The sequence below is a fragment of the Budorcas taxicolor genome, chromosome 1 (assembly GCF_023091745.1).
Source record: "Budorcas taxicolor isolate Tak-1 chromosome 1, Takin1.1, whole genome shotgun sequence".
In the NCBI taxonomy this organism is placed as follows: Eukaryota; Metazoa; Chordata; class Mammalia; order Artiodactyla; family Bovidae; genus Budorcas; species Budorcas taxicolor.
The window spans coordinates 120,857,554-120,929,642 of NC_068910.1; positions in this window are offsets into that span (position 1 = coordinate 120,857,554).

Here is a 72,089-nt window from a genome sequence, read left to right on the forward strand (position 1 = left end):
TTGTTATTTTGCATATCATTTGTAAAAATTCCTCTCTCTCCCCTTGAACTAGAGCAGCAGCCTTCAGTTCTTCGGCGCCCATTCTTGGCTCCTGGCCTCCTGTCTCTGAATGCCTTTTATGCGTATAACACAGCAGAAAAAACCTTGAGACATGTTTTTGCATAGTTGTTTTCTCATGACAACACCAACGCTAAATTTAAAAAAAAGTTATCTTCTTTTAATAACATGGTGCATTAAAAATGATCATCCAAAATGGATGACGGGAAGCATAGCTGAGCATTTGCCTGATTTCATGGGGATTCCTAGCCGTGTTTGGAACAGAATATTTCCAACAAGCACATAAGCTACAGAAGCTAATGAAGACATGTCATTTGTTTCAAGGACTTAGGGACACAGAACATGGCTGGGGGGGAGGACCAGACAGAAGTCACCAGGTCCTGTAGAAGCTTTGGACTCAGTGGAAGGGCAAGGAGGAGCAAAAAGCGGTAGGATATGAGAGGTAGCAAGGAACACATCCTGAGGGTGAGAGGAGAGTGTGAGAAAGCAAAGTAAGGATATTGTTTTACTTGGATTAAGTAGCAAATCCTCATGAAACAAAACAATACAAAACAAAACCCTGAGACGACTTGTTCAGTATCCATAGAATAGATATATACAAAGCCTATTGGACTGAAGATGAAAATGTATTCATATTCAAACAACTGGCTAATAATTGGTTAGTATCTTTGTGAAGTGTGGTTGTTAACAGTTCATATGTAGATACTGCCTTACATGGTCATTTATTCCTCTTACACAGAATGATCAGACTGGCGAATACATGAAATGTTTCATGAAGCCAGAGTTGTGAGATCATTTGGATTTCTTTCAATACCTGCACAAAATGTATTTCTCCAAAACCACAGAAATTCTCAGTTTTGTGCCTTTTGGATTGAATCAGCTCAAAATCTTCCCTGACCTGGTGTCACTCTAAACTGAGGCTATCTTTGGCTCTCTTTTCTTCTGTTTCATTAAACTGCTTTATCTCATTCTCCTTTGACTTCCAGTCTGTACATTGCCTTCATATCATCTGCTCCTCCCTGTAGGCACCATGTCTTGCCTTCTTTGAAAGTGTTATAAATGGCTAATCCAGGGTGGTCACCTAGTGCTTCTCAGTGAGGCCTTAGAAGGGGCTAATAGTTTTGCAAGAGAATGAGCATCTGGACTCCCTCCAGGAACAGCATTGAATTCCTTGAAGTTCATTGTGGAGTAGACAGTGAGTCCCGGGAGCCATCAAAGGCAGATACAAAATAGTTCTTCTTCCTGCACAGAGAGCTACCTGGTTTAAAAGCTCCAAAATAGGATTCCTCAAAACCTAGAAGCTACCCTGATGAAAGAAGCTATGAGCCTGAAACCCAGAAAGCTTGATTCTCAGAATGAAGCTGAGCAGACTTTTGTAAGACTGACAGTGAGTTAACCAGGAGATGCAAGATGAAAACTTATTGCTTACCACCCTTATGGCAGTAGCTAAAATGGGTCACAGGAGTCTTGATTTCCAGTTCTGTGAAGAGAAGGAGGGAAAGAAGGAAGGGAATAAGGATGGAGAGGAAATAAAACAAAAAGACACGACAAGCCTAACCTGTGCAGAAGAGAGTAGTGGTAACAGTCCTGAGACTGCTGCCCTTGGAAAGACCTGCTTACAAGACTGGTCCTTGGCTGGAATACAGGAACTTAGATTTTGAAAGATTCTCATCATTTCTTAATAAGAAAACCTCACTATGCCTGACCTTTTTGTGAAAATGTGGCTCATGTTGAATGTCTGTGTGCCTTCTGAGAGTCAGAAATCTTGATACCTGCTCAGCAGAGGAGATTTCCTAATGGACAGCATCACCACAGTTTGCTGCTGAAGGAATTGTCAGCACGCCACTAGGATAGGGTTTTAGAAGCTTGCACCTGGTTTTCTCTGGACCTCACCCCATGTACCTTTTCTCTTTCTTAATTTTGTTTTGTATCCTTTTGCTATAAGATGTCATAGCAGCAAACACAACTTTATGCTGAGTCCCCTGAATCCCAGCACATCACTGGACTTGGCAGTGGTCTTGGTGACTCATGATGTACCACCTTTCTGCCATCACTTAATAACTTTAATTAAAAAAAAAAACAAACACTATGTGTTGACTTCATAACTGCCCAAGAGAAGTTTTAACTCATCTTTTCTATACCCATTATTTTGTCTGAAGAATGAGATCAAAATGAATAGTCTTTTAAGATGTTTGCAAGGTGAGACCAGTGGGGAATGTTAATATTCTTTACGTTATATATAACTGATTAAACAATTTGCAGCCAAAATGTTGGCAGCGTAGAGCCATGTGAGAAGCAGATCAGCATATCGCCAGAAATTTGAGTATGAAAATAAGTATGTGTCTTTCTCTTTCCATCACTCTACCTGCCTGGGGGATGGTGCTACTGAAATCCAGAAGGAAGGATTTAAGTCATCCTCATCCTCAAATTCAGAAATCTTGATACCTGCTCAGTAGAGGAGCTTTCCTAATGAATAGCATTGCCACAGTTTGTTGCTGAAGGAATTGTCAACACTCCACTAGGATAGAATTTTAGAAGCTTGTACCTGGTTTTCTCTGGCCCTCACCCCATGTACCTTTTCCCTTTCCTAATTCAGTCCCCTGAATCCTAGCACATCACTGGACTTGGCAGTGGTCTTGGCAACTCATGATGTACCACCTTTCTGCCATCACTTAATAACTTTAATTTTAAAAAAAAAACGCAAAACTATGTGTTGACTTCATAACTGCCCAAGAGAAGTTTTGACAAGTGGGTACCGACTGCTCCACCACTTAATTGCTCTGTGACTTTGTACAAATTAGCTTTCCTGATCTTAAGTTTTTTATAAGGGGAGAGGAAGCAGTTGGTACCCACTTGTGGACACAGTTTCGGGAATGAACTTGAGATCACATATAATATACTTACATAGTGCCAGGGATGTTCTAAGTGCCGGATCAATGGTATAAGTAGGTGTTGCTAATGAAAAATACAACAGAAACACCTCAGAGGTACTGTCAAGATCCCTTCTGAGAAGCAAAAGCCATCTGAACCTTGAGCCATCACATCTCGAGAAGCTCCAAGAGGTCTCATTTGAAGACCATGATAGCCTGCCCAGGGGTAAACCTGTATCTCATAGACCTCTCCTGAGCATTCCCTGGGCCTACTCCCAATTGCTCCCTCAGGGGGAAAGGAGACTTTAAGGGAGACTTAAATCCTTCCTTCTGGACTTTGGTAGCACCATCCCCCAGGCAGGGTGGAGTGATGGAAAGAGAAAGACACATGACCCCATCTCTGTTTGTTTCACCCCACGTGATCTTGGGGAAGTCTCTTCTCTGAACCTCAATATGCCTCACTGTAAAATAGATTAATTTAAAAGATCTACTCTACCCCGTTCCATAGTTTTTGAGAAAGAAAACTTCAGATAATGTTGGCAAAGTGCTTTGGAAATGGTAAAATACTATAATGACATCCATTCAGGCCCTGCTCTGGGTTTTTTCTCTAGGGTAGTTTTCCATTCTCCATGGTTGTTCAGGTACTTGGCAGTGGAAAGTGACAGAAGCCTGGGACTTACTGACAAAAGAGATTTGAGTTTTGGGTGTTTACTGAGATGCCACAAAATTCAATAAAAATCAGATCTCCCTCCACTTTGAGCAGGAGTAATAGACAATGAAATCACTGCTTTGGTATTTAATTGCAACAACTGGTATCATCCCATTTTTTAAATATAATGATATAGCATGATTATTTGGGATTGATTTATTGCTTTGTTGTGAAAAGTTGTTTTCATTGATTTTTTCTTCCTTAACAGTTTTCTGCATTAATTGATTGATTTGATTGTTAGAGCTTTGACTCCATCTCTGAAGATGGATTGGAATAATTATTGCAGCCTGCTGTTTAATCATCCTGCCACACAATTACTACCAAGATTGTGCTCTGCACCAGCACTTTATTAGCTGTAGTAATTGTAGTAGGATTTTAATAATTTAATAGCACACTTGGAGAGGATAACTTGGTTGTTATTCAGGGGCACTTCTGTGGAACCTACAGGTTGCTAGGCAAGGGAGGGGCTTGGTACCCGTTTTTCCAATTTGGTGACCTTTTAAGGATGACTTGAACATTCCATCTCCCAGACAACTATATCTGTGGAGGCCTGACCTGGGGAGCTGGAATGAGGCATTGCGTAGCTCGGGTCAGCACCAGCTGTTTAGGATCTGAGCCTTTTCTTCCTTGAGTGCCACCACCCCTGAACCTTGGGTATTATGTGAATGGCCTACACACGAGGCATGTATGTTCTCTGTTAATCGCATCCAAGGATATTTTTTGATAAACTGTAAAGCTCCTTCCCCAAGGTTTCTTCTTTGAAATCAGAATTAGCAGAAAAGGATAGTGTTCAGAAGTAAAGTGCAGTGGTTTCACAGTATGCAGGCAAAGCATCCTTTTTCCTAGCCTCATCTTGTTAACCTGAGTTGGGATAATTCTCCCCATGCCCCTTTGACCTTGCACTGAACTTACTGCATCCCCCTCTCTGAGAAGAGAGACCAGAATAAGTGCCAGATGCTGATCTACATAGATCTCTGTCTCAAAACTCAAGAAAGGGGCCCAGTCCTAATTCAGCTGCACATGGACCACATGCTAAATTTTTCACTCAGTGTTTTGCTTCTCACATAAGGAGACAGCCACACTTGTTTACGAATGTATTAGAGATTCTCATTTTTAAAAAAAGCATTGTAGAGTGTTAAGCTGTGTTAATAGCCTGCTATGTCTGTGTTGCCTAGACTGGAAGAAAAACACTTTGGAAGCTAATTCTGATTTCCTCCTTTGTTTTCTGCTTTAATCAAAATTATAAGACTCACTAAATCCTTTGGAAAGAAAACAGCTTTTAAGAACATTTACAACTTAATAGTCCGTAATTCTTTCCTCTCCATATCCTTTTCCCCATTTCTATGTCTCTGGCTCTCTTTCGCTCACACCATTGACATCATTACTTATTCCAGTTATCTCTTATGTCAGTATCTCTGATTTTTGAGCCTATAATTTGGACAAATGATTACACACCACTAGGAAGTAAGTTGTCCAGACTTCCTTTACCACTGAGAATTGTACAGTTTCCCTCTTGTTTTCTTTATTCAATTTTTTAACATTGAGGCATAAGAAAAAATTGAAATATAAGTATCTTTATATAAAGTCTTCTCTAATGACAGGCTTAGAAGAAATTCACTTTCCAATTTTTTTGCAATTAGGATTTCTTTTATTGATTTTTAGTAAACTTCAAGTTTTCCCAATCCAACTACAGCTGTTAAAGAAGGCATGTTGGCTGGAGAACAAATCACTAAATTTGCAACAAATGCCATACATAGAGACTTGGCAACAATCCCTAATATGACAGCAAGGCCCTATTCTATTTCTTCTGTAGAGCAAGTTGACAAGTTAAAGAGAAACATCTAGGTCTGAAAGAAACCTAATGTTTTCCTATTTCCCCCTTGATGGCAACTTTAGGCACAGATAGATCTTCCTTTGACTTTGCAGGTGGAAGGGAGAATGCAACCCTGTCTGACCGTGTCATACAGAGAATTGGCAATAACAGCTCCTTTATGTAAGGGGGATTGCCATCTCTTGACCATCCTGAGCACTTTCACTGATCCTTAGGCAATATATACTCCTCAACCTGTTTCAAGGAAACCATAACAGATTCTTTCTCTTATGAGTTAAGTGGGAGGAAGCTAGTAGTCCTGTAGTCATTTTCTCATCAAGTGTATTACTTTAGTAGAAGCTTGAGATACAAGGATTCCTTGCTCTGCTACAATGGATTGTAAGTACTGTACATTTTGCAGAGATACCTATACTCTAATTTGGTATTTAGTTTGTCTAAAATTACTCTTTATCTCACTATATCAAGTACAATAATAGCAATAGTGATGTGGTAGGGTGAATAATGGCTCCCCTAATTAACCAAGTCCTCATCCCTGGAACTGTGGATGTTACTTCACATGGCAAAAGAGACTTTGTAGATGTGATTAAGGCTCTTGAGAATAGAAGATTATCTCAGATTATCCAGGTGAACTCTAAGTATAATCACGGGTGATCTTATAAGGAGCAGGCCAAAAGGGATTTGACAAAAGAGAAGGTCATGTGAAGGAAACAAGCAGAGTCAGAAAGGGATGTTACACTGGTAGCTTTAAAAAGAAAGGATGTGGGTATGAGCCAAGAAACACAGCTAGCCACTAGAAGCTGAAAAAGATACTGAAATAGATTCTTCTCTGGAGCATCTAGAGAGTGTGTGGCCCAACCAACATCTTGATTTCAGCAAATTAGAATCCATTTTGCAAACTGCTGGCCTCCAAAACCATAAGAGAAGAAACAAATCTCTGTTGATTTTAGCAGCCAGTTCAGTTCAGTTCAGTCACTGTCATGTCTGACTCTTTGTGACCCCATGGACTGCAGTACACCAGGCTTCCCTGTCCATCACCAACTCCCAGAGCTTACTCAAACTCATGTCCATTGAGTCGGTAATGCCATTCAACCATCTCATCCTCTGTCTTCCCCTTCTCTTCCCACCTTCAATCATTCACAGCATCAGGATCTTTTCAAATGAGTCAGTTCTTCGCATCAGATGGCCAAAGCATTGAAGTTTCAGCTTCAGCATCAATCCTTCCAATGAATATTTAGGACTGATTTCCTTTAGGATGGACTAGTTGGATGTCCTAGCAGTCCAAGGGACTCTCAAGAGTCTTCTCCAACACCATGGTTAAAAAGCATCAATTCTTTGGTGCTCAGCTTTCTTTATAGTCCAACTCTCACATCCATACATGACTACTAGAAAAACCATAGTCTTGACTAGATAGACCTTTGTTGACAAAGTAATGTCTCTGCTTTTTAATATGCTGTCCAGGTTGGTCATAGCTTTTCTTCCAAGGAGCAAGCGTCTTTTAATTTCAAGTGTGCGATCACCATGTGCAGTGATTCCGGAGCCCAAAAAGATAAAGTCTGACACTGTTTCCATTGTTTCCCCATCTATTTGCCATGAAGTGATGGGACCAAATGCCATGATCTTAGTTTTCTGAATGTTGAGTTTTAAGCCAAGTTTTTCACTCTCCTCTTTCACTTTCAATAAGAGGCTCTTGAGTTCCTCATCACTTAAGACACATAAGTATGGTGTCATCTGCATATCTGAGGTTATTGATATTTCTCCCAGCAATCTTGATTCCAGCTTGTGCTTCATCCACTGTCAAATTTATGGTAATTTGTTACAGCAACGACAGGAAACCAACACAAGGGACATCAATAATAACTAACATGTATTGGCCATTTGCTCATTTACTTTACAAGTTAAGAACTAGGCTAAATACTCTACATGGAGTTCCACAATTCTGCATTCATAAAGTGTTAGTCCCTCAGTGGTAACTGACTCTTGTTGACCCCATGAACTATAGCCTTCCAGGCTTCTCTGTCCATGGAATTCTCCAGGCAGGAATCCTGGAGTGAGTCGCCATTCCTTTTTCAAGGGGATCTTCCTGACCCAGGGATGGAACCCGGGTCTCCTGCATTGCAGATGGATTATTTACTGTCTGAAGCATCAGGGAAGCCTCTGCACTCATAAAATAATGCGTCGTAGGTGTTAAAATTATTCTGTTTTTACAGATGAAGAAACTGAGGCTCAGAGAAGAGCTGGGATTGACTCATGTCTGTCTTATCTCAAAACCCTTTCTCTGAACCTGTACAGGGAAAATGCGTCCCCAAGATGGAACATTCCATCGGGAAACTACTGTGGTTTGCAGAGACACCTGTACTATGAGAACCCTGTCCTTCTGTGGACAAAGCTTCTGATGTCTGAGTGAGCAGTTCACAGTGATCGTTCATTCACTCTTCAAGCATATTCTGAGCACATAAAAATGACAAAGGGTCCCTATTATCTCATGAATCACAATCTTGTGGTGGGGGGAAGAAACCGAAAGACAGATTCAAAACTGAGTCTTTCATAAGGGCAATCTTAGGCATTTGTGTCTGGTGGTGATGTTAGCACTTTTAGGCTGAGGTGGGTATTAGAAAAGTCTTCCTGAGACAGTGATGATGAGCTGAGCCTTGAAGGAAATGTAGGTATTGTCCAGGTACAGGAAAGTTGAAGGGCCTTTCAGGTAGAGAGAATAGCATGCTCTGGAGCCCTGAGATAAAAGAGACAGTGGCGTCCTGAGCAAATTGCAAGTCATCTGTTGTGGCAGGAGGGGCTGTGTTTGATGACAGGAGAGCATACAAATAGGTAGGGAGGCGATGCAAGAACAAACTAAAGAGGAGGCCAGGTGCCAGCTCTCAGAGATCCTCGGAAGCTTCCACTCCCACTACCCCCTTTCCCTCCAATTGTACAGGCTTTTTAACTCATTCTCATCTGGGCTCGTTTCCATTAGTTCATCTAATCAGCTTTGGCCAAGGTCACTGATAACCTCGATGTTCCTGCATCTAAGGGACATTTTCTCGACCTCATCTATTTAAATTCCAAGAAGAGCTTGTCACAGAGGATGATCCTCCTTGAAATGCTCCCTTCCTTGTCACATCTGTGACACCACGGGATGCCTCTTAGTGGTTCTTCACAAGCTCCCTTGTGTGTCCATACCCCTCTACCCAACCCTGGAAGGTTGAATTTCTCTAAAGCTGCCTTACGTTCCTCTCCTTTTCTCGCTTTACTCTCTCACTCTCCAGACTAAATTAGATGTTTCTGCCCTCTGCTTTCAGAACATGGAATTGTTTTCATCATAACACTCCAGTTTGTGGTAGTACTGTGCAGAATCCGTGACGATTAATATCTCCATCCTCCATCCCTCCCAAGAGATTGTTAGCGCATGAGAGCAGACTGGATTCCCTTTTACTCACTGTCTCCTGGGACAGTGTTTGGCCTTGTGTACACACTCCTCATCAAGTATTGGTTGAATAAATGAATGAGTGAACACCTACTCCATGTTGAAAGGAACCACAAGGCATCTCAACTTGAGATTTGCTTTGAGGTAGAACATAGCTGTCATGTGGAGATCACATAAGAAGAAAAGCAAGACTGGAGATGTTAGAAAGGCTCATAATAACTCAAGAAAGAAAGACTGAGGAAGCATATAGGGTGTATATGCCACTGCTACTGACTCAACTCTTCCCACTCTCGCCTTCCGCCACTGTGTCCACAAGTCTGTTTTCTACGTCTGAGTCTCTATTCCTGCCTTGCAAATAAGTTCATCAGTACTGGTTTTTGTTTGTTTGTTTGTTTTTCTGACTCCATATATATGTGTTAATAAACGATGTGTGTATTTTTCCCTTTCTGACTTACTTATGGTTGATTCACGTTCTTGTATGGCAGAAACCAACACAACATTGTAAAGCAATTATCCTCCAATTAAAAATTTTAACAACTGTCAAAAAATACGGAGGAAGTAACTGTGGAGGGAGAGAAAAGAAACATATTTGAGAAATATTTGTGAGGTAGAATTCATAGAACTTGGTGATCAACTGCATGTGAGGATCAAAGGACATAGACAAAAATTGCACCTATTGATGGCTTAGCTGACTGGCTCGGTGGTTATGCAGTTCAGTGAGATAGACACTACATGGGGAAAGGAGCATAAGTTAAATATAATCATCTTAGACATGGGCTTCCCTGGTGGATCAGATGGTAAAGAATCTGCTTGCAATGCAGGAGACCTGGGTTCAATCCCTGAGTTGAGAAGATCCCCCAGAGAAGGGAATGGCAACCCACTCCAGTATTCTTGTCTGGAGAATTCTCTAGACAGAGAAGCCTGGCAGGCTATAGTCCATGGAGTCTCGAAAAGTTGGAGATGACTGAGCAACTAACACTTTCACTTTAGGCATATTAAATTTAAGATGCCTATAGTGGATATGTTCCCAGATTTTTGGATGATACTCAGAAGAGGACCCTGTTGGTATAAATTAAAAAGAGATGTGAAGTTGTATTTACTTTCCCCTCTCATTTATTTTTTCTTTGGTTGTCCCAAAGCAGATATCCAATAGTTGAAAAGGGTAATTGATTTCCTGTTTCCTTTCAAAAAGGAATGGAGGCAGCAGTACAGGTCTTAGTTAAATGCCTTTTTCATAATAACTCTGTTGAAAAAAAGCCAGCATGGCACTCTCTTTACCCTGAAGATGCATTGGGTCTTATAGGAGCAGAATACTCTACAGTAAGAAGTTCAGCCTCAAGCAGGATTGTTAAAACCTGGCTGGAAGAGGTTTATTCATACAACATATCTGAATATTTTCTAAATATGATATCCAGAAGCTACTATTCACAATGTGGGTTTTGAGTTTTAGCATTTAGCTGTTTTGGTGTGGCAGTAAGGTGCTCTGATCTGGGCTGGTAGAGAATGAGCTAAGAGAAGAGAAGGAAAGAGCAAGTTCATATTCTTCTGCTGATAGTCTGTCTCCACAATCTGGTTAGATTCACAGACAAGGCTTAGTGGGTTTTACAAGAAACTACTGTTGCTGTATAATGTTAATAAGTAGAATCAGAAATGAGCTTAAACAGAAAACTTCAAATCTACATCCACAAGTCATCCAAAAGGATGGTTCTAAATGACCACATATCTGTACCATGACTTTCTTTTGGCCTCATTTCCAGCTAGTGGAGTTATGCCAACCTGCTTAGATCCATAAACTTTCAGACCTTGGTCTCTATTTTAGCCTCCTATGAATGAATGTCAATATAAAAGTTTTTTCTGTGCAATATGTAACAGGAAAGGACACAGTATGCCAAGGACTAAACACAGAATAGGTAAGAGTTATTTTGTGAGGATGATGGGAGAGGTTGAAAATTCTCTCTTACTCATTTTATTAGAGCCTGTCTATCCCCTCAGCATTTTCACCATTTAGGGATGGGGCTAATTATGGCAATGAATTGGAAAATGAAATGGGATTTCTGAGAGAGGACTTAAATTATTGTAAATCCTGGAGCTTATTAAATTTTGTGTAAACCCCTGTCTCTCAGTTTAGCTTCAACTGGATTTTTTTAAGTTTACTCTCGCAGCATGATAGATACCATGTTGCTAATAATAATTCTAATAATCTGCAGCCCAGTAGTCCTGCTTTTAATGTATGAAACTCCAGGATACTCTAAGGCAGAGCAACAGGGGACATGATGCATCCTTGTCTCTGATACAGTCATGCCCTTTGAAGGACAATTTGGGTGATTTAAAAGCCCCTTCTTAGGCTTGTTATATCTGGATATCCTTCACCATTAATGCATCTAATGAAGATATATTTGTAAGCTGAAATGTAAAAGCTGGAGTCAAATGGCATGATAAGTCAGTACCCTGAAATAAAGGAGTTGATATCTGGTTCCTTTAGAACCGTATGTAGATTAGATAGAAGGAGTGGAGTTGCTTCCTGTGATGGCACTCTGTGACATCTCCTCCTTGTGGAGTTGTTTACCGTCATGTTCTTTTAGCCCAAAAGTATTTAAGAGTCAAATTTATAGTATTTCTGTTAGCATTGCATTTAACTGATTCCCTTCAATCCGATTTTGCAAAAGCTTAGGACATACTGTTGCCCACTGCTTCCCTATATACCCTGTGTGTGTGTGCTAAATCACTCCAGTCTTGTCTGAATCTTTGCAACCCCATGGACTGTAGCCCCACCAGGCTCCTCTGTCCATGGAATTCTCCAAACAAGAATACTGGAGTGGGTTGCCATACCTCCTCCAGGGATCGTCCCAATCCAAGGATTGAACCTGAGTCTTTTAAGTCTCCTGCACTGGCAGGTGGATTCTTTCCTGCTAGTGCCACCTGGGAATAAGCTGTATTCAAAAAGAAATATGTGATATTTCCTTGAGTTTTGTGCCCTTTTACTCAGTTTAGGGAAATTTTTGGCGAAAGATCAAGAAAGACTCTCTTTTTCCTAAGCCCAATAGTAGTTAATTTTATTTATATGTAAGGGAGTGAGTAAATTCAGTATTCCAAGAGTTAGCCAAAAGAAAGATATTTCACGAGCTTCTTTTCTACACAAAGCACCATTCAGTTGAAAAACTCAGACCCTATACACTGGTTTCTCAGCCCTTTGCTACTGAGGTATCTTTTGCTCCAGTAATCTGAACAGTAATGATATTCCCTATTAAGAAGAATAAGTTCTTTAATGATCCAGGCCTTTGGAACCCACCTGCTTGAATCATGGGCTTCCCTTGTGGCTCAGCTGGTAAAGAATCTGCCTGCAACGTGGGAGACCTGGATTCAATCCCTGGGTTGGATAGATCCCTTGGAAAAGGGAAAGGCTACCCACTCCAGTATTCTGACCTGTAAAATTCCGTGAACTGTATAATCCATGAGGTTGCAAAGAGTTGGACATGACTGAATGCCTTTCACTTTCACTTTCACTTTGCTTGTATCACCCAGCTGGGGTGGAGGACTTCCTTTATATTCAAAAGTTTACATATTCAAATGTTTATATATTAACAATGATAATATAAAATCATAATTCTTTTCCCCTCACTTGTGGCAGGAGGAATTGGGTTTCCTCTAGTCCTTAGCAGAAATATTATAAGGTAGCAACCATGCAACAATTTTTACAACATACAAAACAAAGACCGCACAACAACTCATATGTTTGTTGTTTTATATTATAACTGTCTTGAGAATGGAACAGCCCAAAGTCTCCTGCTGCTGCTGCTGCTGCTGCTAAGTGGCTTCAGTCGTGTCCGACTCTGTGCGACCCCATAGACAGCAGCCCACCAGGCTCCTCCGTCCCTGGGATTCTCCAGGCAAGAACATTGGAGTGGGTTGCCATTTCTTCCTCCAATGCATAAAAGTGAAAAGTGAAAGCGAGGTCGCTCAGTTGTGTCCGACTCTTCACGACCCCATGGACTGGAGCCTACCAGGCTCCTCCATCCATGGGATTTTCCAGGCAAGAGTACTGGAGTGGGGTGCCATCGCCTTCCCCCAGTCTTCTAGTTTATCTATTTCCCAGGTATAAAGTATTGAACTGTGAACTTCTCAAAAGATATACTGAAGTCCTAACCCCCAGTACCTATGCATGTTATCTTATTTAGAAATAGGGTTTTGAAGAGGTAATCAACTTAAGATGAGGTAAATAGAGCAAACCCTGACCCAAAACGACTGGTGTCTTTAAAAGCTGGGGAGACAGATACACTCAGAGACAATGCCGTTGATGACAGAGGCAGAGACCAGAGTGGCGTGCCTGCAAAGCCCAGGAGCACCAACAATCAATGGCCGCTACTAGAAGCAAGGGGGAGACTCAGAGAGAGAGATCTCTTGAGATCTTGGTTTTGAACTTCTAACTTCTAGAGAATGTGCAAAGAAATTTCTGATTTTGTAAGACATTCAGTTTGTGGCACTTTGTTATGGCAGCCCTAGTACACTAATACACCATGTGAAGGAGATTACCACCCGACAAACAACTAGGAAGCGAAGGTGCAGGCTTCCCTCCATCTGGAATCCCTTGAAACATTCTGCCCCATAATTTTTCCTATTTCTTGGGGGAACAATGACTCAATCCCACTTGAGGCTTTGCAAAACCTTGTATTAGCCCATTGTCCAAGGCCAGAGCATGAAAGGAGGATATTGCTGGCATTTAATGACTTGGAACAGCCTGGGATTGATAAAATAATGATATGCAGTGTGACATAGACTAGTTAGTGTTCATTGCTTCTAGACAAGGATGCTTTTACTTGAAGAGCTTGAAACTTATCATCCAAAGGTTCAATGGGTTTCTTTTTTTTTCTTTTAAAATTTATTTCCAATTTTTATTTTATATTGCAGTATGTCTTTATTGTTATTTGTCGCTAAGTTCTGCCTGCCTCTTTGGTGACCCCATGGACTATAGCCCAGGTTCCTCTGTCCTTGAAATTTCCCAGGCAAGAATACTAGAGCAGGTTGCTATTTCATTCTCCAGCAGATCATTCTGACTTTGGGTCAAATCTTCATCTCCTGCAGTGGGTGGATTCTTTACCACTGAGCCACCTGGGAAGCCCATATTAAAGTACATATAGTTGATAAACAATGTTGTGTTGGTTTCAAGTTTATAGCTAAGTGATTCAGTTATGCATATACATGTATCTATTCTATAATTCTTTTCCCATTTAGGTTATTACAGAATGTTGAGCCAGATTTCCTATGCTATACAGTAGATCCTTGTTGGTTATCTACTTTAAATATAGTAGTGTGTACATTTCAAATCTAAAACTCCCAATCTATCCTTCCCCCTCCCCCTTCTCACCTGATGACCATAAGCTTGTTCTCTAAGTCAATGAGTCTGTTTCTGTTTTGTAAATAAGTTCATTTGTATCTTTTTTTAAGATTCCACATATAAACAATATCGTATGATACTTGTCTTTGTCTGATTACTTCGCTTAGGATGATAATCTGCAGGTTCATCTGTGTTGCCGCAAATGGCATTATTTCATTCTTTTTAATGACTGATATTCCATTTGATAGACGTACCACATCTTCCTTCTTAATTTTTAGTTGGAGGATAGTTGGTGTGCAGTATTGCGTAGGTTTCTGCCACCAACAACATGAATCACCATAAATATACACATGTCCCTTCCCTCTTGAACCCCCTTCCCCGACTCCATCCCACTCCTCTGGGTTGTCGCAGAGCACAGGGTTGAACCCCCTGTGCTATACAACCTCCCGCTATCTCTTCCACACACGATAATGCACAAGCTTCAATGCCACTCTCTCAGTCCCACTTGCTCCTCCCCCTGCTGTGTCCATTAGTCTGTTCTCCATGTCTGTGTCTCTATTCCTGACCTGCAAATAGGTTCATCAGTCCCATTTTTCTAGATTCTATAGATATGTGTTAAAGTATGATATATTTCTTTCCTTCCGATTTTCTTCCCCCAGTATAACAGATTCTAGGTTTGTCCACCTCACTGGAACTCACTCAAATTCATTCCTTTTATGGCTGAGTAATACTCCATTGTATACATGTACCACAACATCTTTATCCATCTCTTGACGGACGTCTAAGTTGCTTCCATGTCCTGGCTATCGAAAATAGTGCTGCAATGGACATTGGAGTGCATGTATCCTTTTGAACTATGTCTTTCTCTGGATATATGTCCAGGAGTGGCATTGCTGGGTCATATGGTGGCTCTATTTTTAGTTTCTTAAGGAGTATTCATACTGTTCTACATAGTGGATGTACCAATTTGCATTTCCACCAACAATGTAAAATGGTTCCCTTTTCTCCATACCCTCCCCAGCATTTATTGTTCGTAGATGGCGATTAGAACTGGTGTGAGGTGATACTTCATTGTAATTTTGATTTGCATTTCTCTAATAATCACTGACCTGGGCTGCCCAGGTTGCGCTAGTATTAAAGAACCTGCCTGCCACTGCAGGAGACACAGGAGACGTGGGTTTGATCCCTGGTTGGGAAGATCCCCTGGAGGAGGATCACTCCAGTATTCTTGCCTGGAGAATCCCATGGACAGAGTAGCCTGGCAGGCTACAGTCCATAGGGTCTCAAAGGGCTGAACATGACTGAATGAATAACACTTTCACTTTCTATTGTACATATATGTCCTCTCTGCTTTATCCATTCATCTACTGATGAACACATGAGTTGCTTCCATATCCTGGCAATTATGACACCCCTGTCAACATTGGGGTGTATGTATCTTTTTGAATTAGTTTTTTTGTTTCAGATATATACCCAGGAGTGGAATTGATGGGTCATATGGTAGCTCTGTTTTTGAGAAGTACCCATACTACTTTCCACAGTGGCTGCACCAATTTACATTCCTACTGACGGTGTAGAGGGGTTCATTTGGCATCATGTCCTCAGCAACATTTGTTATTTGGGTTCTTTTTTCAAAAAAGAATTATGGCCATTCTGACAAGTGTAAGGTGATTTCTTCAGTTCTATTCTTCTTCTTTGGGACCTTTTGTGTGTCCATACAGATTCTAAAATTATTTGTTCTAGTTCTGTGAAAAATGCCATTGGTATTTTGATAGAGATTGCACTGAAATCTGTAGATTGCCTGCGGTAATATGGTCATTTTAGCAACATTAATTCTTCCAATCAAGAACATGGTGTACCTTTCCATCTGTTTGTATCATCTTCAGTTTCTTTCATCAATGTCTTAGTTTTCTGAGTACCTACCTCCTTAGGTAGGTTTATTCCTAGGGATTTTATTCTTTTTAAGGTGATGGTTGATGGGATTGTTTAACTTCTCTTTCTGATAGTTCATTGCTAGTGTATAGTTCAGTTCACTTCAGTTCAGTCGCTGAGTCATCTCCGACTCTTTGCGACCCCATGAACCGCAGCACACCGGCTTCCCTGTCCATTACCAACTCCCGGAGTTTACTCAAACTCATGTCCATTGAGTCGGCGATGCCCTCCAATCATCTCATCCTCTGTCTTCCCCTTCTCCTCCTGCCTTCAATCCTTCCCAATATTAGGGTCTTTTCAAATGAGTCAGCTCTTCACATCAGGTGGACAAAATATTGGAGTTTCAGCTTCAACATCAGTCATTTCAATGAACACCCAGGACTGATTTCCTTTAGGATGGACTAGTTGGATCTCCTTGAAGTCTAAGGGACTCTCAAGAGTCTTCTCCAACACCATGGTTCAAAAGCATCAATTCTTCTGCACTCAGGTTTCTTTATAGTCCAACTCTCACATCCATATATCACTACTGGAAAAACAATAGCCTGGACTAGATGGACCTTTGTTGACAAAGTAATGTTTCTGCTTTTTAATATGCTGTATAGGTTGGTCATAGCTTTCCTTTCAAGGGGTAAGCATCTTTCAATTTCATGGCTGCAATCACCATCTGCAGTGATTTTGGAGCTCAAAAAAATAAGTCAGCCACTGTTTCCACTGTTTCCCCATTGATTTGCCATGAAATGATGGGACCAGATGCCATGACCTCAGTTTTCTGAATGTTGAGCTTACAGCCAACTTTTTCACTCTCCTCTTTCACTTTCATCAAGAGGCTCTTTCGTTCTTCTTCACTTTCTGCCAGAGGGTGGTGTCATCTGCATATCTGAAGTTATTCATATTTCTCCCAGCAATCTTGATTCCAGCTTGCACTTCATTCAGCCCAGCGTTTCTCATGATATACTCTGCATATAAGTTAAATAAGCAGGGTGACAATATACAGCCTTGACGTACTCCTTTTCCTATTTGGAAACAGTCTGTTGTTCCATGTCCAGTTCTAACTGTTGCTTCCTGACCTGTTTACAGGTTTCTCAAGAGGCAGGTCAGGTGGTCTGGTATTCCCATCTCTTTCAGAATTTTCCACTGTTACTGTGATCCACACAGTCAAAGGCTTTGGCATAGTCAATGAAGCAGAAATAGATGTTTTTCTGGAACCCTCTTGCTTTTTCGATGATCCAGCAAATGTTGGCTTTGACCTCTGGTTCCTCTGCCTTTTCTAAATTCTGCTTGAACATCTGGAAGTTCATGGTTCACGTACTGCTTAAGCCTGGCTTGGAGAATTTTGAGCATTACTTTACTAGCATTGGAGATGAGTGCAATTGTGTTGTAGTTTGAACATTCTTTGGCATTGCCTTTCTTTGGGATTGGAATAAAAACTGACCTTTTCCAGTCCTGTGGCCACTGCTGAGTTTTCCAAATTTGCTGACATATTGAGTGCAGCACTTTCACAACATCATCTTTTAGGATTTGAAATAGCTCAACTGGAATTCCATCACCTCCACTAGCTTTGTTCATAGCGTTGCTTCCTAAGGCCCACTCAACTCCACATTCCAGGAAGTCTGGCTCTAGTGTATAGAAATGCAATAAATTCTTTTATAGTAATTTTGTATCCTCTAACTTTATTGGATTTGTTGATGAGTTCTAGCAGTTTTTTTATAGCAACCTCAGAATCTTCTGTGGATAGTATCTGCAAACAGTGACAGCTTTACTTCTTCCTTTCCAATAACTTTGAGTCTTTTCATTTCTTCTTGTCTAATTGTTGTGACTAGTACTTCCAAATACCATGTTGAATAAAAGTGGGGAGAGTGGGCATCTTTATCTTATTTCTAGCCTTAGAGGAAATGCTTCTGTGTTTCATTGTTGAGTATGATGTTAGCTATGGGCTTTTGGTATATGGCCTAATGTATTATGTTGAGGTATGTTCCCTCCATACCTTCTTTCTGAAGAGCTTTTATCATACATGGATGTTGAATTTTGAAAAAGCTTTGTCTTCCTCTGTTGAAATGATCGTATGATGTATCATTAAAGTTCTTTTGCTAATGTTTTGTTGAGGATTTTTACATCTATATTTATCACTTATATCAGTTTGTAGTTGTCTTGTTTTGTGACATCTGTGTCTTGTTTTGGTGTCAGAGTGATGCTGTACTTGTAGAGTAAGTTTGGCAGCATTCCTTCCCCTGTAGTTTTTTGGAATAGTTTGGGAAGGATATGAGTTAACACTTGTCTAAGTCTTTATTAGAATTTACCTGTGAAGTCTTCTTGTCCTGGACTTTAATGGTTTTTAATTTATATAATATATTGCTTTCATTGCTGGATTTGTTAAATCGCTGAAGTCCCCTACGTCTTATATAAACTTTTTATAGAGGGCCAGGTAAAACTGCTTCCTTTTACTATGATCTATGTCAAAGTAACTAGTCCCAGTCCATCTCATTTCATTGGTTCTACCTATGATTATCCTGGCCTTCATGAGTTTTAACTCAAATAATCCTTCCAAATATATTTCCCTTCACCCTTGGCTTAGAGGTCAGGCCCTTAAGTAACTAATAACAGTAACACTAGTTGATTTAAGTTAAGCTGACATTTGTAATTTATCAACCAGCATTGGATTTGTCTAGGCTATTTTCCAGTGTCAGTCAGAGAAAATTTCTAAGAACCTATAATAAATAGAACTCTAGGACTGAGTAAAAAGAAAATAATAATACTCCTCATGTAGTGGTAAGTTTGAAATGGGATGGTTGTAAATGTAATACAGTTGATTGAAGAACAGAAGTGAACTGACACTTCTGACACTGTAGTGAAAAACTCTGTGAATAAAATTATACCATGTAGTGAAACACATAAATTTTGTGGTGTTTATAATTTAATTTTGTTATTTTTTAAAGTCCACTTTATTCAGGTATGATTGGCACATAAAAGACTGTACATATTTAATATATATAATTCAATGAGTTTGGGGATAAATATACCCTCATGAAATCAATATCTCCATCAAGACCTTAGCTATATCCATCACCATCCAAAGTTTCTGGCCCCTTTATTATTAATTAATTAATTTCTTATGGTACAAACACATAAAATAGTATTTACCCTTCCAGAAAATTGTAAGTACATAATATGGTAATTGCAAGCTGTAGACACTATGCTATGTAGCAGATCTCCAGAACTTATTTTGTGTAATTGAAACTTTATACTCTGTGACCATCTCCTCATTTTCCTCCCCGCCTACTCCCTGGCAAATATCATTCAACTCTGCTTCTATAAGTTTGAATATTTTAGATTCCACCTTTAAGTGAGATTATGCAGTATTTGTGTATTTGGCTTACTTCATTTAGCATGATGGCCTCCAGTTCCATCCATGTTGTTTCCAAAACCAGGATTTCCTTCTTTGTAAGGCTGAATGATATTCCACCGTGTGTATAAACCACACTTTCTTTATTCATTAATCCATGAGTTGACAGTTCTGTTGTTTTCACATTTTGGCTATTGTGAATAACGCTGCAATGAACATGAGAGTGCAGGTATCCTGCTTTCCGTTCCTTTGGGTAAATACCCAGAAGTGAAATTACTGGATCATGTGGTAGTTCTACTTTTGATTTTTCGAGTAACCTCCATACTGTTCCCCATAGTGGCTGTGCCAGCTTTTGTTCCCACCAACAGTGTACCAGGATTCTGTCTTCTCTAAATCCTTTCCAAAATTTGTTACCTTTTTTTTCCCATGCAGTCATCCTAACAAATGCAATATAAGCTCTCACTGTTTGATTTGCATTTCCCTGATGGCTAGTGATGTTGAGCAACTTTTGCCCTTTTGTATTATTAAATTTTTAGAGAAATGTCTATGCAGGCCTTTTGCTGCTTTTTAATCAGATTTTTAATCATTTCGTTTAGCTATTGAGTTGCAGAAGTTTCTTATATATTTTAGATGCTAATTCTTTATCATGTGTATGGTTTGCAGTTATATTCTCCCATTCCATAGGCTGTCTTTTCATTTTCTTGATTTTGTCCATTGCTATGCAGAAGCTGTTTAGTTTAATGTAGTCTCGTTTGTTCATTTTTGCTTTTGTTGTCTGTGCTTCTGGTATCATATGCAAGAAATCATTTCCAGGACCAATGACATGCAACTTTTCCTTCATGTTTTCTTCTAGGAACTTTATGGCTTAAGATCTTATGTTTAAGCCTTTAATCCATTTTGAGTTGATATTTATGTATTATGTAAGTATGTGTGTGCGCTCAGTTGCTCAGTATGTCCAACTCTTTGCAACCCCATGGAGTGTAGCCTGCAAGGCTTCTCTGTCCATTATGTAAGATAAGGGTCCAATTCCATTTTTTGCATCTTGTTCAGTCGCGTTTTACTCTTTGTGACCCCATGGACTGTAGCCTGCCAGGCTCCTCTGTCCATGGGGATTCTCTAAGCAAGAATACTGGAGTGGGTTGCTATTCCCTTCTCTAGAGATCTTCCCAACCCAGGGGTCATTCCCAGGTCTCCTGCATTTCAAGCATATTCTTCATCCTCTGAGCCATCAGGGAAGACACAGGAATCAAATCTGGTCTCCTGCATTGCAGGTGGATTCTTTACTAACTGAACTATCAGGGAAGCCCCCCTTTTTTGCATATGAATATCTAAATTCTCAGAACACTATTTACTGAAGCGATTGTCCTTTTTCCACTTTGTAATCCTTGGTGCCCTAGTTGAAGATGAATTGATTGTATTAGCAGAGATTTATTTCTAGGTTCTCTATTCTATTCCATTGGTTTGTGTGTCTGTTTTTATGCCAGGCATTAGCCTCATGCTGCAGTGGGCCTGATGCCTGAGTCCTATTTCTCTATCTTATTCTCTCTGAATGTACAACTATCACCTGTCTATCACCTCTCTGGTAACAATTCTTCCCATATAGACTTGAAAATTATTTACTGTAACTTACACGCATTTTCACTCACCTAGAGCCAGACATCCTGGAACGTGAAGTCAAGTGGGCCTTAGAAAGCATCACTACGAACAAAGCTAGTGGAGGTGATGGAATTCCAGTTGAGCTATTTCAAATCCTGAAAGATGATGCTGTGAAAGTGCTGCACTCAATATGCCAGCAAATTTGGAAAACTCAGCAGTGGCCTCAGGACTGGAAAAGGTCAGTTTTCATTCCAATTCCAAAGAAAGGCAATGCCAAAGATTGCTCAAACTACCACACAATTGCACTCATCTCCAATGCTAGTAAAGTAATGCTCAAAATTCTCCAAGCCAGGCTTCAGCAGTACGTGAACCATGAACTTCCAGATGTTCAAGCGGAATTTAGAAAAGGCAGAGGAACCAGAGGTCAAATCCACATTTGCTGGATCATCAAAAAAGCAAGAGGGTTCCAGAAAAAACATCTATTTCTGCTTCATTGACTATGCCAAAGCCTTTGACTGTGTGGATCACAGTAACAGTGGAAAATTCTGAAAGAGATGGGAATACCAGACCACCTGACCTGCCTCTTGAGAAATCTGTATGCAGGTCAGGAAGCAACAGTTAGAACTGGACATGGAACAACAGACTGTTTCCAAATAGGAAAAGGAGTACGTCAAGGCTGTATATTTTCACCCTGCTTATTTATCTTATATGCAGAGTACATCATGAGAAACGCTGGACGGGAAGCAGCACAAGCTGGAATCCAGATTCCCAGGAGAAATATCAATAACCTCAGGTATGCTGATGACACCACCCTTATGGCAGAAAGTGAAGAGGAACTAAAAAGCCTCTTGATGAAAGTGAGAGAGTGAAAAAGTTGACTGAAAGCTCAACATTCAGAAAACTGAGGTCATGGCATCTGATCCCATCACTTCATGGGAAATAGATGAGGAAACAGTGGAAACAGTGTCAGACTTTATTTTGAGGGGCTCCAAAATCACTGCAGATGGTGATTGAAGCCATGAAATTAAAAAATGCTTACTCCTTGGAAGGAAAGCTATGACCAACCTAGATAGCATATTCAAAAGCAAAGAATGATGGGTCATTCTTTTGAACTATGTGACCAGCTTCAGAAATATCATTAAATATTGGATGGTCTCAGAGAATTTGGTCAAACCACACAAAAGTCATTTAGATTTAAGCAGAAACTTAACATGATCCATCTTTCCACTTTCCACTTTTGTAAGCCCTCTCCTAAAAAGACTCAGGGCTGTACCCAAGTCCATGGAGTTCTCTAACTATATACTAATTTACTGTTTTGAACTTGTAGTATGAAAAAATTTCTTTGAGTCCTGTGTCACTCAAGGTAAGAGTAAACTGAATAAACTGAATAGACTGCCTGCATAATATATAAAATTTGTTAATATTCTATTTTGCTGGAGCTTCTCCATTATACTCCATTTATACAACAGTCTATGTCTAATGTGGACAAATTATTAATATATCTATATAACAGTAGAATATACAGTGGACTAGCTGGAATGGCTTAGAATGTACACACAAATTACTTTTAGCATTTGTTTTAATGTATTGACAGTCTTCTCTGATTACTGTAATAAGATACTTTGAGCTCTTCTGTAGTCAAATACATTCTAATCTAGCCTAGCATTTCCCACGGATATTGTTCAAATGTATGTTTTTATAATTTTATAAATCAGAGCCCCATGACTGGTGTTCATACATACTGCATTGTGGCATGGAGAGATTAGTATCTCTTCTGAGAAACACTGGGTCAAATTTCCCTTTATAGGCTGAATGGCCCCATTAATACCATAAATTTAATTATTTTACTGATTGTTGGTTGTTGTTGTTCAGTTGCTAAGTCATGTCCAACTTTTTGCAACTCCATGGACTGCAGCATGCCAGGCTTCCCTGTCCTTTACTGTTTCCTGGAGTTTGCTCAAACTTATGTCCATTGAGTCGGTGATACCATCCAACCATCTCATCCTGTGTCACCCCCTTCTCCTCCTCCCCTTAATCTTTCTCAGCATCAGGGTCTTTTCCAGTGAGTCAGCTCTTCTCATCAGGTGGCCCAAATACTGGAGCTTCAGCTTCAGTGTTGGTCCTTCCAATGCATATGCAGCATTGATTTCCTCTAGTATTGACTGGTTTGATGTCTTTGCTGTCCAAGGGACTCTCAAGAGTCTTCTCCAGCCCTACAGTTCGAAAGCATCAACTCTTCAGCACTCAGCCTTCTTTACGGTCCAACTTTCCCATACCTGACTACTGGAAAAATCAGAGCTTTGACTATAAAGACCTTTGTCAGTGCTCAGAATAATAAACTGTTACTAAATAGGTCCCACCAAGATTTCTATGAACCTTTCTCAAACGTACATTTCACAGAGTTGAAGCAAATAGAACATGCAGTATTTAAGTTTCTATGATAATTGTTTATCCAAAAACTATGAAAACTGACCATTGAATGTTCTGTTAGAGGATAGGGGGAGAAAGAGAACCCTGACTCTTCCTTCCATCCAAGATGAGATGATTGATTTAGAGTGAATGTCATCACTGCCAATTGTACCTGTCCTTAGAGGAGTTATGCCAAAGGCCAATATACTTTCTCCCTTTGAAACACATCTTTGGGTTTGAGAAAACTCTATGGCTGCTTTTCATAAAGTTTGGGTGTCCACATCTGCTCCAGTATATAAAAAAGGAAGATGTACACTTAGTAGAAGACTGGACTCAAAAGTGCTAATATCTGAATGTAGGGTGATATTTTTAAAGTTAAGACTATAAGGGAATAAAATAATACTGGACTAGTCTCTAATTCTCTTGGTATCTAAACATGTCTCCTTCACAACTTATTTAGAAAAATAGAGCAAAACAAAAATTAAGTTAAATTCCGAGAAGGAAGCCATCCTTACATTGGCAGGTATTTACACATATACATATAGTGTCGTCTCTCCTGGTGTATCCTTCCCCTTCTTTCTGGAGCTAGCAGTATCCATACTGCTATTTCCTCCAAGACTCCAGCCAAACACTACCCTCACCATTAAGCATTTTCCAAAGTCAAAATATTTCCCCATCAGAGTTTTCACTGGATCCTGCCTGCCACTTTCCAATAACCTTGATTGCATTGTTTTTATTACAGTGCCTGGTACATGGCTTAAGAGTTGTGTGGTAAATGAGTGAGTCAGCCTTATCAGGTACCCTTTGAGGACCATGTAATCGGACAAGTGCAGTGAGAGGCACCTAACTTCAGAATCTCTTAAGATTATCACTTGATAAATCAAATTATAGACTATTTCAGAGTTTAAAATTTACAGATACTATGATTTTCAGCAAATTGGGACTCAAGAGGACTCAGTCTACCAAAGACTTCATGGGAGCAGAATCGGAAATAAACCATTTCTTCATAAGCAGGAGGAATGTTATTTGTGGGGTGATTCTGATTATTTTCTCCATCCATCTACATAACATGGTGTCTTCGCTGCGTGCTTTCCAATGGCCCCTGACGCTGGCTTATTCGTGTCTGCTCTCTGTGTAATGTGGTCTTCCCCCAGGACAAATTATCTGTTGTAGGGAGGCTCAGATGCTCTTTATGGCCCCATTTGCATATTTTTTTCATTTCCATAGAAACATCTTTACTGACTCAGAACTGCCTCTGTCCTCTTAAGTCAGAGATATTTATCTTTCAAGCAGTGAGATACTGTGACACAAGACAGAAGGGACTGCTTTCCCTGCAGTCCTTACCTTATTCCTCTTTAAAGGAATTTATGATGGTCTGCCTTTAGGTTATTTATTTATATTTTGCTCCATGACCACTTTGCCAGTAATGAGTTTAAATATAAGCAACATAAACCCATCTGGAAATAAAATTATGCACTAGCTTCACGACAAAAGATAATTACATTATAATCAAGCTGTCATTTTCAGAGATAGTAGGAGATGAAGCATGCTATAAACTGACATGTAAAGTGTATAGATTATTCTTTCAAATATCTTCCACAGTGCCTGGGAGCACCAAGATTCCTAATGCATAATATCAGACTTTATAACTGGAGATTTTCTGGGCGTGACCAAACATCTAGTTTTTGAGAGTAATGGCTACCAATACTCAGAGGACTAAAGGCCAGAATTAGCCTTTCTGTGCTCTGGCTTAGACCTCAGCTTGGCTACACCAGGACTACTTGGGTTGTGCCCAGTTTCAGAGAGTAAGATTTAATTTTACTTTTTTAAACCTGTCTTTATTCTGGCAAAGTAGATTTCTGTTGCCTCGTTTCCTTGACACAATCTTTGTCCAAAGGGATCTGAAAATGCCCCTCTTGGGGAACATGACCCCATACACCTCCTGGGATTCTCTGAGCCCTTGGCTGCTCACTGAACAGTCACTGACCCTGTGTCACTTCTCTGAACTCTGAGCACTGACTTGTTCAATCTGCACTCAACTTCCTCTCTGTTGTGATGAATTGTATATTAACCTCATGCCTCAGATCATAGAAAACATCACTGAGTTCTGGGCCAGGATCCTGATTGCTGCATGAGTTCTCCTGTTCAGATTTCTGTTCTCTTCAATTATCTCCATTTTGGAAATAGTAAGGAATATTAATAATACCTAATACTTTTGTTGACTTACTATATATTTCAGCTATTGATTTGAACATTTCACATGTATTTAATTATTTTATGCACAGCAACGAGAGGTTTCAGGACCTGTGCTATTAACCATTGATTTGTACAACTGGTCAAGATAGGCTGCATTGGAATATTATGAGATTTGATTTGGATCTTGGTTACAGGGTAGGAATAAGAGGCATTGTAGGGAATATAGTACACTGGGAAATTGGATTCTTGAGTAGGCATAACTACTCCTGATGATGCCATGCCAAATGCAATACAAACTGACTAGAGGAACTTCTAAAATAACTGCATCTCTGGTTTACTCTGATTAAAGCCCAGGGAAGCCTATAGAGGTCAGCTCAAAGACAGTCAAGCTGGAGCTAAAAAGGTAGGCGAGTGGTTAAAAGAAACGAGTCAGACCTGGGTTCTGGTCTATCTCCGTCAATGACTACTAATGGGACCCCTGTGCCTCAGTTTCCTCATCTGTCAAATGCAGCAACCATCTCATGAAATTGTTGTAAAGATTGAATTGATTTATACCCAGTTATTGAAGCATAGGGCTTCCCTTGTGGCTCAGCTGGTAAAGAGCCTGCCTGCAATGCAGGACACACAGGTTCGATAGCAGGGTTGGGAAGATCTCCTGGAGAAGGGAATCTTCAGTGTTCTGGCCTGGAGAATTCCATGGACTGTATAGGCCATGGGGTCGCAAAGAGTTGGACATGACTGAGCAACTTTTACTTTCACTGAAGCGTAACAAGTACTTAATAAATGTTAATTATTAGTATTTTAAATATTGTTATTATAAAAAGATACCAAAAGCAGGAAATATGTCAAATTTATGTTTGAATTTTGATTTGGGCTCTTTTCAGTTACAGACATAAAGCCTAGCCTACCATTTACTGCTTCGTAGGTGGCTCAGTAGTAAAGAATCCACCTTCCAGTTCAGGAGAGTCAAGAGACACAGGTTCAATCCCTGGGTCAGGACGATCCCTTGGAAGAGGAAATGGCAACCCACTCCAGTATTCTTGCCTGGATAATTCCATGGACAGAGGAGCCTGGTGGGCTACAGTTCTTGGAATCACAAGAAGTCAAACACAACTGGACATGCATGCACGCACACACTACCATTTACTGATCATGTGAACAAGCAACTTAGCCCCCTGGACTTTAGCTTCTTTATGTTTTAAATGGTGATAAGTAACACCTACTCCATACAGTTAGAATAAAATGATATATTATATATAAATTACCCCACACATAAGTGAGCACTTAAATAATATAAAAAAATCAAAGCATATAACAATAGCTATTATTCCTAATGTGTCAGCCCTAGATATTCAGCTAATTAGATAACTCACTTATCAGGAAAATTGAATAAATTTTATTTTTGGACCTCATTAAACTAAAAGTCCCTTTCTATCTTAAAAATTGAACTTTTAGAAGATGATCCATTTGAATTGCAATTAAATAGCAGTCATCTAAATAATTAAACAATAGAGTATCTATGTATAGCAACTGTTAGACAGTTTTCCTCCATCTATTTTAAAGAACTGTGGGTGCACGCTATGCAAATGGATTTTCAGGGATTTTTTATTAACATAAATAGACTGAAATTTAAGTAACTCAAGCAGCATAGACAGTATGAGTCATAGTATTTTCATTTTTTCTCAGATATCTTGAGTTCTATGACAGCCATGTTTTGGGAACCCAGTAACAATGAGGCCTCGTGATGAAGTTCTGAAAACATGTATTGCAGAGTGCTGTTACCTCAGATACTCAGATGTGTCCTAGGATACACCCTCTCCACCCACGGAGTTTAACTGAGATGAGATTTTCTGCCTATTTTTGCATAATACACAGAGCAGCAAGTTAGATGAGCTGGTAACTGTTCTTAACACCAAGCAAGAGGTACCTCAGCTTAGTTGATTGATACTCCATGGTTAGTATTTCTCATTGCAGAGTTAAGATCATGACTGTCAGGATTACAGGTCATAATGTGAGAACAAATTACTTTTATGATAAATCAAAATATCAAGTGGACCAAAAATATACCTTCTTTGCACTATTTTGTCTTATGCACTTTCTCACACAAACTGCACTGAAACACTTGATTTATGTGTCATGAATTTATTTAGAGAAGAACTCTTTGCTTTTGGGGGGTTTTTGTTCTTCCCTAAAATCAGATGGGAAGAAAGAACATAGAATCTTGGTATGGCTGTTTTATTATTTTGTCTTCTTTGAGGCAGCAGCTGAGGAATCAGTCTTCCTCAATCTCTCTCTTTCTCTCCCTCTTGCTCTGTCTTCCACTCTTCTACTCTGACCTGAAATGTCCACAGGATGGCCTTTGCTGTGCCACATGCGCAGAGCTTTGGGTATTAATCACCTCTTTCCAGTTAGCTCTCTTCCACTCCAGCAAATGCATGGGTAGCCACACTTTGAAACTTATCTTCAGGCTTAAGTGTGTCAACACCAGTACCTTAGACTTTAAGTTTCATCTTTTTGATTGACTTCTGTCTATTTTTTTCTCCCATCTTGCTCTTTAACTTACAGTTAATGAAGAATAGCAGAAAGGGCATGGATTACACTATCAGAACTGAACCTGAATGCTGCCTGCATACTTTTATGACTGTACAGAAGTCACCCAAACTTATCACACTTCCATTTTCTCCACTGTAAATAGTGATAATGTTACCTGTGTTAAAATAAGCATGCAATACAAATTAACTTTTCTCTGCTTTTTTCCAACCTTTCTTCCCTTCCCTTCATGTCTTCTCCATAATAGCTCAAAGCTAGCTCTCTGATCCTTCCTTTTTGTCTTTTAGTTATTTCTACTTTAGTGTTCCTCTCAATCTGTCCCGGACCCCGAGATTCACATTTCAAATCTGTACTCACTAGCTCTCAAGATTATGTTCCTCAAATCTCTGTCATACTAACTTTGATAATCCTTAGCCCTGGTTAAATCCAAACATCCATTTACTCTGGTTTGTTCAGTGGTGATGGTTCAAATCACATGGCAATAATTTATACTGATTTTTTATTGCAAGTGAGCCTCGACACACTTTGGCTGAAGTAAACTAATGCTCCTTTCCTGAATCATTAGATGATTTAAAGCAGTTGCTGCTGCTGCTGCTAAGTCGCTTCAGTCGTGTCCGACTCTGTGTGACCCCATAGACAGCAGCCCACCAGGCTCCTCCGTCCCTGGGATTCTCCAGGCAAGAACACTGGAGTGGGTTGCCATTTCCTTCTCCAATGTATGAAAGTGAAAATTGAAAGTGAAGTCATTCAGTCGTGTCCGACTCTTCGCGACCACATGAACTGCAGCCCACCAGGCTCCTCCGTCCATGGGATTTTCCAGGCAAGAGTACTGGAGTGGGTTGCCATTGCCTTCTCCGTAAAGCAGTTGACATCCAATTATACTGAAAAAGGAGGTAGGAGGCACAGGAAAAATGAGAGTTTTACAGTTTATGAAGTGTTCCATAGAAGAACTTTGCATGTGTGTGTGTGCGCCTAGTCACTTGGTTGTGTCTGACTCTTTGCGACCCCATTGACTGTAGCCTGCCAGGCTCCTCTGTCCATGGGGATTCTCCAGGCAAGAACACTGAAGTGGGTTGCCACGCCCTCCCCCAGGAGATCTTCCCAACCCAGGGATCAAACCCAGGTCTCCCAGATTGCAGGAAGATTCTTTACAGTGTGAGCCACCAGGGAAACCCATAGAAAACCTTTATGTTTTACCAAAAAGATCTATTGACCATACTGATGACACCCAAATTATTTGTTGCCTTACAATTCTTTTCTTCTTTCCTGGGCAGCTCCTTAATTCATTCTTCAGTCCAGTGCTTCTTTTAACCTCTCATTCTTTATAAGCAGCCAACTCCACTCCAAATGCACTCCTTAATTTCAGCCATTCTAATAGGTTTGCAATGGTACCTGTGTTAATTTACTAAGGATGCCATAAGAAAGTATCACGTACTGGATGGATTAAACAACAGAAGTTTATCTTCTCAGCATCACTGGTGAAATCTACAAAACATTCAAAGATTTAATATCTATCCTTCTCAAACTTTTCCAAAAATTGAGAGTAGAATTACTGCCATTTTATTCTTTTGTATTCCAGTTGTAAAACAAGAGTAACAATAATTATGTCCTTGTTCCTAACGATTTAGTCGGTGTATTTTCTATAGCTTATGGGATAAAGGCCAGTAAGTGATTCATATTTCACAACTCAATTTCTGGTAAGTCTCTGAAATTCAAAGGTCTCTTCCTTTTTGCTTTGAAAAAAAAAGTTGAACAGATTTAGCCTTGGCCCTTTTTACCCAAACACTTAGAATAAGAGCTCTGTTGAAATAACTATGATATAGTTATCTATAGTAAGGCCATGACTCAATGATTATGTTCACTGAAACACTAAGAATTAAAACAGAAGCATAATTGCTAACACATCTCAGTGAGAACCAAATTAAAAATTGCTTGAAGAACTAACAGCGTGTGATCCTGAGAATGAAGTGCCTCAAGAAATGTTCTAGCTATTATTAATTTTAGGTTTGGAATAGGATAGACACTCTAGATAGGCAAAAACATTTTCACAGGAAAACAATCTGAAAATAAACAGGAATGTTTGGGGAATTGCGTTACAGCAGAAAGACTGGCTGGTTACCAATTCGATTGATTCTAAACAAATCCAACTTTTTCTGTGTGGGAAGACTAATTCATAGCAACAGATAAAATAATGCCTTCTGTGAATCTCCTTGGCCAGTTATGATCTCAGCTGCTTGCCCCAATAATACCCTCCCTCAAATGACCAGGCCTAATGCCTGGGAAAGTGAGGTGATACAGACAAGCCCTGGTCTTGAGCCTGAAGTGAAACCCCACTCCTCAAATCTCCCTGGAACTCCTTGGGAGTTGAAGCTGCTCTCTGTTCAACCACAGACACAGCATTTTCTTTACAGAACAACCTGGATCTTGGCAGAGCTCAGGGGGCCCTTGGTGACCTGGCTGAAGCCTACTCACCGCTTCTCCCGTATTATGTGCTCCAGCAGCAGTGAACCACTGTGGTTACTGTACAGGTCACACATCTTCTTTTAGACTTTTCAAAGGAGCATCATCTGGGTTTTCTGCTTAGCTTATAAGTCCCTTCCCCTCCCCTTTCACATCACTAGGTAGAGAGACTTTCGTTTGTCCTTTAAGACCTCCCAAATACCACTTCTTCATATCAACCTCTGCTGCCCCTCACCCTTTTTCTTGGATATCTCCATGAGACAGGGTTCAATTAAGACTCTTGAGGCCCAACCAATAAAACAATTATGCAGCCCCCCCCTTAAGTATAGTGCAAATAAAACACTACTAAACCTTCAAATAAATAGAAGGAATTTTTCAAAGTTCTGAGTTTTCACAGGTAATCTCAATTATTTTTTAAAAAGTATCACTCACCCACATGATAAGTCAAGATCATGTCTTATCTGTCTGTGTATTATCCGTTTGAGTGACTAGCACATAGTAGGTGTTCCATCAAGGCTTTTCAAGTAAAATAATGAATCCTTTCACATTTTATTTGTACTTTAATAGCCTTTCTCTGTATCTTTTTTTAAAAAAGATCTATTTTCCAACCCTTACATATTTTTCTTTCTTTATATAATAGTATTTAATGAGGGCAATATTTCAATAGTATAAACCTTCAAATGAAAGGACAAAACAACCAAAAATAAAGATTGGATAAAAATGTATCTTTAACTTCTGGGACCCAAAATCTTCTTTGTATTCTATAGTGTTGAAGTCAATTCCTGAATGAAATTCTTGGAGGGCAAGTGCTTTTTTCAGAATCCTCCCATCCATCATCTACTATGCCTGAAGATTAAATTGTCAGCATTATTATCATTATTACAGCACACTTAAGTGGAAAGTTCCAGAGCAAGGAATTATGTAGGAAGAAAACAAACCCTGATGGAGGATTGGAAAGGAAACTGAACACCTTTGAGGTGAGTGGAGGACACTGAGGACCCTAGAATGGAGAGGAAGAGGAGGGACCCGGTGGAGGTAAGGCTTGATTACAGACTATCTCTCTCAACTCGTAGTGGAGAATGACACCAGAGTTTTGTTTTGTTTTGTTTTGTTTTAAGAAATCTAGACTGCTCTGATTCTGCTAATACTTTCAGACTCTACACTTGAGGTCATATTGCTTCTCCCTAATATGAATCATTGTAATAATAAAAACTAACATCTTTCGAGGTGAAGTGAAAGTTGCTTAGTCATGTCCAACTCTTTGAGATCCCATAGACTATACAGTCCCTGGAATTCTCCTGGCTGGAATGGAGTGGGTAGCCGTTCCCTTCTCCAGGGGATCTTCTCAACCCAGGGACAGAATCAAGGTCACCTGCATTGCAGGCAGATTCTTTGCCAGCTGAGTCACCAGGGAAGCCCAAGAATATTGAAGTGGGTAGCCTATCCCTTCTCCAGCGGATCTTCCCAACCCAGGAATCGAACTGGGGTCTCCTGCACTGCAGGTGGATTCTTTACCAGCTGAGCTACCAGGGAATCCCAATGTTTCTTGGGGGCTTATTATGTACCAGGCAAGGTTGAAGGCATTTTACAAACACTAGCTTATTTCATTTTCATTAAAAATAATCCTGTGGGATAGGAATCATCAAAGTTTGTGTTTTACAGATGAGGAATCAAGTATAATGATTGTAAATCTAGGCAGGATGGCTCTAGAGCCCTTAATTTAATCTCTACACAATTACCCTTGTTCTTTTAAGTGGAAGCTGGAGAGAGCCTCAGAGGCTGCATAACCCAGCTTCCTCATTGGACAGCCAAGGAGTGAAGTCTGGGAAGGTTAGTGAGGCACATGAGGCCACTCAGTTAGTGAGGGGAGGAGTTGGATTTGATCCCTAGCAGTCTGCGGGATAGCCCTTGTCCACAGCATTGCAGAACCTGAGAATGATACTTGACCATTAGCACTGTGCAGCCAGGTACAGGAAGACAAGTCAGGGATAAAGACCTTAAGCTCTAAAAGGACCAACCAAAGCTCAAGCCCAAAACGGAGCTCAGATTTTCTTGCCCTCAAACATTCTTTCTAGTACACACTGTCTCTTCCGTATGACCCATTCAAATTCCATCTCAAACCCAACATTTGTGATATTTTTACTCACTCTGAGATCTTTGTGCAACTCTACTGATGAGGGAAACCATGAAAGGATACTACCCAAAGACATGCAGCTATGTAAGTGGAGTAACTGGGACGTGAGCCCAGGTTTATCTGACTCCCGGTCCATGATCCTCATTGCAAATAATCAGAAGCAAAGACAGGTCAAGAAATAATTGCAAGTGAAGAATGGTCTTTTCATCAAATGAGCCTGGTCAATGTGATAGCCACCTGGCAGGTGTATTAATTATCTATTGACATGTAACAGTATTCCCACAAACTTGTACTTTATTACAGTACACACTTATTTTTTGATTTTTTTTTTTTGGCGATGCCACATGGCATGTGGGATTTTGGTTCTCTGACCGGGAATCAAACGTACATCTCCTTCAGTCGAAGCTTGGATTCTTAACCACTACACTTCCAGAGAATTCCCAACATACACATTATTTTTAAGTTTCTGTAGATAATAGCTTAAAGTAAAAAAAAAAAAAATGAGGATTTAAAATTCAACACTATTTAATAAACATTTAAATCACATTAAATAAAAGTAGATGGTTGCCATTAATGCTGAAAATTTGTCCCTTGATTTGTAGGCAAGCCACTGAAACCTAGTTCCCCACAGTGCAACAACAGAACATTGCAGTGCCTTGTTACACCCGAGGCTGAGGAAGTTTTGCCATAGGACTGGGCTGCCAGAAGGGATGAGCATTGTATTGTTCAGAAAATTGTGTGTGCTTTCCTTAAACAACAAGAGCGGCACATGAAGATGGGCTTTGCCCGCAGAAAGAGAGTCAGACATACCACTGACCACAGCAGCTCAGTGCATGAGGAACTGAGAGGAGCAGAGCTGAGCATAAACCACTAGTCCACATTGACCAATTTTCAACAGGAAGTCAAAAGCTTGTGCAGCTTCTTGGCCTGTGCTATCAAAGTAGCTGAGGTTGCTGAGTGGTTCAGAACAGCATCTGCTTCTTACAGCCAAAATATACAGGAGTGAAAATTTTTTTCCCATGTCTTCTCTGTCAGAACTATAAGATATATATCAGGATTTAAAATCTCTTCAATAGAAAATTATGATTATAATCATTTTTTAAATGTGTGATTTTTATATTGCAGCAATAGAAATGTACTTATGTGGATGGGGAGCCTGGTGGGCTGCCGTCTATGGGGTCACAGAGCCGGACACGACTGAAGCGACTTACCAGCAGCAGCAGCAGCTTTTATAGTTAGTAGAGGATATGGTAAGTCAGCTGAAACTGAAGTGTGCATATTCCACTTATATAAGATAGGAGAGCTCCATGAGCATGAGTGGAAGAACTTATAGAACACTGCCCTCAAAAGCAGATGAGCTTCAGGCTGACATAAATACACGACCATATGTAGAATAGGTAGCCAGTGGGAACCTGCTGAATAGCACAGGGAACTCAGCTCAGTGCTCTGTGGTGACCCAGATGGTGGGGTGGGAAGGGTGAGAGGGAGATCCTAGAGGGAAGGGGATATGTGTATACATACAGCTCATTGATTCTGTCGTACAGCAGAAACTAACAACATTGTAAAGCAACTATACCCAGATAGATTTTTATAAAAAGCAGATGTGCTGTGTGATTGACAAGCAAGTACTGACAGCAGCAAGTATTCCTTGAGATTTTCTATTGCCCGGGCACTAGACTAGTTTCTCTGATAAGGAGAAGGATGACCAAAATGCATTCCCTAACTCTCAAGGAATTAATGGCTTGGAAGAGGAGTTGAGACAGGTATACATCGAACCTTAGAATCAAACCATGATGCGATTTTTCTCTACCCAATAGAGAACTTAGTATTACCCAGTACTAAGGGAGTTCAAGAGAGGAAGAAATAAGCCCAATGGGTATAAAGTAACATTTGAACTAGGTCTAGAAATGGGGTAGAATTCTGGTAGATCAAATAGGGCATGAGCTTTTCAGGAATAGGAAGCAGTTTGGGGATTTTCTAAATAGGTGATTACACTGTCTATAAAGCAAGATGTTTTTCCCCTTTCTTTTCCATCTGGTTGCCTTTTATTTCTCATTCTTTTCTTATTCTTGAATTTTGACACTGAATAAAGCCTCCAAAACAGTGTTGGATAGAAGTGGTACGACATATTTCATTTTATTCAGCCCTTAAAGGGAAAGCATTTAGTCTTTTACCTGTTAAGTATGATGTTCCCTGTCGCTTTTTTCATATGCCTTGTATCAGATTGAGGAAGTTCCCTTCTATTTCTAGTCTGCTGAGAGTTTTTCTGTTTAAATCAGGAATGGAGTATTACGTTGTCAGGTGCTTTTTCTCTATCTATTCAGAGTGGCATATAGATTTCCTTTTTCAGTCTGTTAACATGCTGAATTACATTGGTTAAGTTTTGAATTGATTTTTTTTTTGTATTCTTGGAATAAATTCCATTTATGATGTATTATACTTTTATATATTGGTGGACTCAAATTGCTAAAACTATGCTAAGATTATAATATCAGTGTGGATGAAGAATACTTGTCTTTTTTGTAGTATCTTTGTCTGATTTGGGGATCAGAATAATATTGGCCTTATAAAAAAAGTTAGTTGGGGATTATTCCTTCCTCTTTGATTTTATGGAAGAATATGTTATAGGATTTAGTATTATTTTTTTTCTTTAAGCATTTAGTAAAATTCATCAAGAAGGCATCTAAACCTAGAGTTCCATTTTCTTTGTAATAGTATTTTCTATCTCAAATTTAACTGTTTTAGATTTGTTGGAGGAAGGTTGACTTTTGTTTTTGAGGCTTCTTTTTAAGCTTGGTTAGCTGGAACCTGGGAAACATTTAGTATAGGTCTCACCTTACCCCATCTCTGAGGTAATGCCTTCTCCCCAGTTCCCTGCGAATTATGAGTTTTTCCACTCTGGCTGAAGGGAAAACAAATTATACTCAGTCTTCTGTGTGCCCCAGGAATTATGCATGTTTATCCTTTTGGTTGAGTTTTTCCTGATTCTTGGGTAGTTTCCTCACACACATGAGCTGCTCAGCAATCAGGACCGTTGGCCTGTCTTCAGAGTCCTTTCTCTATGCAGATCTTTTCTCTGGTGCTTAGATTTGTTACCTCTAGACATCCTGACTTCCTCAGGTCCACTTCCACCTCCTCCCCTCAGTGGATTTGCTGGGATCTGCTTGGCTTCACCCTCCTTATGATTCAGTCCTAAAACTCTCTCTAGGAAGTAAGCTAGGGAAAGCCTGTGACTCACTTGTTTTTCCTCCCTTCTATCAGTGATCACTGTTCTCTGCCACCTGAAATCGAATTTCTGAAAGGTGATTACAATGTATATTTTGCCCAGATTTTTAGTTGTTTTAGGTGAGAGGGTAAGTCCAGCTCTCATTACTTTATCCAATCTAGAATGGAAGTTCTAGTGTTTTTTACTACTCCTAAATGTCACTTCTAAGACATTAAAAAAATTAAGGTATAATTGACATGTGACATTATATTCAGATGTAATGAAAATAATTTTTATATGTATTTATGAAATTAAAAGATGCTTGCTTCTTGGAAGGAAAGCTATGACAAACATAGACATTGTATTAAAAAGCAGAGACATCACTTTGCTGACAAAGATCCATATAGTCAAAACTATGGTTTTTCTAGTAATGTTAGGATATGAGAGTTGGGCCATGAAAAAGGCTGAACGCCTAATCATTGATGCTTTTGAACTGTGGTGTTAGAGAAGACTCTTGAGAGTTCCTTGGACAGCAAAGAGATCAAGCCAGTCCATCCTAAAGGAAATCAACCCTGAATACTCATTGGAAGGACTGATGCTGAAGCTGAAGCTCCAATACTTTAGCCACCTGATGCAAAGTGCCAGCTCATTGGAAAAGATCCTGAGACCAGGAAAGATTGGCGGCAAAAGAATAAAGGGGCAGCAGAGGATGAGATGGTTATACAGCGTTACCAACTCAATGGATATTAATCTGAACAAACTCCTGGAGATACTAAAGGACAAGGAAGCCTGGCATGCTGCAGACCATGAGGTTGCAGAGTATCGGACATGACAGTGACTGAACCACAATGTGTATTTATTGTGAAATGACCACCACAATAAATCTAGTTAACATCTATCACCATACATAGTTATACATTTTTTTCTTGTGATAAGCACTTTTAAGATCAATTTACTCTCAGAAACTTTGAAGTATGCAATGTAGTATTGTTAACTATAATCACCATGTTTTACATTACAACCCCATCACTCGTTCCAAGGCTTATGAACACATTTTTGTAAATACCTTACTGTGACATGATTTTGAGACTAATATGAATTCTGTACCTCTAATGCAAGTTACCTAATATTCCTAGTTTAAATCATCTTGTCTCCTTGTAAATATATGATTGAGCCAGATCAGTGATGTTAAACTTTTTAGCCCCTTCAGCAGAGGAAGTGAAATTACAGAGATTCTCTGGGAGTGATTCTCAATAAGTGGGGAGGAGATGAGTGGGTATTCCATTATCTTTAGGGGATGCATAAAGGAGATTGTATACCTTGGAGAATGTCTTGTGGGGTGTACCATTCTCTCAACTGACACTTTCTGGAGTAGATGATTCAGTTCTAGGAACACCTATTCAGCAACTTGAATATGTATGGAGCTATGTTCAGGTCTGTGAGAAAAATAAGTATTAGTAGGACCAGTTTCATATCCCTAAGTAGTATAGAATATATGTGATAACATGAAGCTCTATTCCTAAAAATTGCCTGATAAGTATATATCAGTTGGGATTCCATGCAATTTGTGTTAAAAATACTAGAACAGATTACATTAATAAAGTTTCTTTCTGGATCCCAGATTTTAAAAAGCACAATAATCCGACGAGTGCATATGTCACTTTGCGTTGCCAGCTAAAATCTGGAAGGGTTCCTTAGGTCTCTGGGAACTGAGAGACAATTTAATCCATAGGAAATAATCATAGTTTTTCTGTATTTTTATATTTTATAATCATTTTCAAGATACTTATAAATCATAAAGTATTTTAAATGTATTAAAATGATCTTTATACCTGTTTGGTGGAAATTCACAGTTAATGATATTCATTCAAAATTCATTGACTCAAACACAGAACTAATTTGTCTGTATTATGCCTGTGTTCAGTCAGTCAGTCAGTTCAGTCGCTCAGTCGTGTCTGGCTCTTTGTGACCCCATGGACTACAGCACACCAGGCCTCCTTGTCCATCACCAACTCCCAGAGTTTACTCAAACTCATGTCCATTGAATCGATGATGACATCAACCATCCTCTGCTCCTCCTGCCTTCAATCTCTTCAGCATCATGGTCTTTTCAAATGAGTCAGTTCCTCACATCAGGTGGCCAGAGTATTGGAGTTTCAGCTTCAGCATCAGTCCTTCTGATGAATATTCACTGATTTCCTTTAGGATGGATTGGCTGGATCTCCCTGCTGTCCAAGGGACTCTCAAGAGTCTTCTCCAACACCACAGTTCAAAAGCATCGATTCTTCAGCACTCAGCTTTCTTTAGTGCAACTCTCACATCCATACATGACTACTGGAAAAACCATAGCTCTGACGAGACAGACCTTTGCTGACAAAGTAATGTCTCTGCTTTTTAATGTGCAGTCTAGACTGGTCATGACTTTCCTTCCAAGGAGCAAACGTCTTTTAATTTCATGGTTGCAGTCACCATCTGCAGTGATTTTGGAGCCCAAAAGAATAAAGTCCGCCACTGTTTCCACTGTTTCCCCATCTATCTGCCAAGAAGTGATGGGACCAGATGCCATGATCTTCGTTTTCTGAATGTTGAGTTTTAAGCCAACTTTTTCACTCTCCTCTTTCGCTTTCATCAAGAGGCTCTTTAGTTCTTCTTCACTTTCTGCCATAAGGGTGGTGTCATCTGCAAATCTGAGGTTATTGATATTTCTACTGGCACCCTTGACTCCAGCTGATGCTTCATCCAGCCCACCATTTCTCATGATATACTCTGCATATAAGTTAAATAAGCAGGGTGATAATATACAGCCTTGACTTACTCCTTTCCTGATTTGGAACCAGTCTGTTGTTCCACGTCCAGTTCTAACTGTTGCTTCTTGACCTGCATACAGATTTCTCAGGAGGCAAGTTAGGTGGTCTGGTATTATATCTCTTGAAGAATTTTCCACAGTTTGTTGTGATCCACACAGTCAAAGGCTTTGGCATAGTCATTAAAGCAGAAATAGATGTTTTATCTGGAATTCTCATGCTTTTTTGATGATCCAGGGGCTTCCCTGGTGGCTTAGAGGTTAAAGCATCTGCCTGCAATGCAGGGGACCTGGGCTCAACCCCTGGGTCAGGAAGATCCCCTGTGAAAGAAATGGCAGCCCACTCCAGTATTCTTGACTGGTGAATCCCATGGATGGAGGAGCCTGGTGGGCTACAGTCCACGGGTCGCAAAGAGTCGGACATGACTGAGCAACTTCACTTTCACTTTCGATGATCCAACAGACGTTCACAATTTGATGTCTGGTTCCTCTGCCTTTTCTAAAACCAGCTTGAACATCTGGAAGTTCATGGTTCACGAACTGTTAAAGGCTGGCTTGGAGAATTTTGAGCATTACTTTACTAGCATGTGAGATGAGTACAATTGTGCGGTAGTTTGAGCATTCTTTGGCATTGCTTTCCTTGGGATTGGAATGAAAACTGACCTTTTCCAGTCCTGTGGCCACTGCTGAGCTTTCCAAATTTGCTGGCATATTGAGGGCAACACTTTCACAGCATTACCTTTTAGGATTTGAAATAGTTCACAAGGAATTCCATCACCTCCGCTAGTTTTATTCATAGTGATGCTTCTTAAGGCCCCCTTGACTTGACATTCCAGGATGTCTGGCTCTAGGTGTGTGATCACACCATCATGATTATCTGGGTCTTGTAGATCTTTTTTGTATAGTTCTTCTGTGTATTCTTGCCACCTCTTCTTAATATCTCCTACTTCCATTAGGTCCATACCATTTCTGTCCTTTACTGTGCCCATCTTTGCATGAAAAGTTCTCTTGGCATCTCTAGTTTTCTTGATGAGATCTCTAGTCTTTCCCATTCTGTTGTTTTCCTCTATTTCTTTGCATTGATCCCTGAGGAAGCCTTTCTTTTCTCTCCTTGCTATTCTTTGGGACTCTGCATTCAAATGGGTATATCTTTCTTTTTCTCCTTTTCCTTTCACTTCTCTTCTTTTTATATCTATTTGTAAGGCCTCTTCAGACAACCATTTTGCCCTTTTGCATTTCTCTTTCTTGGGGATGGTCTTGATCCCTGCCTCCTGTACAATGTCACGAACCTCTGTCCATAGTTCTTCAGGCACTCTGGCTATCAGATCTAATCCCTTGAATCTATTTGTCACTTCCACTTTATAATTTTAAGGGACTTGATTTGGGTCATACCTGAATGGTCTAGTGTTTTCCCCTACTTTCGTCAATTTAAGTCTGAATTTGGCAATAATGAGTTCATGATCTGAGCCACAGTCAGCTCCTGGTCTTGTTTTTGCTGACTGTAAAGAGCTTCTCCATCTTTGGCTGCAAAAACTATAATCAGTCTAGTATTGACCATCTGGTGACAGCTATAATGCCTGTGTTATGTCTGTAATATTACAGGTAGATATTGACACCTTTTTCCCCAGTGAACTATACAGAATAATTCAGTGATTTTCCCACTTAGTAGACTTTTTATCTTACCTACACACATCTAATACAATTAATGCATTTATGGATTAGCCATCTTAGACTGTGAGACAGTTGTTCCAGAAACCCCACTAATCACTAATTACTGTAGATCCTTTCTGAAAAATCATTTTCAATGTGCAGACCCAGGGGCTCCTAATCTGGTTAAAAGATTTTCAAGTGGGATATTTAGTGACTCAGCCAGTCTATTTACATGGATTGCAATCTAACTGAGTGGCACTGAAACTTAAATCATATGTGCATAAAGAGAGACTTGTGGATTTATTCACATTTTCTGGATATGAATCAGAAGAATTGTTGCAGTGTAAGCTGGCAACAAACCAGCTTTGCAGTCTTACCCAAACTTCATTTTCCCTTGCTCTACTATACTAGTACATAGTTTGTACTATATCCTGATACCTGTTTCATATTTTTCAGTTTTTCTTCATAAACATGATGTCTTACCTGATATAAGAGGAGAGTTTAACTCCTCAGGAAAGCTAAGGCTAATTTTGTGCTGTGGCCATGGGTCAAATACAGCTATAATACCTGGTACATATTCTCTCCTACAGGCAAAAGATGAAGATTTCCTATCCTCAGCATGCATTTGAATTACTCAAAGAAGTTGTCAAGTGCAAATTTTCCATCCATGTCTCAAAAGACTGATTCAATAGGTGTGGGATGAGGTCCCTAAACCTGCATTTTTAAGAAACTTCAAATGAGCCTCTGGAGAAGGGAAAGGCTACTCACTCCAGTGTTCTGGCCTGGAGAATTCCGGACATGACTTTCACTTTCACTTTTTCACTTTCAAATGATGCTAATGAAGGTCCATGAAGGACTATGGACGATTTTTAAAGAGAGACTGGAATAAACATTAGCTTTCCAAACTCCCCTCACTGCTCTGTACTACCTTTGTTTAAAATTCAAATGTTTCCTTTTTAAAAAATAAAACCAAAACAGACACTAGTATTCACTCTTTGATATTTTAATTCATAAAGAAGCTTCTTTCTCCTTTTCTGTGCATTATGCGTTCCCTCCCCACTTGTCTATTGGATTTAAAATTTATGACACCACTGTATTATGCAGAACAAAAGGAATAGACCAATAGATACTCTGTTAAAAAAAAAATAAGAAAAGGTTAAACTTTCTTTTTAATGCTTAAAGTGAAAGTGAAGTCGCTCAGTCATGTGCAGCTCTTTGCAACCCCGTGGACTGTAGCCTACCAGGTTCCTCCCTCCATGAGATTCTCCAGCCAAGAATGCTGGAGTGGGTTGCCATTTCCTTCTCCAGGGGATCTTCCCGATCCAGGAATCGAACCTGGGTCTCCCTCACTGCGGGCAAACGCTTTAACCTCTGAGCCATTTAGTTATGGTAAATACATCTCCTCCATTTTTCTGGATTTAATGTAATCAGTCCCTGCTAGAGAAATATTTCTGGCCCTTCCCGTAACTCCTAAGTCAGTCCTCCTAACGAGGCAGTAAAGTAACTGCCTAATAGGTGACTTGGGGTTATGTGTCTCAGTTAGAGGATGATACTATATGAAAATCCATATGGGGAATTCGCTTGTGGTCCAGTGGTTAGCACACTTCCGCTGCAGGGGGCATGAAGTCGACCCCTGTTCAGTGAACTAAGACCCCACATGCTACATGGTGCGGCCAGACGAACAAACATCTGTATGTAATGTGGAGTTAGTCCCCACCCCTTGCTCATTCTCAGTGTGAAGCAGACATTCAGGTAAATGCAGCTGATGTGTAGATTCACTTTTCTCTTGGATGCAGGACTGGCCTAGGGGATGGAGAAGAAAAAGTGCTTGCAAGTCCAGCTGGTCCTCATACTTAGCCATATTCTCCTAATAACTTTATAAGCAATGAGGGTAATGTATTTTTTAAATCCACTTATCTGTCTCCTGTTTCATTTCTCAATATTTTTGAACTCGGATGGGGAAAATCGACTATTGATTATAGATCTTTATCTCTTAGGCCCAGTGCTTGGCCGACTGAAGCTATATTTTGCATGTTCCTCTTTATCTTTTCTATAAGTCAGTTTGTATCCATTTACATGGTCATGTAAACTTGTTTAGCATACCAAAATATCCACTAATGAACAAAAGTATAAATTATTTGAAGTCAATGAAAAAGGGCAGTTTGCCATTCTAACACATGCCAGAGAAAAGGCTCTAAACTATTAAGTACCTACCTGTGAATGATTTTGAAATAGCACTAAGCAGTTTAAACCAAGGTACCAAACACAGAGTAATGAATTTCTGGCAATCTAACAGAAACAGAAATATGTGCAGAGTTATTTTATATTTGTGTTATGCTTATAAAACCAAGGCCCTCATGATCAGACTGGAGCTTGTAACTTAAAAAAAGCACAGCAATCCCTGGAGACATTTCAGTTTCATTCATATCTCTTGAAGACATTTAAAAGGGGTTTCTTATATATGGCCTATAACAGCTGTTCTTAACTATCATGTCCTCTCCCTTCCTCTAGAATTCCTATCTCACGGAAGCCTTCCTCTCTTCTCGCCCAGATGTTTCTCTTTGATAGCATCCTATCCCGGTCATCTTATTCTGTGAGTTCCCCCTCTCTTTTCCATTGTGTCTTTTCAAAAATGCCCCTGGTCCATCACACTACCCTGGAACGCAGTGCCCCTTGGAGTGTGTGGTTTATCCTTTTTCCGAATTGCCTGTGGGTTTTGTTCTTTGTCCACTTGGAGTACAGAGAAGGAAGGGAGATGGAGGTTAAGAAGGCGATGCCAGATAATTATTTTCAGACAGTGTTGATGGGAGGATGGTGGCGAGGTTGAGAGAAAATTGTGAGCTTCTACATGCCAGTGATACTCTTCCTTCATCACCTTTGTTCCTTGGAAAATCATTAGATCTAAATGCACTATTACATCAGCATAGCCGTTCATCTTCACAGAAAAGCCGTTATGAGCTGACATTTGAATTCAAGGGGTTCACTTTCATGAAGTATACAATATTTTGCTGGGCTCCTGAATAAATACCTATTCCTAAAGCTGCAGACTTTGGGAGAAGGAGGGGATGGGAGAGGAATCATTCACTGGATACGGTAGATCCTGCTCAAGCAATGCTGTGACCTGGTGCAGAAAATAGATTCGGACCAATGTTTCTCAGATTGCCTGTGGATCATTTTGAAGAACCAGGGTCCCTCTCTCTTCATGCATGCACGCGCGCGTGCACACGCACACACACACAAACACACGCACGCACACACACACACACACACACAGTCTTTGTAACAGCATATGTGGATGGCATGGTTACTTGCATTTCCATCCTCACACCTTCTGGCACTGCTGCACTTTGAAAAGAACGTCAAGAAAAATGTTTCCTTTGAAAGTTCCCCTTCCTGGATACCTTTCCCCTCTGCTCTGTAACAGCAAGCTTAGGGCCAGAAGAGATTCCTCCAGGGTTTTAAGGACATGAATCAGTTTCACAGTTGGAGGCAAAACACTTTCCTCAGGGAGCATTTCTTAGCATAGACTACTTGGTTAGCCTGTGTCTGTGTTAAAAGGAGAACCAGAATTCGCTTTTCTAGTCCTGCTCAGTTTTATTCTTCTTCTTCTTTTTTTTTTTTTTAAAGCTATTTTCCTTCTTCCGCTCTGGGCTGTTGGGCTGTGGAGGTCCAGAAAAAGAGTTCTGTCTGGCTTGTCCAGACTCTGGAACAGTAACCACAGCTTAAGTGCTGCCTCCTCCTCCTCTCCTAGGTCACGAGGATCTAAATCTTTCCTGAAACCCACAAGGGGAAAATAATCATATAAAAGGAGGATGGTTCTTAATTTCTAGGAAATCTATCAACTGATTCGACTACATGTTTATTTCAGGCACAAACCCATATTCATGCACACAGGCACTTCAGATGCAGAACCTCCCTTGTCGGAAGCCAAAATTAGCAGCAAGGGTTGGATCCAGGTGGTTGCATTATCTATTTTCCTAATGTTAAGGTGAAAATATGGGAAAAGAGAGAACATAACTAGGCATCTGTGTAGAAGAGTGGTCTGGGTAACCTGAAGAATTGCTGGACTAACAAGTTGATTTTTTAAACTTAAATGATGATTATCATTCAGCCATGATATTTGTACAGGTTACTAATGATAACCAGGAGGTCAAAATAGGAGGTTATCCCTTGCTGAGGTTATTTTGTTTTAATAAATCACAATGGGGCTTAGTGACTCTTATCTGAGTATGATTTACAAAATTAACATTTGTCGTAAAATGTGGAAAAAATGAGGCTGTCCACACTTATTAGGACTGTAAATGAGTTCTGGTGATTATCTGTCTCTGGTGTATTTGGAGGGGAGCTTCAGGAAAGCCTTTTCTAATACCTTTGGTGCCTCAGCACCTGGGACTTCCTATTTTAAATTTCATCTAAAAATACCTTGCTGGCTGGACGAAGCGCTATGGGGGTCACCTGCTTCCTAGTGTTCATCATTCTGTGTGGGTTTGGCTTGAATTTTAACAAGATCCATTATTTACATCCCATGTGTCTTCTGCGGCAAATATATTCCACTCAAGGATGCTCCTTTATCTTGCTAAACAAGGTAGTATGTGAGAATGCAATTTGAAGAAGCCAACGAGTATATCTTTCTTAGCTTGGGAAGAAATGCAGTGTTGGTGGTGGTATGAGACCGCCTCCAGGAGTGACATCAGTTGGAGCAATATGAGGCTGGCAGTGCTGTGTAGCATTAGAGAAGAGAGTTAAAGGAAACAGAGAGGACAGCCAGAGTCAGGGTGCAAAAAAAAAGGGAAAGGGGAACCTTCCCTTCTACTTCCTACAAAAGCTTCAGTGAAGTCTACTGTGACTTTGCGTTTATAGAACTGGATTTGGACATTTCAGGGAGGAAGGATTTGAGAGTAAGTTTGCAGCAAAGTGCTGAGAACAGCCTCTGGGCAGGAATAGATCAAAATCACAGGTTGCCTGAGGGAACCTGGATGTAATCTGTGTGCACCAGCACAAAGATATTTGTCTGTCTGTCCTTCTTTATCTATCTATATATCTATCTCAAGAATTAAAAAGCAACATAAAAAGTGAATAGAAAAACATTTTCCTGCTATTTGCATGGATTTCAAAAATAAGGATCTTAAAGCAGTGAATATTAATTCATCAACCCCTGATTTATTTGTACTGAAAGAGCCAGTTCAATTTCTGTTTTGATTTATGAGATGGGTCTCCAGCATTAAGCAATCTATGTCATTCAACCAAACACATTTACTGCTTCTGTGAGGTGTTTCTTATTCTTCGCTTCATCCCTCCCTTTGTTTCACTGATAGACTCTGCTGCCCTCCCTGCCTAACCGGTTCACCTCCATCAGCATGTCACCATCAACGGTGTAGTTTGCCAGAGCAATAACAAAGGTTCTGTTTGAGTTACAGGTACTTCACAGGCTTAAATTTCAAAAGTTTGTGCATAAATAAATTGTTTTACCTTGTGGTTTCATTTTCCCCATTGAAACTACATTATAAAGTATGTATCAGACTTCATAAATCTGTGGCCTTAGTTCAGTTCAGTTCAGTCGCTCAGTTGTGTCCAACTCTTTGCGACCCCATGAATTGCAGCACGCCAGGCCTAACTCTTAAAACATATTCTTTTTATGCAATGAGATGTTTTGTTTTGTTTTGTTTTGTTTTGCCTTCTCCAGAGTTTGGCATCTGTTCAGCTAGATCAACTGAAATGGGCCTTTGGTAATATAGCTCAAGGCAGGAAGGAGACTCTATTTAATAACAGAATTTGGGTTAGTGCAAAGGAAAGGTACGTCTGGGCAGCTGGACACTCCCATCTTAGGTGTTGCACCCTGAGGTTAGATTTAACCTAGTGAGGCCTTTCTTCAGCCCTCCTCACATTCCCTATTCACAGTCTGGCTTCTGGCTGGGTGTCAAGCAGGCAGAGTGCTGGCGGGCAGGCCAGCAATGGGATTAAACAAATAATGGGCCCTGAGATTGGAGAAGAAGACAGAAGACCAAAGAGGGAAGTTTCCCTGATACCTGGTTGTAGATGGTCACCCAGGGCGCCCCTACTGGAGAAGTTGTACCCTAGCCCGTTAGGTCAGGAATGGTCTCTGAAGGATGAACAGAAAAGAGAGACAAGCATGGGTAATAAGGAATAGGAGGAACTTTTAGCAGTATCTGGAATTATGTAACTTATAATAATTGATCTCTGGGAACATTTCTGTGTGGTACTCTGTGTAAGACTCCTAGACCAGCCTTTACAAGAAATGTACAGAAAATAGTTTTGTTCTTCTCCAGAACACCCGAAGTCAGCTTTGACTATGACCCCATGTAAACATTTGTTAGGTGAAAACGCAGGATTTATCAGAGTTACAAATACCAAAATTGCCTGAGTTGTATCTACAAGAATTTACTTTATGCCAGCTCCAAGGAAACAAAAATGAGCAAATTCGATTATAAATTGTAACCTTATAACTAGAGCTTAGGATATATCACTTCAAACATTTACTGAAATTCCTGATATTGATACTGTTATTTGAAACTTTTTAAGGCCCCGAGATGCGAATATTGGTAGATACAACTCAAGGTAAACCAATCTATAATTTCGATCAAAAGGAGAAGGGCTGACCAAAAAAAAAAAAAAAAAATTTATTTAGTGCTGGGGCTTCTTTGGAAGCCCAAATGTATTGAGTGTAGAAACGCTCTTTACAAAAATTAGTTAACTCCTTCTGGGCCGCGCTGGGTCCCCACTGCTGCACGGGCTCTCCTCTAGGGGGCCGCGCTGAGTCTTCACTGCTGCTCGGGCTCTCCTCTAGCTGCAGAGGGCAGGGCCTACTCTTGGTTGCAGTGCCCGGGCCAATTGTGGCGGCCTCTCTTATTGGCTGAACACGGGCTCTAGGGCGCTGGGGCTTTAGTGGATGCTGTGCATGGGCTCAGTAGCTGTAGTTCCCAGGCTCAGCACAGGCTAAGTCGTTGGGCATGGGTTTTGTTGCTCTGTGGCAAGTGGGATCTTCCTGGACCATGGATTGAACCCATGTCTCTTGCATTTCCAGGCAGGTTCTTGACCACTGAGTCACCAGGGAAGTCGTAGAAACATGTCTTTTTTTTTTTTTTTTTTTTAAGTGAAGGGAGAAGCTGAGGGAAAAACAACATAGGAAGGTTTTATTGAACTAAATCTGCATTTTAACAAATTATTTGTCAGTGGTTTAGAAATAAGCAAAATATTGTTACTAAACTTGGTTAGTAGTTTTTGCTAATGGAACCCCAATCTAGGGTGTTCTTACCATGGCAGACTCTAGGTTAATACCCCTAGCTTGTGTTCCTGAGCAAGGTGGGAATGACAGCAGGAATCTGTAAGAATAGCTGGAAAATCAGCTTGGTGTAGGCCCACCTCTAAGGATCAATAATACCACTTTTATCACCATCTCTTAATTTAGTAAACACTTATTTATCTATGGATGCTAGGAAATGCAATAGGACCCAGTATGAATGAGTCAGTTGATTTTTAAAATTAATTTTTTTGGTATATTGATGATTTACAGGGTTGAGTTAGTTTCTGCTGTATAGCAAAGTGAATCAGCTATCAGTTCAGTTCAGTTGCTCAGTCGTGTCCAACTCTGCAACCCCATGAACCACAGCACGCCAGGCCTCCCAGTCCATCACCAACTTCTGGAGTTTACCCAAACTCACGTCCATTGGCCATCTAACCATCTCATCCTCTGTCATCCCCTTCTCCTCCTGCCTTCAGTCTTTCCTAACGTCAGCTATACATAGACATATATTGATTCTCTTTAAAATTATTTTCCTATGTAAGTCATTACAGAGTATGGAGTAGGGTTGCCTGAGCTGTACAGTAGGTCCTTATTAGTTATCTGCTTTATATATAGTGAAAGTCACTCAGTCATGTCTGACTCTTTGCAACCCCACAGACTCTACAGTCCATGGAATTCTCCAGGCCAGAATACTGGAGTAGGTAGCCTTTCCCTTCTCCAGGGGATCTTCCCAACCCAGAGATCGAAGCCAGCTCTCCTGCATTGCAGGTGGATTCTTAACCAGCTGCGCCACCAGGGAAGCCCAAGAATATTGGAGTGGGTAGCCTATCCCTTCTTCAGTGAATCTTCAAGACCCAGGTATGTCAATTTCAATCTCCCAATTTATACCCCCCTCATTTTCCCCCCGGTAACCATAAGTTTGGTTTCTACATATATGACTATATTTCTGCTTTGTAACTAAGTTCATTTGTACCCTTTATTTTTTAAGATCCCACATATAATTAGTATCATACGATATTTGTCTTTGTCTGACTACATTCAGTATGATTTGCATATATTCTTAAATAGCTAACTCTGGGTGGAGAAAACTTGACTGTGGGGTATTGTTCATGTCATCCAGTCCTAGTTATAAGCATGTTACTGAGATGGTTTTTAATATAAGCCTAGTTAGAAACATGGGTGAAGTCCTGGTAAGATCTTAAAGGGTCCACAGTCTTTTTCTTTCTATGCAAACAAAATTAAGTCTGGGAGAAATTTTATGTTGGTACAGTAAATAGAGGAAAAAATGTGTACTCATTAAGTTCCTAATCTAATTGAAAGGACACCTGCAGGTTTTATTGATTAGGTATCTTAGCAATAACTCTGTTGCTTTAATTAGTTCTCTTATAATTACATGGAGATTAATTTTCACTGTGAGTATCAAATCACAGATATCAGATAAAAATATTTATTGAGTGTTTACTTAGTGTGAATCATTGTGAAATGAGAATTGGAAAATCTAATGAGGTCATCACATTTGCTTTCCATTTAAGAATAATGTTATTTGTCGTCTCCAATATTTCTCCTAGAACCTTGTGTGATATAATTTTGACTGTCTTATCCTAAGTCACAAATTTTGCCAGAGAACTTATCATTTTTACAGATGAGAAGCCTGATTCTTTTTTCACCCACTTGGAAAATCCTCTTGTTCTTAACTGCAAAGCCCTCCTTTTTATTGTAAACCTAGCTAGCACTGTTATTGTTGTTGTTTGGACATGACTGAAGTGACTTAGCAGCAGCAGTCACTAAGTCATGTCCACCTCTTTGAGATTCCATGGACTGCAGCATGCCAGACTTCCCCACCCTTCACTATCTCCCAGAGTTAGCTCAGACCATGTGCATTGAGTCCATGATGCTAGTTAGCCATCTCATCCTCTGTTGCCCTCTTCTTTGCCTTCAGTCTTTGCCAGCATCAGGGTCTTTTCCAGTGAGTAGACTCTTCACATAAAGTGGCCAAAGTATTGGAGCTTCAGCTTCAGGATCAGTCCTTACAATGAATAGTCAGGGTTGATTTCCTTTAGGATTGACTGGTTTGATCTACTTTCAGTCCAAGGGACTCTCAAGAGTCTTCTCCAGCACCACAGTTCGAAGGCATCAGTTCTTCAACAGAGTTACCATTGATTGAATATGTTTGAGACCACCTGAGGGCACCTGAAAAGAGGAGTGCATGAAATGAGGAGTGCAGGAACTGCCTTCATATGAGATCTTTCAATCTTGGGACTTCCTTCTGTAGTGCTGCTAAGCCGTCTGTCACATTACCTTGTTCCTAAAGTTCACTGAGTCTTGACAGCTGTCAGGCAAGACTTGATAGAGTAACAGTACAATTAATATGCTTGCAAAGAGACTGGGACAAAGATGCCATGTGCTTCCTAGTACCTGAGCTCACTTGTCTTCACCAAGCACTTATTAACTATTCTGTTTGGAGAGTGATCCATAATGTGACAGAATACAAAGGCCTTGAGATAAGACTTGGATGAGTTTTATCTGACCTGTCCAGTTATGTTTATGAATTTCTTAGAGCTCACCTTTTCTGGTGGAGCTTGACATAACACACACTGGCACAGTCAGGGTCTGCAGTGACAATTTCACGTGGATCGGCTCTCCTTCCCTTCAGGATCATTATTCCAGTCTGCGGTTATACATTGTGTGAGGTTTTTGGATGAATACTTACCTTCCCTCTACTGTTAGCTCCACGAGACAAACTCAATTTTGAATCCATAGTATGTAGCAGTGCCTGGTATATAAGGCATCCAATGAACATTTGTTGAAAGAATGAATGCATTAATACATAAAAGAACAAAAAGGTGATAGAGTCACATTTCAGGATGTGGTTAAGAAGAACTAGTTGGTAAAGGATGGGGAAGCCAGGAAGCAATGTACACATGCAGTGAGACAGAAACATTTCACTGTGGAAGAGTTATCAGTCCACACTCGTAGGACCCCTTGTGCCTGGTCTTCCAAGCTGAGTGGGGGTGACCTCACAATAAAAGTGTATCGAGGCTGCATCGCCTGTGCTCCTCTGACAACGGGGAACCTTCATGGAAGACCTTGCTGAAAAGGGCATGAGATCAGGCAAAAGGAGAAAAGTTCACAGATTGGTGATAGAGAGGACGTGAGAAGGCCACCTTATGCAGCCCCCAGCCTTCATACAGGGATATCCATAGATGTGGCATCCATAGAATTTGGGGACTGTTGGAGTTCAAAGTCATGGTTATCTCCAGAAAATTACTTGAGTCTGTTTCAAAAACAACAGTTTAGACTTTACCCAGTATACAGTTAGTCAGATCCCTGTTAGCCTAGAGATGGATTATCCAAACTTTTTGAAGCTTTTTAGAAAGTGACTGAGATAAGAGAGTGGAGCAAGTCACCACGACTCTCCATATGGGGGTACTTTCTCACAGCTGTGATGTGGTGCTAAGAGGAGGTGTAAGTCACACATGGGAAGAGGCGTAGAGCCGCACAGTGTGCTTCAGATTCTCTCTTGAATCAGCCACAGTAGCAACACCAGAAAACAGAAAATCCGACTTTCATCGCATCAGTTCAGTTCAGTCGCACAGTCTTGTCTGACACTTTGCGACCCCATGAATTGCAGCACACCAGACCTCCCTGTCCATCATCATCTTCCGGAGTTCACTCAAACTCACATCCATCGAGTCCGTGATGCCATCCAGCTATCTCATCCTCTGTCGTCGTCCCCTTATCCTCCTGCCCCCAACCCCTCCCAGCATCAGAGTCTTTTCCAATGAGTCAACTCTTTGCATGAGGTGTTCAAAGTACTGGAGTTTCAGCTTTAGCATCATTCCTTCCAAAGAAATCCCAGGGCTGATCCCCTTCAGAATGGACTGGTTGGATCTCCTTGCAGTCCAAGGGACTCTCAAGAGTCTTCTCCAACACCACAGTTCAAAAGCATCAATTCTTCGGCGCTTAGCTGTCTTCACAGTCCAACTCTCACACCCATACGTGACCACTGGAAAAACCATAGACAGACCTTTGTTGGCAAAATAATGTCTCTGCTTTTCAATATGCTATCTAGGTTGGTCATAACTTTCCCTCCAAGGAGTAAGCGTCTTTTAATTTCATGGCCGCAATCACCATCTGCAGTGATTTTGAAGCCACAAAAAAATAAAGTCTGACACTGTTTACACTGTTTCCCCATCTACCTCCCATGAAGTTGTGGGACCGGATGCCATGATCCTCATTTTCTGAATGTTGAGCTTTAAGCCAACTTTTTCACTCTCTCCTCTTTCATCAAGAGGCTTTTCAGTTCTTCTTCACTTTTAGCCATAAGGGTGGTGTCATCTACATATTTGAGGTTATTGATATTTCTCCTGGCAATCTTGATTCCAGCTTGTGCTTCTTCCAGCCCAGCGTTTCTCATGATGTACTCTGCATAGAAGCTAAATAAGCAGGGTGACAATATACAGCCTTGATGTACTCCTTTTCCTATTTGGAACCAGTCTGTTGTTCCATGTCCAGTGCTAACTGTTGCTTCCTGACCTGCATACAGGTTTCTCAAGAGGCAGGTCAGGTGGTCTGGTATTCCCATCTCTTGAAGAATTTTCCACAGTTTATTGTGATCCACACAATCAAAGGCTTTGGCATAGTCAATAAAGCAGAAATAGATGTTTTTCCAGAACTCTCTTGCTTTTTCGATGATCCAGCGGATGTTGGCAATTTGATCTCTGGTTCCTCTGCCTCTTCTAAAACCAGCTTGAACATCCGGAAGTTCCTGGTTCACATATTGCTGAAGCCTGGCTTGGAGAATTTTGAACGTTTCTTTACTAGCACATGAGATGAGTGCAATTGTGTGGTAGTTTGAGCATTCTTTGGCATTGCCTTTCTTTGGGATTGGAATGAAAACTAACCTTTTCCAGTCCTGTGGCCACTGCTGAGTTTTCCAAATTTGCTGGCATATTGAGTGCAGCACTTTCACAGCATCATCTTTCAGGACTTGAAATAGCTCAACTGGAATTTCATCACCTCCACTAGTTTTGTTCGTAAGTGATGCTTCCTAAGTGATGCTTCCTAAGGCCTACTTGACTTCACATTCCAGGATGTCTGGCTCTAGGTGAGTGATCATACCCATCGTGATTATCTGGGTCGTGAAGATCTTTTTTGTACAGTTCTTCTGTGTATTCTTGCCACCTCTTCTTAATATCTTCTGCTTCTGTTAGGTCCATACCATTTCTGTGCTTCATCGAGGCCATCTTTGCATGAAATGTTCCCTTGGTGTCTCTAATTTTCTTGAAGAGATCTCTAGTCTTTCCCATTCTGTTCTTTTCCTCTATTTCTTTGCATTGACCACTGAGGAAGGCTTTCTTATCTCTTCTTGCTATTCTTTGGAACTCTGCATTCAGATGCTTGTATCTTTCCTTTTTCCTTTGCTTTTCACTTCTCTTCTTTTCACAGCTATTTGTAAGGCCTCCCCAGACAGCCATTTTGCTTTTTGCATTTCTTTTCCATGGGGATGGTCTTGATCCCTGTCTCCTGTACAACGTCACAAACCTCATTCCATAGTTCATCAGGCACTCTATCTATCAGATCTAGTCCCTTCAATCTATTTCTCACTTCCACTGTATAATCATAAGGGATTTGATTTAGGTCATACCTGAACGGTCTAGTTGTTTTTCCTACTTTCTTCAATTTAAGTCTGAATTTGGTAATAAGGAGTTCATGATCTGAGCCACAGTCAGCTCCCAGTCTTGTTTTTGCTGACTGTATAGAGCTTCTCCATCTTTGGCTGCAAAGAATATAATCAATCTGATTTTGGTGTTGACCATCTGGTGATGTCCATGTGTAGAGTCTTCTCTTGTGTTGTTGGAAGAGGGTGTTTGCTATGACCAGTGCGTTCTCTAGGCAAAACTCTATTAGCCTTTGTCCTGTTTCATTCCATATTCCAAGGCCAAATTTGCCTCATTGAAGTTAAATTTACACGTGCAGTGCAGAGTGTGACTTGACTAGGTGGTTTCAACACTGTGGTATCAGGAAGCTCTCTGGAGGAGTGCCTGTCAGCAATGTTGGTTTTGCAGGATGGGCTCAATGCTGCCCAGACCCTTTCACCGCCACCCCCTCACACTCCATGAAAGGACATATGCATTGGGAGGGCACTCATGCTTGTCCTGACCAGATCCTAAATAGGAGGAGCGTGTCCTGAAGGGAGCAGAGCAGGGTTAGGACTGCTGACAGCACCACAACATGGCAGCTACTGTGAGGAATTGAAACCCCTTCTAATCAGGACTGTCAAAATTCCTAGGAGGATCTGCGGATCTCATTTCCCTTTAGGGGCTTCCCTGGTAGCCTGCAGTATGGGAGACGCTGGTCTCATCCTTGGGTCGAGAAGATCCCCTGGAGAAGGGAATGACAACCCACACCAGTATTTTTTCCTGGAGAATTCCATGGACAGAAGAGCTTCTCTGGCTATAGTGCATAAGGTTACAAAGAGTCGGACATGGCTTAACGCACTGTTCGCATTTTAACCCCAAGACAGAGTGGCTCAGAGTGGCACACTGGAGGCCGTCTCCAGCCAGCCACTCTGGCTGGCTCTCAAATTTTAGTGCACCTAAGAATCACCCCAGGAGCTCATAAAAATGCAGATTCTTGAGTTGCACTCCTGGAGAATCTAATATACTCTTTCTAGGAGACTCTGGAAATGCAAAACTTGAGACTTTTTATTGCTATGAAATATTCTGTGAAAGTTATAATTAAGGGAGAAAAAATACACATTGGATTTTTTTCAAAATCTTTTTCTTATTCTGTATTTTGACAGTTTTTGCATGCCTGTACTTTTTAACATTTTTATTAGATCCTAGAGTGAGTCTGCCAATCACATAAGCAAGGAGAAGCTGTCAGTGGACGTCATTCATCATCGTCAATCTTCTTGGGATCAAGTACAGGATAAAGGACACTACAGCAGGGACAAGTTGTAACCAAGTGGTAGGTTTCATTGAAAAAGTCTTCTTAGTGAAGTAACTGAGTTCTGAACCTTTCAAGTCATAGTTGTAAAAGGAGAGCCTATGAATTATTTGGGGATATGCCAATAAATGGGTCTTCTGGATCTCTGGCTAAGAATTCCCCCACATAGCAGACCTAGACTGTGGTATAAGAATTTGCATTTGTACAAACTATTTGATTCTTGTGCACACTCTTGAGAAACACTGCCAGAAAAAGCTCATTGTGTGATATGGTTCTGCACTGTTCAGTTCTTTTGTTGTTGTTAACACTCTGTTCACAATGTAGTGATTTTCAAACGGCTCTTGAGAGGCTTATGGATCTGTATATGTGTCTCTGGAGCCACCCACCAGAAGCCAGACAGAGCCTAGAGGACCTAGTTCTCTCTACCTTGATTCCACATCAGAACATCTGAGCTTTAATGTATATATTCATTCATAAAGGGGCAGCACATAAGAGTTCATTTGAAAAAAGAGTGCACTGTTAACAGCAAAGCAGAATGCCATTGTGAGCAGTAACACTATATGAAAACCACTGGACCATGTACGTTCTTTCTAAGCTCTGAGTCAGGCTGCCTTGTCTTGCCAGCCTAATGAAGCTAGGTTCTGTACAAGCCTCACCTGCATGCCAGGCCCTCTGGTGCCACTGCCAGCCCAAGCAGGGAGCTTTGTGGCTCCCTCAGCACCATCCCCTGGGGAGACTGGATTCCTCGTGCTGCCTACAACGATGCCTGGACCCTGTGGTCACCAGCAGGTGGCTGTTGTCTCTACCGATGGGCTTAAGTGTGTGCTCAGTTTCCTGGGGAGAGGCAGTGAGGCTTCAGGAAGAGAGGAAAGACTTTGAAGTCAGATAGAGTTAGAGTCTAGCCTGCACTCTGCAATTTCTTACCTCTTTGATCTTGAGCAAACTGTCTCACGTCTCAAGGTCTACTTCTCGAGTGTGAGCATAGGAGCATTCATCTTTCAGGATTGTTATGAGGATCCAATTAAATATGTAAAGAGCCTGATATTCAAAGCTGCTCAGTGAGGGGAAACTTCTTTTTAATCACAGCTTAAGGTTTGTGCTGCCAGAGTATTTGTGTTGCTGTATGTAACATCACTAGGCATTCCAGACTTTACAGGGGGTTCATATTTAGTTTCAGATCGTAATTTGAAGTTATTTGGAGGTAAAAGATATTTTGTATGATGGCGCTCAGTTAAGTGTAAAATATTTGACAAATGTCTCACCATAAAAGATCTTGAGGGAAAAATTTGCCTGGGATTTGAGCAAATAATAAACAGGTTTAGGGGAATCAGACAGCAGATAGGAGCTTATTGTCTATCCTAGATTTGTAAAAACATTTCCCCAAATTAACATCAGTTCTTACTCTCATTATAAAATGCCAATAATACAGCATTTCAGTTTGAATTTCCTGCTTTAGCTCCTTATAAGGAATTCTGCAGTAATATTAGACTTTCAGATTTAAATTGCAAGGTGACCTACTTACTATTATCATCATTATCATTATCTGCATTTTATTGAATGCTTAGATCTCCAGGTATTGTTAATCATTTTACACACTAATTTCATTTCAACAGCAGTGACTGTCTGTACAAGGCAGTATTGCCATTCTCCTTTTACAGGGTGGACACTGCAACCCACTGGTAAAGAACTTGTCCAGGATAACCAACCTAGCCAGTAGCAAGTGGCACTGGAGCCCTGGTTGTCCACCTCAAGTCCACATTGCAAATGAGCTTTAAAATCACAGAGCCACTTGGTTACTTTTAGTCAAGACTTAATCAGAAGAGGGAAAACAGGACTCCAGCAATAGCCCGTCTGTGGTTATTTTCCCTCTAGTTCATCTGTCCTCCCAGCGAGCAGCAGTTCCACTCTCAATGTTTAGGCATTTGAAAAATGAAAGAAAGGCAAAATTATTGTTAATTGATTCAGAAGCAGAGGAGTGAGTGCTTATATATTTCCAAAACTGAGATAATTTCCCTCAACATAAACACATTAGCCATAATTATCAAGTGCATCCACCAAGTAGATGACATACGTCACTGTGTGTAACATTGATGCCATCCTATGAGATGTCATCACCCCCATGGGAACCAGGGCATAGAAATTTTGAGTTACTTTAGTATAGTCACTTTGTTAGTAAGTGGTGGCGCCACTAACACCTGTTGGATCTAGCCCTTTTGGACCTGATTCTGAAGTGTGTGGGCTTAACCTCTATACCACACTGTCTTCACTTTCTGGTGATTTTTGTTGAGCAAGCCTCTTCTGTGGAGGAATCTCATAAATCTTCAAAGATGTGTGATTAGGTCTTCATCAGGTGGGTGGTTTACCAGTCCGCTTTTGTATCTTCCTGACAAGTGTCAGGTGATTTACAAGACCATTTCTGACAGGCATGAGATAAATAGGGGGCCTAGCAGGTGACTTGAGTTCCTCTGGATGGAAGCAAACCAGGCTATGATCCGTGCCATCTTGTTTACTTTTCATTCTAAACAATCATCAGCTGAAGGGCAGTAATCATCCCTTATAGGATACAGATGTTAGTATCTGTCTCTGCATTTCTTGAATTTATATAGTCCTGGTTAAAAGACACAAGGCAACAAAGAAGGACTGAATAAGTGTGCCTTTTTATGGTATCAAAACATGTATACAAACAGTTTGATCTTTATGTTATCTTCATAGGTTAATTAGTAAAGTTTACTAAGGTTTTCTGTTGCTGAAGCTGAAGCTCCAATACTTTGGCCACCTGATAAGAAGAGCCGACTCATTGGTAAAGAACCTGATTCTGGGAAAAATGAAGGCAGGAGGAGAAGCGAGCAACAGAGGATGAGATGGTTGGATGGCATCACCGACCCACTGGACATGAGTTTGAGCAAGCTTCGGGAGATGGTGAAGGACAGGGAAGCCTGGAATGCTGCAGTCCATGGGGTTGCAAAGAGTTGGACACGACTGAGCGATTGAACTGAACTGAAGGTTTCCTACATAAATCATTTCTCTTAATCCTCAAAACACACAGGAAGTAGAGATTACTGTTAGAGAGTGTATAGATAAGGAAAACTAGATTTTATGAGTGAATAAGTCACCTAAATAACAGAGCTAGTAAGTGGCAGGGTTGGTATATTAACTCACATTTTCAGTAGAAAGCCCATTTTCCTTTATCAGTCGAAGGTGATAATCACTTTAAAGTTGCTTCAGAGTGGTATTTATGTTTTTCTTTGACATTTAAGTTCTTTTCGTCTTGCTTCTCCATGTTGTCTTGTGTGCATAGAGATCCCTTACGCATGATTGTTAACCCAACACTGGAGAGTCAAGCTAGCTAAGCCTTTCAGCCATTTGAATTATCCTGTATTTTCCATCTCAAAACAGTCTCATTGGAGCTCATCACAGCCCTGCTTTGTGATCCATCAGAGTCTTCTAGGACTACTTGGATGATGTGGTGGTGGTAGTGGTTTAGTCGCTAAGTTGTGCCCTACTCTTGCAATCCCATGGACTGTAGCCTGCTAGGCTCCTCTGTCCATAGAATTTTCCAGGCAACAATACTGGAGGGGGTTGCCATTTCCTCTCCAGAGGATATTCCCAACCCAGGGATCAAACCCGGGTCTCCTGAACTGCAAACAGATTCTTTACCAACTGAGCTACCAGGGAAGCCCACTTGAATGATAGTTATATCTGTGAAAAAGATTTAAACCTCTGTTGAAAGTTGTATGTTTTTAAAGCATAGTCTTATGACAACATTCTCAGGTGAACTTAACTGTATGATAGAAATGTGGTCTTCTTTTATTTACATTTGAATCATTTAAAAATGATATTAGACTAGTCCAACAGAAGATGTCCTTACACAGTAGGAAAGCATCTATAACGTAATGTGCTTTCTTGGGTCCAGGCAATAGAGAGGAAGAAGGAAATATATTGATAGATGAAATCCTAAACATTGTGAAGGATCTCTTCAGTCCTTCTAACTGGGCCATGTTTGAAAGTGAAGTATTAGTCACTCAGTTGTATCAACTCTTTGCAACCCCGATGGGGTTGTAACCAGACTCCTGTGTCCATGGAATTCTCCAGACAAGAATACTGGAGTGGGTTTCCATTCCCTTCTCAGGAGATCTTCCCAACCCAGGGATTGAACCCGAGTCTTCCTCGTTGCAGGCAGGTTCTTTACTGTCTGCGCCACCTTAGGTCACTAACATTAAAAAGGGCTTTGCTAAAATGTTTCTGAAAATTTACTAACGACTGTAACATGCTTAGTAACATTTTAAAAGTTACATAAAATAAATTATGTGAGGGTTCTCATGTGTTCCTGCAATGAAGTTTGATAATACGTATGAGGATCAGAATGAAAATATAGATTTCCACTGCCTTCAGTGCTTTTTGAAACAAGTTGGGTAAATAATAATTTTAAAAATTAATTTCTCTTCAAGTCAAACTGGCTAACAAACCTGATTCAGAATAGCTTTTGGTTTTCTGTAGCTCATGTGGAATGAATATTCTCTAATTGGAACTTGGCATTTGAACCAGCTGGTAACAAGCAACTATTTCACAATATTGTAAATTAAGATCACTCTAGGTGATCTTGGTTATTCTGAAAGGGTATCAAATCTATCAAAGTATATTTACTGTGCATTGACTATAAATATAGATTTAGTTTTAATTGCATACAGTTTGACTGCTGCCCCCACACTCACCTTCCCATTGATTTGATAGCTGTATTTAAACTTTCTGTAGGATCAGTGCTCAGACTGTCAGCAGGCCTAACCCATCACCTGTCTGGATACATTCACCTTCCTACCAGCATAAGTGCGGTGCTCTTTTAAAACCGAATTGGGGTCTTTCATGGTTATGCATAGTTTCTGACCAGAATCTAGAGTATCCATTGGCTCCGTTGTTTCCCAGTAGTTGCATTCTAAAGCAGCTCCAAACTTCTATTTGTCTGTTCTGCTGATTCCCAGACCTTGATCACGGTTTACTTAGAGTTTCTGACTCCCGTTAGTCCTGAGTTGCAGTTTCTTTGTTTTGTCCATATTTCTTCTCATATCGTGATTCATAGAATTTGATCATTCATTTTTGATATCTGTCAACACCTTGGCCAACTAAATGTAACCTCATACCAAGAGTTACAACTGAAAGCTACGATTGATTGAGGGTTTATTATGTGCCAAGATGTATACCAGGGAATTACAGATTAAAATTAGTAAAAACATAATAGTAACTGAAATTATTTTATATTCTACTTAGTACACATTAAATATTATTTACTATAAATTATTGATATTATTAATATTATTACTAATAATTATTAATCTACATGGTAACTGGGTGATGTACATATTCTTAAAATTCCAATTTTACAGATAAGAAAACAGAAACTCAAGAGATGGAGGTGACCAATTACATCACAACAACTATAATCTCAAGAATCTGTCTAAATTTAAAGAGATATGTGCTTAGGGATCAGTTGACTGTTATCCACAGCAAAAACAACAGGAGTTCAGGTGAGAGAGAATATTTTGACATTGGTTTTAGAAAGTTTTTTAGGAAGTAACAGAATTAAGCTGAGTTCACATTAAATGCTGGATAAGATGCAGTCCTCATTAAAGTTTTACAGATTTACTCATAAATCCTGAACATTTCTTTTAAAGTTCATTTTTATTATTATATACTTTTGAGTTATTGTGAGTGATATCAGTTTTTCATTGTTTTCTTCTAACTGATCTTTTTGGTACATAGAAAATGTATTGAATTGGGGGTATTTATTTTCTAATCTTCAAACCTGGTGAGCTCTCTTATCCTACCACTTTTGTACTTGATTTTCTTAGTTGTCCAAGGAGGCAATAATCATATCATTTTCAAATTAATATATATTTGGTTCCTCTTTGCAAAGTGGATATTTCTTAAATTTCCCTACAGCATTAAATAATATTGTTTATGACTAGTATCCTCATCTTATTCTGGATTTTAATAGAAATATTTTAGAAATTTACTATTAAATATAATATTGACTACTGGTTTATGATGAAAGTCTTTCATCAAGTTAAGCAAGCATGTGCCTGGTCATAGGTAACTAGAAGTTCTAAGCAGTAATGGATGTTGATTTAGCCAACTTTGTTTGGGGGGGCAGGCATGCATTGGTTGGGCAACATGTGGATAAGAAAAAGTTGTTTGACTTAGAAGTGGAAGAATGGCGTGAGCCAAGTAGCGCTGCCATGGAAGGGCACATGCATGCCTAAGTGGACAAGTTTGGTTGAAGAGGTGAATTTATGCTGATGAAAGATATGAAGAGACTAGAGATGCAGACCTGAGTGGAAACTTGGAATTCTAGGCTGAGAACTTGGGCTTTTCCCTGTAGAATACATTGTGGAAAGACAGTGAAGAATTTTGGAAAGAGGGATGGTATGAACAGTGTGGTCTTTTGTTTTTTGCTTGTTTTTTTTTTTCCTTTTTATAAGTTTGAGCTCTCATTTTTGTTCGGAATCCAGTGGCTAGGAATCTTGTGTGAGGCTATTTTAAACAATGGTATATAATATAATGGGACCTGACCAGGCAGCTACCCAATCCCTGGCCTCTGGGGAAGAATCTGACCAGGAAACAAATCAGTTAGTTCTATGGGAATGGCAGGTTACCTACCTGGTCTATGGTACCAATGCAGAAATAGAAGGATGGCACCTGCTATGTGGAAATGCCAATTTGAGCCATAATAATATGTGAAGAGAGGATTATAGGAGTAGTTTTAAATTTAAAAAGAGATCAGAGAACCAAGAAAAATAAAATCGAGCTGTAAAAAGTCAGAAATAGAAAAATGAAAGGTGGTAACAAATGTGAACTCAGACTTTCTTAAACTGTGCAAAACCGGGATGGTCTTGAACAGAATTAACTACAAGTTAACTTTGCCGTAGGAAAAAGGTGGGGATACACGTCTGCAAAGGGTCTGAATAACAGCACAGAGAGTTGGGGCACTTTTCAAGGGCCAGGGCCAGCTAAATGAGCAAGAGGCTCGAGGATGCTTTCCTCATTAAGGTGGAGGCCTGAATATTTTGGACTATGGAGAGCCAACAAAAAAAATTTTTGAGCAAACCAGACATAAGGAATCATTGATAGAAAAAATCTGAAGTGATGGGAAAATGGAAGGTTTGGAAATGGAGAGTGGAGCATAAGATCAAGAGGCAGATATAGAAGTTAATCTAAAAAAGAGGATGGCTATGTAGGGTGCATAGGAACGTGCCCAAAGCATGTACACAGGTGTTTTCTGGGAAAGAAAACAAGGAAAATGGCCTCCAAGAAGAAAAGCATGGCAACAACTACAATGTGAAATTTTTCAGAGACTTAATTAGGGGAAAAAGAATTTCTGAACATTAATTAGGAGCAACTGTCTGAATCTGTCACAGGCTGTTGGGCTAGAAGACGAATTGACTCAGTATGTGATCTCTTCTCTCTATTTTCTGGGGCATGAGGTGATGATCAAGGGCTGAGCACTGGCAAGAGGAATGAATGGGAAAGAAGTACAAGGGGGCAAAGAGATCAGTGGTTATAGTGATCCCACCATCACAGGGTTGACCAAAGCCTCAAGCCTAGGTGGAAATGCAACCATAATGTAGTATATTATTATAGATTTTATTTATTTAGCATTTTTTATGTGCAATTAGGCTTCCCTGGTGGCTCAGTGGTAAAGAATCCGCCTCCAGTGCTAGAGATGCAAATTCAATCCCTGTGTTGGTAAGATCCCCTGAGAAGGGAATGACAACCCTCTCCAATATTCTTGCCTGAAAAATCCCATGGACAGAGGAACCTGTCAAGCTACAGTCCGTGGTGTCACAAAGAGTCGAACATGACTTAGCAACTAAACAATAACGTGTGCAAAGCAACAGTAGAGAGACAGGCATAATGGCTAGAGTCTTCTACTTTGTAGACCCACTTTCAGACACATAGCAAAAAGCCTGGTTCTTGAGCTACCTAATCTCAAAGCAGGAGTTTAGTTAATCATGGTTTACCTTTGAATTGACTCTCTCATGGCATTTATATATATATATATATGTATATATATATATAAAATCCCTTCCCAGTAAAGTGAAAGAGAAATTGTGCTAGAAATCGGTAATTGGGCTAGATCTTTATCCTTACCTCTGCCACAAAGCTGTGTGATTTGGGCAGATTGTAGCACCTTTTTGGATCTCAGAGTGAAAGAAATAAGAAGAGGGAAAAGGAGAGACAGACAGGTGATATAAGGATGAATACCACTTTATAAAAATCTAAGGATCTTGTCACAGGGCACTGGGTTGAGCTCCCTGTGCCCATACAGCAGCTTCCCACTGGCTATCTGTTAATATTTTACACATGGTGATGTATATATGTTAATCCTACTCTCAGTTTGTCCCACCTTCTCCTTCCCCTGCTATGTCCAAAGTTTTTTCTCTGTGTTTGCATCTCTATCCCTGCCCTGCAAGCAGACTCATCAGTACCATTTTTCTAGATTCTATATGTATGTGTTAATATATGAACTTTGTTTTTCTCTTTCTGACTTAACAAGGACAGATGTATGAATAGATGGCCACTCCATCTCTCTCAGAGGTTGTCAGAAAGAACCCCTGTGGAGAGAACCAAGTGCTCTGCTTATGAAAAGGCTCTCCCTGAAATGGGGATGGAGCTTTTGTTGAGTGTGCATAGTTAAAAACTGAGTTTGAATTAAATGTTGTTTTTTTAAAGTTCAAAATTGATACTACCTTCATCCAGCTTCCCTTAACATTAAAATATTAGATAACTGTTATACATTTGTCAAAACTAAGAAATTAATCTTGTGACAATACTATTAACTACAGACTTTCATATTTTTTTATGTTAGTGTCCCTTTTCTGTAAAAAGATTTGCTCCAGGATAACACATGCACTTAATCAGCATGGCACCTTAGTCTCCTCTAGTATGTGACAGTCTCTCAGTCTTTCTTCATTCTTTATGTATTGAGGATTTTGAAAAGCACTGCTCAGATATGTTGTAGAATGTCTCTTAGGTTGGGTATGCCTTGTGTTTTCTCACAATTAGCTTGGGCTTATGTGTTCGGAGGAGAAGGCAATGGCACCCCACTCTAGTACTCTTGCCTGGAAAATCCTATGGACGGAGGAGCCTGGTAGGCTGCAGTCCATGGGGTCACTAAGAGTCAGACATGACTGAATGACTTCCCTTTCACTTTTCACTTTCATGCACTGGAGAAGGAAATGGCAACCCACTCCAGTGTTCTTGCCTGGAGAATCCCAGGGACGGGGGAGCCTGGTGGGCTGCCATCTATGGGGTCGCACAGTCGGACATGACTGAAGTGACTTAGCATGTGTTCAGGGAAAACATACCAAGAGGCAAAATGGCCTTCTCATTGCCTCATATCATATGCATGCATGTGTGGTCAGTCATATTTGACTCTCTGCGACCCCATGGGCTGTAGCCCATCAGGCTCATCTATCCATGGAAGTTTCCAGGCAAGAATACTGGATTGGGTTGCCATTTCCTCCTCCAGGGGATCTTCCCAACCCAGGGATTAACCCGGGTCTCTTGGGTCTTCTGTATTGGCAAGCGGATTCTTTGCCACTGCACTATCTGGGAAGGCCTCATATCATATTTGGTACATATTACCAACATGACTGATCAGCAGTGTGGTTCACCTTGGTTAGGGTGGTATCTAGTGTGTCTTTCCACATTAAAGTTACTATTATTTGCTTTTCTGTTTTCACTATTTCCTTTTCGTTTTTTAGGTTTTTTTTACCATTTTTTTCTATTCTTTGAAAGTGAATCTCTCCGGGAGGAGGCAGTTTCTACATATATTCCTTAGAATTCTTATCTAATGGAGATGTGCCCTTCTCCTCCATTTATTTCTTATCTGGTCATGTACTTACATTGGTGTGGACACATGGATATATATTCAATTCATTGGTTTTTAATCCAGTGCCATAGTTCGTTATTTTGTTGCCCAAATAGTAGTAGTTTTGGACATTGGGAGCTCTGTCAGTTTGGTTCCTGTGTCCCTTTAAAAAAAAGAAAATTGGAGTATAATTGCTTTATAATGTTGTTAGTTTCTGCTATACAACAAAGTAAATCAGCTATATATATACACATATCCCCTCCCTCTTGAGCCTCCCTCCCATCCCACCCACTCATCACACCCCTCTATGTCATAACAGAGCTCCAAGTTGAGCTCTCTGTGCTATACAGTAGCTTCACACTATTTCACACGTGGTAGTATATACATGTCAGTCCTAATCTCCATTTGTCCCACCTTCTCCTTCCCCTACCTCTTTATCCACAAGTCCACCTTCTATGTCTATATCTCTATTCCTGCCCTGCAAATAGGTTCATCAGTACCATTTTTCTAGATTCCATATTTATGCATGTCTTTTTGACATACATCCATCTTCTGTCCTCTTTCTTTTCCTTTTGTTCTCTCATCTTTAAAGCAGTTTCTTTCTAGCAGTACAAGATGCTCCAGGCTCATCTTTATTTTCTCTGCCCCAGCCTAAGAATTAGCCACATCTCCAAGGAACACTTTTCACTAACTAATTTTTTATTCATGAACTCAGAATCTTAAAATGAAGTTTATTTTTCCTTAAGTGTCTGAAGGCTGATGCAAATTTACAGATGGTCCATCTTATGCAAATGGATCTTCCCTTGCTCTTTTAACTTTACAGTGTCAGAAATTGTATTTGACATGCAATTGAAAAACATCAGTTATCAGTAAGCTTATTGTTGTGGTTTAAACCAGATGAATGTCGGCTATATAAGGTCTGAAATGGTGACTATTATTCTTGTTCAGTCAGATCTTGGGCAACTGGAATGATTTCGTTAAATTCTTCTCTAAAAAATAGTGTAAAGGCACTTTATACATCTGAGTTTAGTGGAGGTGATTAGTATAAATTTGTTAGCTTGCACTTTCTAAATATTTCCTAGTTTATCTGTTCTGAAATATGTTACCAACATTGCTGAGCTCTGGACAGCTGGCCAGAGCTAAATGCAAGTGATTCTTCCCCATGAGCCATATGTTCTGGGAATCACTCTGCTGATAGATTTATAGGCCTTTTCTGTGATCAGGAGGAAAGTAGGTATGTCTCTAAAATACACTACGCACTCTATGCACAACCAAGGCAAGCAGCAATTTATTGCCACGTCTATGGTCTTATGAATACAAAAAGGACAGAAGCTAGATTGTCAGTGTGGGAAAAGATAGACTATAGTGGTTTCTGCAGGAGACCACATTTTTCCTGAAATATTCTTTTGTTTAATTCATTTCTTTCCTTAAAATATTATTGCAACCTTCCTAGATAAATTGAATTTGCTTCTCTAACTCCCACATCAAAGTATTTCACAGGGCAAGATCCTAATATTGAAAATTTAAGAAGAAAAAATTGTTTTCTTAATAAACTTATAGTCTCCACGAGGCAGTAGTTATTTGATTCAGTGCTCCAATATGTTCTCTTTAATGATAAATTGCTTTGATGATGGTCAAAAATTAATAGTTTCATTGTCATGTTTCTTCATTTTAATGGTGTGTTACTACTAGGAGACGTAAACTAAACATTTATAACAATTAAACTATGTTGGCGAAAGAATTAATTCAGCTTATATTTGAATATGGAGAACTAGTCTGGCCTTGAAAAAACTAATTCATGAAAGCCTTTATTTCAGCACTTCTGCTTTTGCATTATTAAAAGAAATTTCTGATAGTCTCATTTCCTGTATAGTCTAAATAGGCCACGCTGGTCAAGTTTCCATTCTGCCTCATCATTCATGATGTCTGTAGCTCCATGGAAACAAGAAAAACAGAAAAGAAGGCAAGGTAGGACCCAGGAGTGATAATTATATCACCAGGTTTTATGCTTTTGCAAGGTGCCTTCTTGTGCTCCATCTCTTTTGATAAGTCCTAATCACCTTTGCCCAGACACTGGCTAGGGTAGAGCTTCTTGGGTGTCATTTCAAACATCGAACTGCTTTCACTGACATCAAGACCAGAGTACCACATGAGGATAAATCTTTGGGACTTCTTTATACATCTGAGCAGCCTGAGGGTTTCCAAGAAATAAAGCTCTCCCTTGACCCAGATCTCTATAACGTGCATTTAGTCAGAGAAAGTGAAAGTTGCTCAGTCGTGTCCGACTCTTTGGGACCCCATTGATTACACAGTCCATGGAATTCTCTAGGCCAGAATACTGGAGTGGGTAGCCTTTCTCTTCTCCAGGGGATCTTCCCAACCCAGGGATCGAACCCAGATCTCCCGCAACGCAGGCGAATTCTTTACCAGCTGAGCCACATGGGAAGCCCCAGTCAGAGAAACTAGCAAATAAAGTGCACACAAATATAGTGGAAGGGTTACTAAAATGGCAACATCTGCATTGAAGAACTGAAAAATAAGAATGACCTAAACAAAAGGATGCAAGAAAGTCCTGTTGCTGTTACTGTTTCCAGTTTTGTGAATTAAGAGACTAGCCCAAGGAGAGAGACTTTAGGTAGAACAGGAGAGGTGCTGTGGTGACAGAGATCCAGGAAGCAGCCAAGTCTGCCTGAACATGACCATCCCAGCAGTATCAGCCTCCCAAAGATACACCTAGTGTGATTGAAGCTTCAGTTTTCAAAGTTAGATGGAGCCTCAGAGATTTTCCCCATTTAAAAATAATGAAACAAAGTTGAAAGTCATGTTTGTCCAACCTCATTCAGGCAGATAGTCTCTTCTATGTTTAAAGACTGCCCCAAAGGATATGGAGCCCTTTCCTCCAGCACCCCTTCCAGAGTTTGTCATTGTTAACTATTTTTCCTAGAGTCCAGCTAAAATTACTCAGGCCGCAGTTTATACCCTTTCTCTTGAGAAATAGGATAAAGCAAAATACATATACTCTTGTTTGTGTATCATCCTATTTTATGGAAAAAACTTTGACCTAAGGAAATATGATCTGGGAGAATTTATTTTTAGAACTGACTGAAAAAAATCTGATTTACACCCCATTAACCCCACTTTTTCAGGAAGGCCCTTTTTCCACAACTTCACTGAAGCTGAAACATTGCTTCTCACAAATAGACTTTTCCCTCACAATAATATCTTTGTCTTTAAATACTAAACATTGGTAACTTCTTCTCAAGGGGATATTCCTGGATCAGGGATTGAACCCGCATCTCCCGCATTGGCAGGCGGATTCTTTACCACTGAGCCACATGGGAAGCCCACACAGAGCTGTATCTACTCTTAAAAGTGAGGTTGAAATGAACATTTCACTTTGCATTTATGAACTGAGATCGTTAATGGAGCAGCCTGAATGTTGGATTAATATCATCAGACAGGGATGGTTCAGGGATGTGTGCAGCTTTGAAGAAAGAGAATCAAGAAGCAAAGACCAATGAGGACAGAAATCATTGAATAAGAAAGACAATGACAAATTGATCTTCTGAATAAACACATAAACAAAAGATTTCCAGTATACCAGTTCCTCTCAGGTTGACAGTTAAATGTCTACCTATTGGAAGAAAAATACCCACTCAACAGTAAGTGACCAGTAATGTCTGAGAAAGTGAAAAGCTATTCAAAAGGAATAATAGGGAGGCTTGCGAAAAGATGGCGGAGGAATAGGACGGGAAGACCACTTTCTCCCTCACAAATTCCTCAAAAGAACATTTCAACTCCGAGCAAACTCCACAAAACAACTTCGGTAGGCTGGCAGAGGTCATCAGGCAACCAGAAAAGCAGACCATTGTCTTCAAAAACAGGTAGGAAAAAATATAAAAGACGAAAAAGGAGACAAAGGAGGTGGGGAGGGAGCTCCGTCCCGGGAAGGGAAGCCCGTCCCGGGAAGGGAATTTTAAGAAGAGAGGTTTCCAAACACCAGGAAACACTCTCCCTGCCGAGTCAGTGGCGAATCTTGGAAACACAGAGGGCAACATAACAGGAAGGAAAAATAAAGAAATAATTAAGACCAAGAGATTACAAGCCCAACAGTAACTCCCCCAGCGGAAAAGCGGCACAGACGCCTGCATCCGCCATTGGGAAGTGGGGGCAGGGCAGGGACGCGCGGGAGGCGCGGGCTGCAGTGCTTTGTAAGAATCGGGCAGGAACGCCCCACGCGCAACCAGAACGATCTAACTTGCGCTAGCAAACCAGACTGTGGGATAGCTACCACGCGAAAAGCTCGAACCGCCAGGACCGAGCACAGAACAAAGGACGGAACGGAAAAAGCCGGCTGCAGACCATCCCCCGCCGGGGACAGGCAGCCAGAGCCGTAAGGACTGGAAAGGGGCAATTGCAGACCCGGAGAGACTTTACTTACCTAACTGCAAGCAGGCCTCTTTGCTAAGACTTCTGGGGGTGCTGGACACTCACAATCTGCCTCACGGGGGACGCCAGCGGTCCACCCAGAAAGCTGAACAGCAGCGGCAGAAAAGGTGACACGCCGCGGCGATCGCGCTCGCCAAACTCCTGAGCTACTCGGACCTGGGAAGGGCACAAAGCGCAGTCCCAGCCGAATCTGTGCCTCTGAGGGCGGCCTGAGCGGCTTGGACCGGGGAAGTGCACGCAGCCTAGGGCCGGCCCCAGACGGTTCCCGGCGGAGCATCGTAGAGCCGGAGCGGTTTGTACGCTGCAAGAAGGGACAAGTCAGGCGGGGCTGAGACACTGTGCACACGACAGTGCTATTTGTTTGCAGCATCCCCCCTCCCCACAGCGCGACTGAACTAGTGAGCCTAAAAAACCAGCAAACAGAAGAAGTTAAACAGAGGGAACCACCTTGGAAGTGATCCCACACGGCCCAAAACATCAGAGAACGGCCAGATATATTTTTAATAATTTTAAAATCATTCCTTTTTTTTTTTTTCCTTTTTTTTTCTTCTTTTTTTTTCTAACTATTTTTTTAATTGTTAAGTCTTCTATTTATCCTCTAATTTTTATTTCTATAACCTACTATTAATATTTTTTAAAAAAAAAGACTTTTTTTTTTTTTTTTTTAAGGCAAACACCATATATAGCCTTTGGATGGTTGTTGGTGGTTTTTTGTTTTTTTTTGGTTTGTTTTGTTTTTTTGTTTGTTTGTTTTTTAAATAATTCTTGTATGTTTTTTTCTTTCTTCCTTTTTCCTTCTGCTTCTTTTCTTTAATATTGTATTTTTTAAAATCCAACCTCTACTCTAGATTTTTAATCTTTGCTCTTAGGTTTCTGTTGTCAATTCTGTACATCTAAAAACCCAAACTTCACTACCCAAATTTACCTGAGAGCGAGATTACTGGCTTGACCACTCTCTCCTCCTTTGGACTCTCCTTTTTCTCCACCAGGTGGCCTCTACCTCTTTTCTCCCCCATCTCTTCTCTATCCAACTCTGTGAATCTCTGTGTGTTCCAGCCAGTGGAGAACACCTAAGGAACTGGTTACAGGCAGGATTTGTCTCTCTCCTTCTCATTCCTCTCTCTTATCCCCCTGGTCACCTCAGTCTACTTCCTCCCTCTCCTCTTCCCCATATAACTCCGTAAATACCTCTGAGCGGTCCAGACTATAGAACACACATAAGGAAGTGACTACTGGCTAGCTTGCTCTCTCCTCTTTTGATCTCACCACATCTAATTCCAGTTACCTCTAACTACCCCCTCCATCTTCTCTTCTCCTTGTAACTCAGTGAACCTCTCTGAGTGTCCCTCAATGTGGAGAAACTTTTCATCTTTAACCTAGATGTTTTATCATCGGTGCTGTATAGTTGGAGAAGTCTAGAGGCTACTGTAAAAATAAAACTGAAAGCCAGAAGCAGGAGGCTTATGTCCAAAGCCTGAAAACATTAGAGAACTCTTGAATTCAGGGAACATTAAGCAATAGGAGCTCATCAAATGCCTTCATACCTACACTGAAACCAAGCTCCACCCAAGGGCCAACAAGTTCCAAAACAAGACATACCACTCAAATTCTCCAGCAACACAGGAACACTCCCCTGAGCTTCAATATACAGGCAGCTCAAAATTATTCCAAAACCCTTGATGTCTCATAACCCATTACTGGTCACTCCACTGCACTCCAGAGAGAAGAAACCCAGCTCCACCCACCAGAACTCCAACACAAGCCTCCCTAACCAGGAAACCTTGACAAGCCACTGATAGAACCCCATCCACAGTGAGGAAGCTCCATAATAAAGAAAACTCCACAAACTACCAGAATACAAAAAGGCCACCCCAAACCCAGCAATATAACCAAGATGAAGAGACAGAGGAATACTCAGCAGGTAAAGGAACAGGAGAGTTGCCCACCAAACCAAACAAAAGAGGAAGAAGTAGGGAATCTACCTGAGAAGGAATTCCGAATATTGATAGTGAAAATGATCCAAAATCTTGAAATCAAAATAGAATCACAGATAAATAGTCTAGAGACAAGGATTGAGAAGATGCAAGAAAGGTTTAACAAGGACCTAGATGAAATAAAAAAGAGTCAAAATATAATGAATAACGCAATAAATGAGATCAGAAACACTCTGGAGGCAACAAATAGTAGAATAACGGAGGCAGAAGATAGGATTAGTGAAATAGAAGATAGAATGGTAGAAATAAATGAATCAGAGAGGAAACAAGAAAAACGAATTAAAAGAAACGAGGACAATCTCAGAGACCTCCAGGACAATATGAAACGCTCCAACATTCGAATTATAGGAGTCCCAGAAGAAGAAGACAGAAAGAAAGACCATGAGAAAATCCTTGAGGAGATAATAGTTGAAAACTTCCCTAAAATGGGGAAGGAAATAATCACCCAAGTCCAAGAAACACAGAGAGTTCCAAATAGGATAAACCCAAGGCGAAACACCCCAAGACACATATTAATCAAATTAACAAAGATCAAACACAAAGAACAAATATTAAAAGCAGCAAGGGAAAAACAACAAATAACACACAAGGGGATTCCCATAAGGATAACAGCTGATCTTTCAATAGAAACTCTTCAGGCCAGGAGGGAATGGCAAGACATACTTAAAGTGATGAAAGACAATAACCTACATCCCAGATTACTGTACCCAGCAAGGATCTCATTCAAATACGAAGGAGAAATCAAAAGCTTTACAGAGAAGCAAAAGCTGAGAGAATTCAGCACCACCAAACCAGCTCTCCAACAAATTCTAAAGGATATTCTCTAGACAGGAAACACGAAAAGGGTGTATAAACCCGAACCCAAAACAATAAAGTAAATGATAACGGGATCATACTTATCAATAATTACCTTAAACGTAAATGGGTTGAACGCCCCAACCAAAAGGCAAAGACTGGCCGAATGGATACAAAAACAAGACCCCTCTATATGCTGCTTACAAGAGACCCACTTCAAAACAAGGGACACATACAGACTGAAAGTGAAGGGCTGGAAAAAGATATACCACGCAAATAGAG